This window comes from Rutidosis leptorrhynchoides, chromosome 8, assembly GCF_046630445.1.
Source record: "Rutidosis leptorrhynchoides isolate AG116_Rl617_1_P2 chromosome 8, CSIRO_AGI_Rlap_v1, whole genome shotgun sequence".
Classification (NCBI taxonomy): domain Eukaryota; kingdom Viridiplantae; phylum Streptophyta; class Magnoliopsida; order Asterales; family Asteraceae; genus Rutidosis; species Rutidosis leptorrhynchoides.
Window position 1 is genome coordinate 255,454,114 of NC_092340.1, and position 72,089 is coordinate 255,526,202.

Below are 72,089 nucleotides of genomic sequence, written 5' to 3' on the forward strand. Positions count from 1 at the left end.
TAATCCATTTTGGGAAATCGAGAAAGGCTATATCCGCAATATCGAACCTTTTGAAACCTTGGGGCGTATTGGAACCGCTTCCTATCGTTTAGAACTTCCGACTCAATTAAGTTTCCGTTTACCCTACATTTCGTGTAACAAACTTAGAAACGTGTCCTGCGGAACAGGAACGTGCAATCCTTCTAGATGCACCAACTATTGATGACAAACTCCTCCTCATAGGAAAAACCGGCTGAACTTGTGGATCGTAAAACCAAGCCCTAATACGACGTAACACCCCGACTATCCGGATTCGTGGAATGTCCAAGAAAGTACCTTCAATCATTCGTAGAGTTACTACACTAGGTCTCGAGTAAGAGACATCGACTATTACTTCCAACTAAATTTCGGGACGAAATTTCTTTTGAGGTGTGGATAATGTAACATCCCGCATTTTTCCGTTAAATTATTTTAATGCCCGTCTTTTTCTTTTTAAATAATACCCTTCATATCTAGATTCGTATCCTTTGTTAAGTAACATTTTAAATATTCTCGTTATCGGATTTTTAATATCTCCCGTACTTCCGTGTAATTTAAAATAATTCGTTTGGTCAATTCACGCACCCGCAACCGAACGCGAGGGACTAGTTTCGCCATTGGAGCAAAGATGTGACTAGCTTGACTAGTCAACACCCACCTCCCCATTTTCCTTTTCATTTTCATTTCCATTTTCTTTCTATACTTTCCAACTTTCTCTCAAACACCACTACAAAGAATCATCATCTAAATTCGGATTTGGAAGCTTCAACCAAAACAAAATACATATTTAGAATCCTCTCTTCATCCTCTTCAATTTGATACCAACTTCATCTCATTTGGGTAACTTTCTAAAATCACTAATTTTATGTGTTCTTGAGATTTTTGAGTTATAAAGTTGTTAATTAGTGTCTATGGCTCATTGTGATGTCGTGTATGTAATTTGTATGCTCGATTCGTTGTTTTTGGTGTAACTAGTTCAATATGAAAATTACTTGCTAAATCCTTGATTTTGGATGATCAAATGTTGTTAGATTGTTAAAGTGCATGTTTTAAAAGTGTTACTAGTATCATTAGCTTCGTTTTGATGTATAGGTTGATTAAGGAAACTCCAAGAACATGATTAATGATTTTGTGAACTTGGATTAGGGTTTGATGAGCTTTACATGAACTTTTGATGCGTCAAATGCTATGAGATATTGTTGTTAAGTGTTTTGTTGCAATGTGTGTTTGATTACCTTCGAAACGGCATAACATACATGTAAATTGGTTGCCCGAATCATAAAATGCGTTTTTGGAACTTGAACTTTGATTATGAATGTTTAATTGCGGTTTTTGGTTGTTGTAAGTGGAAGTTTAATTGATGAAATGCGTTTAGATGTTTTCCTTGTCAAAATACCTTTCCGATGGTATAAGATACATGTTTTAAGTGTTTTCGGTGCATGAGATGTGTTAAATTGTATTTTGGTTCGTGACTTGGACCATTTTTCTGCAAACTGCATGTTTCCCAGGTATTGCGCGCCGCGCATATACCCGCGCGCCGCGCAGAATTAGAAATCCCAGATGTTTGCCTTCGTGGTTAAGTTCTGACCAGGATTTACACTTGGGTGTGCGCCGCGCAACCCATAGCGCGCCGCGCATACTGCCCAGCTCATTTTGTCTTTGTTTTTCATGTCACAAAAATGTTTCCCGCTTTACTATAACCCCGTTTACCATGAAACTTGACTATTATGCTCGTATATGACTTCTCATCATGAGAAAATTGTCGGACACCCGACCCGACCCCGTTGACCTTGACTTTGACCAAGTTTGACTTTTAGTCAAACTTAACCAAACAATTATACGATCGTTCTAACATGCTTAATTACTTGTATCGTGCATGAAACTTGACTAATTGATTCACATGCTACATAATCGAGTCGTAACGAGCCATAGGACTAATTGAACATCTTTGACCCTTCGTGACTATCGTTATTGATATAACCTATATGTTTAGGTCAAGACTAGCTTTGTCTTTGCACGCGTGTACTTGTCGAAGTACTTTATTAACTCTTGCACTCAAGGTGAGATCATAGTCCCACTTTTACTCTTTTTGAACTTACTTTTGGGATGAGAAAACATAAACGTTCTTTTAAACTACGTGAACACAAGTACAGGGAAAACAAACATTCTACATACGATTTTGAACACAAATCCTCAATTCGATTATCATTAGTTACATCAGATGGTGTAAGCGAGAACTTATGTTATATGGCCATATGGGTTTGACAAACCCTCACTTCGGACGGTTCGCTACCGTCTACGGGTGAAATATATTTTCGGGAAACAGTGTATGTTCTAACACTATTATTACGGGGTTCAACGGACGGAATGTTAAGCTTTGATAATTGAGTGCTCGTGAATATTAACTTTTAGAATGTGTTACTATTATTTCAACTTTGCAAACCTTGTGGTTCGACTTACTTACTTTTACTCACTTACTTACTTAAACCTATGATTTCACCAACGTTTTCGTTGACAGATTCTCTATGTTTTTCTCAGGTCTTGCACGATATGTGATACATGCTTCCGCTCACTATTTGATACTTGCATTGGATGTCGAGTATACATGCATTACTTGGAGCGTCTTTTGACTTTACTTTAAACCGTGTCGCCTAGATTTCAAATGTACTTATAACCTTGTAACTTAACTTTTGGTTGAACAATTCTTGTAAACTTTGAAAACAATCTTTATTTTGAAATGAGGGCGACATATTTTGGTCAAACATTGTCATAAAGACTTATGACCAGGTAATGGGACCCACGTAGTCGACGCCGTCACTTGACGATTTGTCGGGGTCGCTACACTTTTAAATCAAAGTTTATCATAGGTTTTAATTAACTAACCCAAAACAGCCCACGGTGTTACTACGACGGCGTAAATCCAGTTTTACGGTGTCTTTCGTGTTTCCAGGTTTTAAATCATTAAGTTAGCATATCATATAGATATAGAACATGTGTTTAGTTGATTTTAAAAGTCAAGTTAGAAGGATTAACTTTTGTTTGCGAACAAGTTTAGAATTAACTAAACTATGTTCTAGTGATTACAAGTTTAAACCTTCGAATAAGATAGCTTTATATGTATGAATCGAATGATGTTATGAACATCATTACTACCTTAAGTTCCTTGGATAAACCTACTGGAAAAGAAAAAAATGGATCTAGCTTCAACGGATCCTTGGATGGCTCGAAGTTCTTGAAGCAGAATCATGACACGAAAACAAGTTCAAGTAAGATCATCACTTGAAATAAGATTGTTATAGTTATAGAAATTGAACCAAAGTTTGAATATGATTATTACCTTGTATTAGAATGATAACCTACTATAAGAAACAAAGATTTCTTGAGGTTGGATGATCACCTTACAAGATTGGAAGTGAGCTAGCAAACTTGAAAGTATTCTTGATTTTATGTAACTAGAACTTGTAGAATATCTGAAGAACACTTAGAACTTGAAGATAGAACTTGAGAGAGATCAATTAGATGAAGAAGATTGAAGAATGAAAGTGTTTGTAGGTGTTTTTGGTCGTTGGTGTATGGATTAGATATAAAGGATATGTAATTTTGTTTTCATGTAAATAAGTCATGAATGATTACTCATATTTTTGTAATTTTATGAGATATTTCATGCTAGTTGCTAAATGATGGTTCCCACATGTGTTAGGTGACTCAAATGGGCTGCTAAGAGCTGATCATTGGAGTGTATATACCAATAGTACATACATCTAAAAGCTGTGTATTGTACGAGTACGAATACGGGTGCATACGAGTAGAATTGTTGATGAAACTGAACGAGGATGTAATTGTAAGCATTTTTGTTAAGTAGAAGTATTTTGATAAGTGTATTGAAGTCTTTAAAAAGTTTATAAATACATATTAAAACACTACATGTATATACATTTTAACTGAGTCGTTAAGTCATCGTTAGTCGTTACATGTAAGTGTTGTTTTGAAACCTTTAGGTTAACGATCTTGTTAAATGTTGTTAACCCAATGTTTATAATATCAAATGAGATTTTAAATTATTATATTATCATGATATTATCATGTATGAATATCTCTTAATATGATATATATACATTAAATGTCTTTACAACGATAATCGTTACATATATGTCTCGTTTAAAAATCATTAAGTTAGTAGTCTTGTTTTTATATATGTAGTTCATTGTTAATATACTTAATGATATGTTTACTTATCATAGTATCATGTTAACTATATATATATCCATATATATGTCATCATATAGTTTTTACAAGTTTTAACGTTCGTAAATTACCGGTCAACTTGGGTGGTCAATTGTCTATATGAAACATATTTCAATTAATCAAGTCTTAACAAGTTTGATTGCTTAACATGTTGGAAACATTTAATCATGTAAATATCAATCTCAATTAATATATATAAACATGGAAAAGTTCGGGTCACTACACAGGTCAAGTCGATTCACATCTCACTTATTGAGAATGAGACAGTTTGGCTTTGGCCAATTAAGGTTTCCCTAACAAAACCTTTAGAAACTATCCTTCTTTTGTTTATGGTGTTTAGGAATATAAGATGTATGATATGTATGCATCCTTCATGTGGTTGCATTAGCTAGAGGTGCTTTTTTATTTCATATTTATATTTTAAGGCACAATCTGCACCCTTAAGTGTTCCCTCATATCATTTGATGAAGGAGAACCATTAGAATCAGATTCTGCAAGTGTTAACTTTTGTAAACACTTAGTTTGATCTATAACTTGCTTTGTTTTCAAGTGGTCTTATGGATTTAGTCAACATTATTCTACTATGTACTTTTTGTTATAGAATAGAACTCGTGATTATGACTTATTATTCATGTCATATTTATAGATATATCAAACCCTAATAAACCCAAATTAGTCATAACGGACCCTAAGCCCACAATTAGACTTCGGCCATAACATATCTTCTAACACTCCCCGACAGTCCGAACGGCGAAATCGCGAAAGTTCGGACTGGAAAGAAAACAATAAACATAAAAAGAATAAATAAAAACACAAATTTCTCTCTAATTTGTTGTATCGAATTGATTGATATCGCTGATTGGTTGCGTTGCTTGACTGCGTTTCCTTTTCCCTAACGTTTTTTATACGTAGTGGCTTGCTTGCCTACGGATTGAGCAGGACTTGTTTAAATTGATAAAAAGTTTGTATGAAAGAATATGATCGATTGAAAGATTGATTGTTTATTGATATATTGATCTAAGTTGAATTCATGTTTACAAAGAAATATATAGACAAGTATGCTAACAGCTAATTCCCTAATTGGGTAGGCTCCAATAAACATTTTGGAACCCCCATTACATTTGAGGAAATGTGCAGGTTATATCCGTTAACCTTGGTTGCTAGCTGACCACTTTTGCTTAAATCCTAAAAAGGGAAGTGATGAATAAAGAATCTGATCCCAAATATGTCAAAAACCAAATTTGGTTATTTGACTTTGTCTTGTTGCTGTTTGTATTCTAACACTCCCCCTCAAGTTGAATAGTGGGGTTTCCAATGTTCAACTTTCCAAGAACTTCGCTGAAGAGTCTTCCGTTGACAGATTTGGTGAGGATGTCAGCTAGCTGATCTTCAGATCTGATTGATGGAAGGGAAATGATTTCATCATCTAATTTTTGTCTAATAAAATGTCGATCAACTTCCACATGCTTGGTTCGATCATGTTAAACTGGATTTCTGATATGGCAATGGCTGCTTCGTTATCACATAATATCTGAATGCTATCTTCTGGTGGAAATCCGATCTCTTTTAGTAGTTTTCGGGTCCACAATGCTTCTACAACTCTTTTGGCTATCCCTCTAAATTCTGATTCTGCACTTGATAGAGAAACAACCTTTTGTTTCTTGCTTTTCCATGCAACTAAATTACCTCCGACTATTATAAAGAATCCGGATGTAGATCTTCTATCCCCTTTTTCTCCAGCCCAACCTGCATCTGTATATATTTGAGTTCTTAGATGCCCATTTTTCTTGAAAACAATTCCATGTTTCGCTGTTTTTTTCAAATATTTGATGATTCTCATTACGGCTTCCATATGGTGAACTTGTGGTTGATGCATGAATTGACTCACAACTCCAACTGCATGTGCTATATCAGGTCGAGTATGAGCAAGATAGATGAGTTTTCCCACCATCATTCGGTATTGCCCTTTATCAGCAAGATCAGCTTCATCTTCCATATATAGCTTCTGGTTTGAAATCATCGGAGTATCAGCTGGTTTGCAATCAATCATACCTGTTTCTGCAAGAAAATCAAGAACATACTTCTTTTGACAGATAAATATTCCCTGTTGGGATCGTAACACCTCAATCCCCAAAGAATATTTAAGTATGCCCAAGTCTTTCATTTCAAATTCTTTAAATAAGTTTACTTTTAAGTTAGAAATTTCATGTTTATCATTTCCTGTTATTATCATATCATCAACATAGATGATTAAACATGTAATCAAATTTCCTTTTCGTTTAAAAAAGAGAGTATGATCCGAATTACTTTGTTTGAAATCGTATTTTTTCATATATAAAGTAAATCTCCCAAACCAAGCCCGTGGGGATTGTTTTAACCCATATAAAGCCTTTTTAAGTCAACAAACTTCCCTGTTTTTGAAGTTGTCACTGAATCCTGGTGGTGCTTCCATGTAGACTTCTTCCTTTAATTCGTCATGTAGAAAAGCATTCTTCACATCAAATTGGTGAAGTGGCCAGTCTTCATTTGCAGCGATAGATAAGAGAACTCTAATGGTATCAATTTTTGCAACTGGTGAGAAGGTTTTGGAGTAATCTATCCCATACGTCTGAGTGTATCCTTTTGCAACCAGTCGAGCTTTATATCTTTCAATAGTTCCATCTGGTTTATATTTTATCGTAAATACCCATCGACATCACACTGGTTTTTTTCCTTGAGGCATGAGACATTTTTCCCACGTGTTATTATCATTCAAGGCTTTCATTTTAACTTCAATCGCTTCTTTCCAGTTTTTTTAGTTTAGAGCTTGTTCAACAGAATTTGGAATATTTTCAGAGTAAATTGCGGAATTGAACTGATGAGCTTCTTTTGACAGATTTCCCTGTGCTATATTAGCCATAGGATATCTGGATCTTTGCGCTTCTTTTTCTGGAGAATATCGTTTTGGTGGGACACCTCTATTGGCTCTTTGAGGTAAGACATAGCGTTGGGTGGTTTCATCAGAATTTGTGTCAAGGGTTTGATGTTCATTGTTTGAGGAGGTTTCAGTAGTCTCATGGTTTAGTGGGATAGTTTCCGTGGGTTCATGGTCTTGTGTTGGTTGTGTTGGCTCGGGGTTTAGTGTTGGAGTTTGTATAGGTTCAAGGTTTTGTGTTGGCTCGGGCTCTCGTGTTTGAGGTGGTTCAGGGGTTTGTGTTTGAGGTTCAGGGATTTGAGTTTGAGGTATTTGATGTGGTACCCACGTCATCCAACTAAGAGTGTCATTACTTTCATTCTCCCCCTCACTCGTGAGTTGGGTATTGTTGTAAAAATATTCAGTTTCAACAAAATCACAGTTCATTGTGGTAAAAACATGATGCCTTTTTGGACTATAACAACGATATCCTTTTTGGTTTATCCCATAGCCAACCATGACACATTTTTTCGCACATGGATCAAGTTTGGTGCGCTCATGTTTAGGAATGTGAACAAAGACCGAGCACCCAAATATTCGAGGTTCGATGCTAAATGAAGTCGAAAGGGTATGAAATTTGGAAAGGGTATCTTTAGGGGTGTTTGTGCCCAAAACTTTGGTAGGTAAACGATTGATAAGATAAGTGGCAGAAGCAAGAGCTTCAGGCCAAAAACTCTTCGGAATTCAATTAATAATGCTCTTGTCATTTCTAAAAGTAGTCGATTTTTTCGTTCGGCTACGCCATTTTGCTCGGGGGTATGAGCACATGAGGTTTGATGAATAATCCCATTATTTTCGCAAAAAGATTTCATTGATGAGTTCACAAACTCACCCCCATTATCGGATCTTAACATTTGTATGTTTTTATTAAATTGGGTTTGAACCATTTTATAAAAGTGAGAAAATTTCTCAAAAACTTCTGATTTGTGGGTTAGAAAATAAATCCAAGTCATTCGGGTATGATCGTCAATAAATAAGACAAAATATCGAAAATTCTTTCCCCCAACAACCGATACAGGACCCCACACATCAGAATGGATTAAAGCAAAAGGAATTTCTCTCCTAGTGTTACTCGGTTTAAACGTATTTCGGTGACTTTTAGCCAAAATACATGTTTCAAACTTTAACGTAACATTGGATGGAAAGAGATTTGGAAATAGAGAGTGTAAGTATCCGGCAGATGGGTGACCTAACCTCCTATGCCATAACCAAGCTTCCCTCGTAGGTGTTCCGTGAGCGAGCACCACGGTACCTTGTTGGGTTACGTCGTTCACATAGTACAACCCACCCCGTTCGGTACTACGCCCAATAATCTCCCCAGTTCTAATATCTTGAAGGATACAAAAGGTAGGGTGTAGTGAGACAGAACAATTTAGTTCCTTTGTAACGTGGCTAACGGACAACAACTTATGGGATAGGGTTGGAATATATAAACAATTTGATAAGTTCATAGTCGGAGTAATTTCAATGTTTCCACCCCCTTCTACTTGTACAATGCCTCCGTTAGCCGTTTGAATTTTATTGACCCGAGGTTTTGATTGAGCATAAAAATCAGATTTCTCAAAACTCATGGTGTGGGTAGCACCACAATAAAAAATCCATTCGTTATTCTTAACATCATTTGTAACAATATTGGCTTTTCCGATAAAAGATGAAGTTTTGTTAACCTTTTATTTTCGAAAAATTTAGGCTTTTGGACCTTTTTAGCAAAAAACTTTGTCTTTTGGGCCTGACTATTTACCTTTACTTGTGCTGGCCCAACACTAGAAAATGGGTCTTTTACCAACCCATGCTTACTTGGTGGCCCAATCCCCTCACTATGTTCAAATTGTTCTGGCCCATGTCCATCCCAATTCTTTTTTGCCTGGCCCAACTCGGTTTGATTAAAAAAATCATTCCTGTTCCCCACACTTGTTCTATCCGTATCAGTAGGAGTGCTACGCGTGCTCTGCTTTTTCACTTCCCAACAATTTTTATCCCCAAAAAGTTTATCATCCCCAAATCCCACTTTTTCTTTATCAATTAAAGATATAATTGTGATATTCTCATCAGATTTAGATCGTGAAAAACTTTTGGTGTTATTTTCATCTGTTGTAGACCGAACACAGGATTTCCTTATCCCCTTCTGTGTTCTTGATCGATTGGGGTTATCCCCTTTCAATCTAGTCGATTGAGGCCTGGATAGAGGTATGGATTCTAATTTTTCTTCTTCTATCAGTTCTTGTAAGCCTTTGAACCGATTATCATTAATTAATTCAAAGTGATTAGGGTTTACCCCAGTTACTTTGTTTGATTTGAGAACTTTATTAGGGTTTGAAGATGTAATCTTCACCCATTTGGTCGATTTTTGAGGTAATTTAAAGTTTGAGATACCTCTTGTCAGATTCTGAGATGTTTTGGATAAGCCGTTGCCGGTAACCCCATGGTGGCCGCCGGTGGTCTCCATTGTCATCACAACCCTGCCACGTTTCTCCTTGTTCCACCATTTGGGATAACCAATGAGCTTGAAGCATTGAATCACTGTATGATGTAACATACCACAGTACACGCAGTTTAACGGCTGTGGTGGTTTATGATGGTTAATTTTGATTGTTTCTGTTTCGGCAATGATTAAAGGCTTGCAGAGAACTTCAAGGTAACTCCTTTCATTATGAGCTGAGCTGCGTCTAAGATTGACATGGCAGCTTGGATTAATTCTGGGCTACCGTCAATCTTAGACATGGTAGCTATATTCGTGGTAGATGATTGAGCCATAAAACGATTATCTTGATCGAAAGATCGATACCGTTAGCTCTGATACCATGTTTAAATTGATAAAAAGTTTGTATGAAAGAATATGATCGAATGAAAGATTGATTGTTTGTTGATATATTGATCTAAGTTGAATTCATGTTTACAAAGAAATATATAGACAAGTATGCTAACAGCTAATTTCCTAATTGGGTAGGCTCCAATAAACATTTTGGAACCCCCATTACATTTGAGGAAATGTGCGGGTTATATCCGTTAACCTTGGTTGCTAGCTGACCACTTTTGCTTAAATCCTAAAAAGGGAAGTGATGAATAAAGAATCTGATCCCAAATAAGTCAAATAACCAAATTTGGTTATTTGACTTTGTCTTGTTGCTGTTTGTATTCTAACAGGACTTGGGCTTTGAACTTTTATGGCCAATACAATCTTCTTCAACGCTACAAAACAAGAGACTGTTTTTTTTTTTTTTATTCCTCTTTTTTTGGGAGTTTGGAACCTAGTCAAACTAGGCGGCTCAGCCCCACGCCGATTATTGTTATTAGCTTATAGAAAAATTAACAATATAGGAATAATATAATATAATACTAACAATAAAAACAATATTAAAAAGGGATGAAAGCGCAGCAATTTTGATGTATATGTCATGCTGCATGGCGATGTGGCAGTACACCTTTGAGGAGGTCACAACAAAGACTGTAAGACTTGAATAATACGATTTTGATTTGCTTGTTGATAATGAACTCGTTTGCAATGTTTATGATGTTGCTGCCGTGAAAGGTAGGGTAGATTTAGGGTAGTAAGAGATGGTGATAGAAAAATATGACGGGTGGTCTACAGAGGGTTTCAAACCCTAATAAACCCTAATTTATTATAACGGACTCTAAGCCCACAATCTTGGACCATAACATATCTTCTAACACTTTTCATGTACCAGCAATGATACCAGCAATGATAGGTAAATACAAATAGGTATAATGAAGTTCCAAAAGAGAACTACAAAACAAAAGATTGTCTCCAATTAGTTAAGACACAGCATTCACTTCATTAATTATCTCATTTAATAAACATATACAACATATAAGAAACTTTCAACCATTAATAATATAATAAGAAGTTGCTTGGCACTTTGTATTGTATGAATATAAATTACCAACTAATTTTTAAAAATGTTAACACATGCATGATGGATGAGGGCAGCAAACATGAGTCAATTATTTTTATATTTCTTCAACAAACCCAAACCACTTCAACCAAAGATGTTCTTCACACTGAGATTCTAATTTTTATTCCACATTAATATTGAAAAGTTAAGGATAATAATACACCTTCAAACATATTTATCAATAAAACTTGTACAAAGATAATAATAAATAAGAGCACAAACAGGGGAAGGCCTATTGGTGTGTTTTATATAAAAGAATCTTGACATAATCAACAACTTCTACGTATGCATGCATGGGGATGTCCTTGATTGATCTCCAAATGTATTCATTCTTTAAACAATTCAAACTAATTAAGTCTCCTCAACTAATTAATAATCTTTCTTCAATAAAATAATCTAAACTTTTAGGCTTAAAATTTGCCGGGTCACTAGGGGCACTTGCCACCCCCTATCTAAAGCTAGTTCGTCCCTGGTTACAGTTTTGGAATTCTTAAAATACAATGTAACCTTCGCCTGAAAAAGTTAATATTTTTCTCGATAAATACACGAGTAAAAGATGTTACCTCTAATCAGGCCATCAGGGCCGTCCCGTCAATTCTAATTTTTCATATGGGCCTGTTCAATTAATAAAAAAATAGGTCTTTGTGTATACAAAAGTTTTAAATATATGTAAGAATAAGTTCAGTCATACTAAAAAAATTTTGGTTAAGTACTAGCACAATAGGCCTCATTCGACTATGAGCCCTGTGCGAGCGCACGTGTTGCAAGCCCTCAAATCCGCCCGTGGCTCTAATCATGATAACCCACATGGTGATCGCGTACGCTTTATGCAGTTGATGACTCTAGTCAATTCAAAAGTATTGCGGATCACGCTCGTAACTGTTAATTTATGTATTGTGGGTCCACCATTATAACAAGTTTAGTTGGTGAATTGGAAACAAGGGTTACTGTAACAAACCCGAATCAAACTTAAAATCTGAAATGAAAAATCTAGTCAAGATCATATGTTCTTTGAAGTGTAACAAAACCACATGATTATAGATAGTAAAAGAGTCCCTACATTAGCATGCACCAATGGCTTATCATTAATTTTAATAGAATGTCTAACAAAAGGCAAACCACAAACTCGCTTTTTACTCCTTCACTGCAAAGTAAAAAGAAACAAAAAAAAAAAAAAAAAAAAACTGTTTTTTGCTTCCATCAATTAATCTTATTTTATTGATCCTTTCTATGTATACCTTTTTTTAGTATAGTAAATGTATTATATATGTATGAAGCAGGTGTGTAAATTTTAAGTCAAATAAAGAGTTGATGTTGATAGAGTTTTTATGAGATGATGACTAAAAATATGAACAGTCAACACCTCCCAACAACTTATTATTATAAATCCATCTAAAGGGAATCATGAAAACAGACAAACATAATACATCTTTTCAAATCCCTCTTCTTATTTAAAAAATACGTTTTTTAACAAAAAAGGAACATTTTTTTTGCATTAAAAAGGCTCACATCCTTGCTAAGTTGCTATAAGTCTCTCACTTCATTCTTTAAACAAAATTAGTCTCCAACAAGTGTAAGTAAACATGGAGAATTTAGTCCATTTATTCAAATATGTCCTAATAAGTTTACTATTTGTTTGTTCAAATAACATGCTTCATGTCATGGCACAATGGCCAAAGGGAGGATCAACCAGGTTCTATGACTTTAAGGTCTCACTTTCTTCTCCCTTATTACACACATAAACATTTAAGACATACTATTTTTACTTTTTTTTCTAAGTTTAAGTTAATACTAATGATGAAAATGGTGATATATAGGTCCAAATGCTAAAGGTGAACAAACTTTGTGGCACCACAAATATTGTAACCATCAACCAAATGTATCCTGGACCGGTGGTTTACGCCCAAGAAGATGATCGCGTTATTGTCAAACTTACTAACGAGACGCCCTATAATGCCACAATTCACTGGTATAATTCCGACGTTTTATATTTACTTCAACGCTTTTACTTTAACTGATAATCTAATCCGTATCTTTAATCTCTAATAAAATATATACTAGGCATGGTGTTAGACAGAAACTGTCGTGCTGGTCAGACGGTCCGTCTTACATTACTCAGTGCCCAGTTCAATCCGGACAAACTTTCACTTACGAGTTCACGTTAGTGAAACAAAAAGGAACACTTTTCTGGCATGCTCATTTTTCATGGCTTCGAGCCACCGTTTATGGTGCCCTTATCATCTACCCAAAAAAGGGTGTTCCTTACCCTTTTAAATACCCTTATGAAGAACATACCATTCTCTTAGGTAAGTCAAATTTGATTCATGTGATACATATATAGATTGTAAACAAAAGTGGCGAAATATCCTAATTTTTTTTCTTCTATTTGTGAAGGGGAGTATTGGCAGAGAGATCTTGTACAGCTTGAGAGAAATGTTACCGCTAGTGGTGGTGGTGCTCCGATAGCGGACGCGTACACCATCAACGGTCATCCAGGCCCCAACTACAACTGCTCCGCAAACGGTACTTTTTGATCAATTGGGTAGTGATCCGTACACCACTAAATTTTATCCATAAATCAGATAAACTGTTTTAAAAGGTTGTATAGTATAATATTATAATGTAGGAATAACTTTGATGGTTTACTGATCATCGCCCATTTCAATATGGGTCGTGATATTTACAATATTACTTTTGATACATACACCAAAACTGTGCAACGTTTATTTGAATAATAAGGAATAGTATGTATAATAATGATGGTGTAAATATCACCACACTATTAGCTTAAATCAAATGGGAAGTTGATCTAGTTTATAATATGTTTTTTAATGTTAATATTATTTAATTTAATTCCTTTCTTTTTGCAGATGTGTACAAGATTGATGTTGTACCAGGAAAAACCTACATGTTAAGGCTTATCGGGGCGCTTCTAAACATGGAAAGCTTCTTCTCAATTGCTAACCACAAACTAACGATAGTTGAAGCGGATGGCGCATACACTAAACCATTCACCACTGACCGGGTCATGCTCGGACCTGGTCATACCGTAAACGTATTGGTCACAGCCGATCAAAAGATAGGACGATATTCTATGGCCATGGGCCCCTACATGTCGGCTCAAAACGTTCCATTCCAAAACATAACATCAATTGCTTACTTTCAGTATTTAGGCGCAACACCAAATAGTGAGGCCGTACCAGCTTCTTTACTACCTAGGTTTAACGATAATCTTGCAGTTAAAACCATAATGGACGGGTTAAAAAGTCTTGAAATTGGTAACGTCCCGAAAGAGATAGATACAAATCTCTTCTTTACAATCGGGCTTAATGTCAATAAGTGCACATCGAAAAACCCGAAACAAAACTGTCAAGGTGTTAATGGTGGTGTAATGGCGGCTTCTATGAATAACAATAGTTTCGTTAAACCTAATATTTCGCTCCTACAAGCTTATTATGAGCACATCAATGGTCATTTCACTGAAGATTTTCCCGGGTCACCACTAAAATTTTACGACTTTGTTAATGGTGCGCCAAATACGCCTCCTAATAATACAGGGTCAGTGTACGGAACTAGAACAAAAGTTCTTGAATACGGGAGCCGGATCCAACTCATATTGCAGGACACGGGAACATTGACAACTGAAAACCACCCGATTCATCTTCACGGGTATAGCTTTTATGTGGTTGGGTATGGGAGCGGGAACTACAACCCGCAAACCGCATCTTTTAACTTGGTGGACCCACCTTATATGAACACAATCGGTGTTCCCGTTGGCGGATGGGCTGCAATAAGATTTGTTGCAGATAATCCAGGTACATACACAAACACACTAAGAACTTCAGTAACTTTTATATAATTTAAGGATTTTGCTAACGACAACCATTAAAGCTGTTGTTAACATGCTTTATATTTTGGTACCATCTGATAATCACCAGTTAAAAAGTATTTGATAAATGTTGTATACAATGATTTAATGCATATTAATGACATCCCTTAGCAAAATACATAATTTAAATGTTTATTTTGGAATGTTTTTAGGGGTTTGGTTTATGCATTGTCACTTGGAGATACATTTGACATGGGGATTGGCGGTCACGTTGATAGTGAAGAACGGCCAAGGACCACTAGAGACGCTTCCTCATCCGCCAGCTGATATGCCTCGTTGTTAATTATGTTGTTAAGATTATGATCTTTTCTTAAGTAAAAGATTCTTTCAAACAAGTGTGCATTAAGTGTGATTTCATTTTCTTAGAACGGGTCGGTCTTCTATTGTGTTAAACGACTCATGTTTCATTGAAATAAAATTAAAAGTTCTGATGATATTTCAAATATATTACATCCTTAATTAGTCTGTTATGTGGTCATTCAAAATGGATTAAAGTACTGTAGTTAGTGAAAGCTAGTGTACCTAAACATTATTAAAAGCAACAAGTAACTCAATAATCATAACAGTTGAAAAATAACACTAATCAGGAATTATTTAATTAATGATTTTTATAGTAACGACGGCTTAACTATTTGCGAAAAAGGATCAAAGGGTTGACCTTTACTGATATCCAAGAGATCTCTTCACTTGCAATCTGTCTTGAGAAGGTTTTTGTTCATTATTCTTCAAATTTAAGCACTCAACCTGTGCACAACGTATATCCTACAATTGTATTAGTAACTAAACAACTAATATAAAATTATAAATACAAAACCATGAAAGAACATGGACCTGTTCAGGGTCTAGAACCAACAACCAAAAAGCTTCCACGGGCAAGACTGAAAGGTCCAATGAGCTTGGCACTTGAGTCAATTGGTTCCCAAGTGGGTTCGGTCCAAAGTACAGGCTCAAAAGATTAATCAGAAATAACCACGGGTGGTGGCCTAGTGGTAAAGATTTGGTCTCTATGTGTAAAAATACCCAAAGGTCCCAAGTTCGAATCCTAGGAGCAAAAAATATACCCCTTTGTGGCCACTGAGGTTCACCTGCGATGACTCGGGGCTATCTGCAAAGTGGCTGGTCGCCCAGTGATTGTTTGGCTAGCAAAACGGGTCGCATACGAAGGCTAATCCAAAAAAAAAAAAAGAAAAAAAAGATTATCCAGAAATACAAGTCACATTTAGTGTAACATTCGAAACATGAAAGATTGAAACAAAGAACACATTGGGCAATAAAAGTTTCAAGCTTACATCAATCGATGTGTTTGGTATTGAATATTTCAAATGTTTATCAAGTCTTATAAACGCCAAAACACACTTTTAAGTGTTCAGAAACCTGTATTTTAGCTTATTTCAGGCAAGATTATTCTTTGTTAAGCAGTTTGAAAACCCTTATTTGAAACACCATAAGCACTTATTTGTATACAATCCCAAACACCCAATGATATTGTGATATATATATATATATATATATATATATATATCTATATATATATATATATATATATATATATATATATATATATATATATATATATATATATATATATATATATATATATATTTTTTGTTTGTATAGAAGCAGTTATAAAATTTGGACTACCTGAAGTGAACAAAAAAGTATTAGAACAAAGCTTAAAAAAAAACTGAACTTATTTGGGCTTCAAAAACTATATATATATATATATATATATATATATATATATATATATATATATATATATATATATATATATATATATATATATATATATATATATATATATATATATACACACTATATAGGGGCAGGATCAATGGGGAAGTAACCAATCGGGGGAAGCAAATTTTTTTTTTTTTCGTTTTTTAATTTATTTTTTTTCCGGCATCAAGATCACATGAAAATATGAACATTTAGAAGAGACACTTTGTGATGAATGTTATTATTTAGGCGGGAAAACGATCGACAAAAATAACATTCAAGATAATATTGTTCGTGAAGAATATGAACGTTTTTTTCCCCATGTTTTGTGAAGTAAAATTTAGCCCGATTTAGAGTTTAGGGTTTAGGGTTTAGGGTTTAGGGTTTAGGGTTTGGTGTTTTGGGTTTATTCCATAAACTCAAAATACCAAACCCTAAACCAATAAACCCAAAACACCAAACCCTAAACCCTAAACCCTAAACTCTAAACCGTTCGTGTTAAAAACTCAATTTAAATCCTAAATCTAAACCCTAAATCTAAACCCTAAACCCTAAATTTCTAAACCCTAATATCTAAACCCTATAAACCCTAATATCTAAACCCTAATATCGAAACCCCAATAGCTAAAACCTCAAAATACGCTCGAAAAACACGATAATTGTCATATATTACTTCTTCGGGCGTTTTCCCGCCAAAATAAAAACATTTATCACAAAGTGTCTCTACTAAATGTTCATATTTTCATCTCATCTATAATGTTCGTGAACAAAGTTTTTTAAAAAAACGAAATTTTTTTTTTTTGCTTCCCCCCGCTTCCCCCTGAATGGTTACTTCCCTCTTGATCCTACCACTATATATATATATATATATATATATATATATATATATATATATATATATATATATATATATATATATATATATATATATATATATATATATATATATATATATATATAGTAGAGTGATCAAATGAGAACCATTTTTAGAATGAGAACTCTGAGAACTAGGTATTCGAGCAAAAAAAATTACGCGACCGAACAAAAAATTGCCATAGTCTAGCAATTTTAATTTTTTGTCTTTTAGATGCATTGTTTGCTTGGTTCTACATTTTATGTAGAACATGATGTAGAACATGCTGTTCTACACTTGTTCTACATCAAATTTCATCAAATTAAGTTAGGGTTTAGATTTAGGGTTTAAATTTAGGGTTTTAGGGTTTAGATTTTAGGGTTTAGATTTAGGGTTTAGAATGAGTTTTTTACACGAACGGTTTAGAGTTTAGGGTTTAGGGGCTAGGGTTGAGGGTTTACGGAGTAAACCCGAAAACCCTAAACCCTAAACTCTAAATCGGGCTAAATAAAAAAAAAGTTGATTTAAAAAAAAAAAAAAAACATGTGAAATTCGAACAAAAAGGTGAAATTCGAAACAAAAAATGTATGATTCGAACAAAAATGCTTCAATTGGAACTAATTTTCGTTCTACAATTTTGTAGAACCGAACAAAATAATTGTAGAACCGAACAAAAACGGGAAATTAGAACAAATTTTGTGAAATTCGAACAATTTTAGATTCTACATTTTTGTAGAACATGGAGGAATTCGAACAAAAATTAGGAAATTAGAACAAAAATATGTAGAACATGATATGTAGAACAGAAATGTAGAACAAAAATTGATTTTGTGCTTTTGATTTTTTGTTCGACTTCATTCAAAATTGTTCGGCCGCGTCACTTTTTTGCTCGAATTTGAGTTCTCAGGTTCTCACAGTAGAATAGTTCTCTGTGGATCTCTCCCATATATATATATATATATATATATATATATATATATATATATATATATATATATATATATATATATATATATATATATATATATATATATATATATATATATATATATATATATATATATATATATATATATATATATATATATATATATATATATATATATATATATATATATATATATATATATATATATATATATATATATATATATATATATATATATATATATATATATATATATATATTTCAGCAAGTGGCCAATGATTTAGATCATCAACCTGAAGTTAAAATCCTTATCCATAATCAATCAAGATTCAATTTTTATATAATATTGTTAAAGATCATAGTCTGTATTAATTTGAATTTTATTTGTTGCATCTTAAAATCCCCTGACACAATCAAAATTATATAAATTCATAGAAATATGTGTTTAAAATCAACAAACACCATAGCTTTAAGTTTGAAATAAACACCTGAAAACAACCGTCAGATTAGCATTAGCAGGCATGACATTTTTTTTTTTTTTTTTGTCGACTGTAATTATAGAACCCTAAATTTTAGAGCATGTAATAAGTAAAGAAATTAAATATAAAAAGTATGTATGTATAAATACGTACGAGCTGATTCCATGGCGCTGTTAGGGTGTCCATTTCCTGATTACCGTTTTCTCGGAGGTAGCTGAATTGAGTTTAAAGGGGACTAAACTAACCGTTGCGATCATCTCCCGTTTCGATTATGCCGATGCAGCGATAATAACCCCGCCCCCATCACTGCCCGGGAGGAAACCTTGAAACCGATCCAAAGACACGGTCAAGTAAAACCCCCTCCCCTTTACCCCCAAACGATATGGGAAAGGTGTCATGAGTGGATACTTCATGGCAGAGATGAAATTGTGTTTTTAATATGTTGCCAACGGAGGTCGAACTCCTGACCTTCCCTAAAGGAGGCAGGTCACCAACCGCTAGACCACATCACAACTTCAATTGAGTTTAAATGTTATGGGTAAGTTGTGTCATTGTTACATAGTACAAGGAGTTATCTTAAACTTCTTAATAAGGACTAGGATTGTAAATGAGTCGAGCTACTCGAGCTCGTGTAACATCCCGCGTTTTTTTTTTCCGTTAAATTTATTTTTAACACCGTCTTTTTCTTTTAAATAATACCTTTCGTTATTTAAATTCGTAGTTTCCGTTGACTAACGTTCATAATAATTCCTTCATTTAATTATAACATCTCTCGTTAACTTGCGTTTTAAAAATATTCGATCGGTTAAATCCCGCACCCGCTTTGAAACTCGAGGGACCGGAGTTGCCAAATGGGCAAACTAGTTGACTAGGTCAACTAGTCAACCCATTTCATCCATTCCATCATCTCCCTCATCCCTTTTCTCTCCATCTCAAGAACACACACACAAACCCATTCCATTCATTCATCATCTAAATTCAATCTTGGAAGCTCACAACAAATCCGATTACATATTTGGAATCCTCTCTTCATCCTCTACAATTTGATACCAACTTCATCTCGTTTGGGTAACATTTCTAAAACTCTAGATTTCTCTAAATTCGTGTTTTTGATTTGAAATGGTGTTAGTTAGTGTCTATGGCTCGAGTCTAACATGAATATATGTTTGGTTTGCTCGATTTGTTGTTTTTGGAGTAACTAGCATGAACTTGAAATGGGTGTGCTTAATCCTTGATTTTGGATGAGTTAATGTTGTTAGATTGTTAAAGTGCATGTTTTAATTGTGTTACTAGTATCACTAGCTTCGTTTTGATGCGTAGGTTGATTAAGAAAACTTCAAAAACATGAATATTGATTTTGTGATGTTTGACTAGGGTTTGATAGTTCTTGACATGAACTTTTGATGCTTGAATGCCATGGAATGTTAATTGTTAGTGATTAGTTGTAATGTATGCTTAATTACCTTCGAAACGGCATATCGTATGTGTAAATTGGATTCCCGAAACTTAAAATGCAATTGATGAACTTGAAACTTTGAAAATGGACTTTTAAACGATCACTTGACGAGAAATCGGTTATGGAAAATGTTGTTTTTATTTGATGAAACATGTTTAGTTGTGTTCCTTGTCAAAAGAGCTTTCCAACGGTATAAGATACGCTTCCTAATTGTTTACGGTTTGAGTTTTGCGTTTGTTTGAAATTTTACCAAGCCTTGAACAAGTGAAACAGGCCAGGGACCAGGCCACGGCCATTGTCGCGCCGCGGAGCAATTTGTCGCGCCGTGGCCCAAAGGGTGATTTTAGAACATGTTTTTCAAGCTTTCTGACCTTCAACATAGGCATTTGTCGCACCGCGGAGCAATTTGTCGCGCCGTGACAATTGCCTGTTTCATCCGAACTTCAGCAAACTTGTTTTGGCCATAACTTTTTGACCGTAACTCCGTTTTCGATGAATCAAATATCGTTGGAAACGTAATAAGATTTCCTTTCTAATGGTAAGGTTTTGAAATGTCAACTCAAACTTTATTACAATCGTTCTAACATGCTTTTATACTTGATTCTTGCATGAAACTTGACAACGTGATTCACATGCTATACTATTCGAGTCGTAACGAGCCATAGGACTAATTGAACACATTTCACCCGACCTTGTGTCGTAACCGGTTAATTGATATAACTTACTTGTTTAGGTCAAGGCTAAGCAACTTTCATGCACACGTTTACTTGTTGAAGTACTTTTATACTCGTGCACTCGAGGTGAGATCATAGTCCCACTTTTTCAATCACTTTTATTCTTTACATCGTGGGCTGAGAAACACATACATTTCATACTTATTTGCTTATCATGCTTTTACATTGTGAACAAATACGAATACAAAGATGCATACGAGTTTGAACAAAAGTCCTCAATCCAATTATCATTAGTTCCACTTGCAGGGTGTAAGTGTAAGCGTGTAATTATGTTGTGTGGCCATACGGGTTTAACAAACCCTCATTCAGACGGTTCGCTACCGTTAGTGAATGAAATATAATTTCAACAATGTATAGTGTAAGTTCTAACACTAAATTCAAAATTCAGAGGGAAGATTCGGTTAAGCCTTGATAATTGGGTGCTCGTGATACAAATACTATTTTGGAATGTGAATGATTCTGGTTGAGCAATTCTTAAAGAACCTTGTGGTTCAATACAATTTACTTACTAAACCTATGATTTCACCAACGTTTTCGTTGACAGATTTTTCTATGTTTTTCTCAGGTCTTGCACGATATGTGATACATGCTTCCGCTCATTATTTTGATACTTGCATTGGATGTCGAGTATACATGCTTTTCATGGAGCGTCTTTTGACTTTACTTTAAACCATGTCGCCTAGATTTCAATCGTACTTATAACGTTGTAACTTAACTTTTGGTTGAACAATTCTTGTAAACTTTGAAACAATCTCTATTTTGAAATGAAGGCGACATATTTTGGTCAAACATTATCTTAAAGACTTATAATCAGGTAATGGGACCCACGTAGCCGACGCCGTCACTTGACGATTTGTCGGGGTCGCTACAGGTGGTATCAGAGCTGGTTTAACCTTAGCCGTAAAGGTAGTCACGCGCGCCGGCTGTCAGGCCGGGCACTCATACGGACTATGCTTTTTGGCGGGTTAATCGTAGAGGGGGTTCTCACAGTGTTACCTGTGACGAAGCATTGGCTCTTACCCCTTGCGATCCCTTGGAATTTGAGGGTTGGCAGTTTGGCAGAAATGCGGGCCGTAAAATCAGTGTCTGAGGTACACTCAGTGGTCACCAAGCGGTTAGCTGGAAAGGCACTGGGTGGGTTTCTACCCCATCTGTCGCTACAGGTGGTATCAGAGCCTTGGTTGTAGGGATTTAGAGTTCATTTGTGTCCACCCCGAGTCATAGGGTACATAGGTGAATCTAGACTACAACCGGCATATAGACAGAAGTAGGAATTACTTGACTATTTGTGCATTTATACTCGAACTCTTCTATCATATCTAACTCGTATTCGATCTTGATCTTACGTTGATAAATTTTGTTGACGCGCCACCTTGACTTTATGAAGTAATGTTAAATGCACATGAGAATCAGGGTAATATAATTTCCGGGATTATATTACGGTGATTCATATGGACATTCCGACATTATGACATAAAGAATTTAAGGCGAGTCAAGGAAAATTTTCTCTACATCATCATTCCATATCATGATTAGTATTATTGAGAATACTAATCAACGATATTCTTGTGTCTTGAAGGAACAATGCCTCCCCGTCGCGGGCCACGTAATGAAACTTCCGAACAAGTTTTTCAACGCATGATAGCCGCCGCCATAGGTGCGGCTATGGCTAGTATCTCCTCCGACATCAATAACAACCACAACCACAATAACCATGGAGCCGGTAATTCAAACGAGGGTTGCTCCTACAAAACTTTCATGGGGTGCAAACCTCACACCTTCGATGGGATCGGAGGACCGGTTGTGCTCACCCGATGGTTTGAGCAAACAGAAGCCGTTTTTAGCATAAGCGGTTGTCGGGACCAAGACAAAGTCAAATATTCCACCCACACTTTTGCCGGTATCGCCCTCACATGGTGGAATACGTATGTGCTGTCGGTGGGTATCAATGAAGCCCACACACTCTCATGGGCCGACTTAAAGAAAAAGATGATCACCGAATACTTCCCGCGCGAAGAGACCCGTAAGCTCGAACACGAACTAAGAACTTTAAAAGCGGTCGGGAATGACCTTAAGGCCTATAATCAACGATTCTCCGAACTTGCTTTGATGTGCCCAAATCTTGTGAACCCCGAATCTTTAAGGGTTGAACTTTACATGGATGGTCTCCCCAAGAGCATCAAACAAGGAGTAATGTCATCCAAACCCGCTAACCACCAAGAGGCTTTGAATATGGCCCGCCAATTGATTGAAACAGTGGACGAGATTGAAGTGCCGGCACGTAAAGCCGAGGATAAGTCGGGTGACAACAAAAGAAAATGGGAAGCCCCCCAATCAAGCAATTACAACAACCCCGCCAAGCAGCCCTTCATCCCCAACGGCAAGAAAGGTTATACCGGACACCTACCGTATTGTAACGAGTGCTACAAACATCATTTAGGTGAATGTGGCAAACCATTTTGCTTGAAGTGTCAAAGAAGTGGCCATGTAGCCCACGATTGTAGGAATACCGCTCCCGTCGCCCAAAAGGAGCACAATGCACCCAAGACGGGTGTTTGTTTTGAATGTGGCCAACCGGGTCATTTTAGGAGTGCGTGCCCAAACAAGAAAATCAACCCCAACGCACGCCGTTGAACTTACAACATCGACACCTAGGATGCCCGAGACGATGAGGGACTAGTCACGGGTACGTTTCTTCACAACAAACCGTATATTTCATACTTATTCGATTCGGTTACCGCTAGACGTATTACAACCGAGGCTTTGACTTGTACTCTTTACATTCCACCTTTTTCCCCTAGATACTACTTAGACGATTTAAGTGACCGACGGAAAAATGTTGTGTGCCTATAAATTTTATTAGAGGAAATACGTTAAGACTTTTGACTTGACACCTATAGAACTAGGGAGCTCGGAACCTATTCGTAAAAAAAAAAAAAAAAAAAAAAAAAAAATGTGTTTCCCCATCATCTTGTATAGATTATTGTGAACTGAGTAATTTTCGGTTGGAAACCGATACCCTCTCCCTCGCATCCATGACCTCATGATTATTTGCACGAATCCCGTATGTTCCAAATCGACCTCCGTTCCGGTTATCATCAATTGGGGGTTAAGTGAGACGATGTCTCCTAAGCCACTTTCCGAACTCGCAACGTTAGTTGTAAAACTCTCTTAGTACCGTTTGATTTATTTAGGGCTCGCCCGTATCCATAAACCTCTTGAACCGCGTATGCAAATTCATATAGACTAATCTGTTATTGTATTTATAGATGACATCTTAACTTATTTAAGTACAGAAGGAAAACGAACAACATCACCATCTTACGCTCGAACTTTTGAGAAAAGAGCAACTTTATACCAAATTCTCCGAGTGAGAATTTCTGTTGAACGAAGTCCAATTTTCTAGACCATGATGTTAATGGTCAAGGCATTACAATTAATCTCGAAATCAAGCCACATGTAATCAGGAAACTCTCCCAACTCAGACTTGTATTCGTAAAATCTTAGATCTCGCCTGTTATCACCGAAGATTCATTTCTGACTTTTCTCGTGTTACCCGACTTTTACACTCGTTAACTCACTAAGGGAAAACTTTAAACCTCTCCGTGTTCGAACATTGAGCGTGATTCTTCACACCAACATTTCTAGTTAAAATCGTATAGCAACAGATGGAACTCAAACATGGAAATATTTCTACATGAACGCCGAAAGGCATACTCTCTCGACTCAAAATTTACGTAACTAAAATTCGTTATTTTGCACGAAGAATTCGAATACTAAACTGTAGATCCGATCAACTTTCTCGTCATCACGTACCACACACATACCTCTGTTATTTCACCGTTACTGTCTGATATTACTGGAATTTAAGATAACACACAATCCAACGATACTTCACTCTTCTTTGACTTAACGTCCTTGTGTTTCTGATAATCGGCCAACTATTATTCAACCCCGAACTATACAACTACGTGTACTATCTTGTTTCTCTTCCAGACTTCAATTTTCGACAACTAGAGGCGCGTTATGGCAACCTCGAGATGTAAGCTCATCCTATTCTCAGTCCTCATTTCACTCCTATCTTTATCGCTCGCATTTCTGTTTAAGGAAACTCCTTGTGACATTTCTCCATGGATAGAGAAATTCCTCATATTATATTAGTATTCGCCACGAGGGTGAATAGTCCTAACGAACATTTTTCGAACCCTAACTGGCTTGTTCAAACATATCTTAGGAGATTCTATTCCAACACGGTGTATCTTTGTCAATTATTCTGTATCGAAATACTCGTTTCACTTCTAGTTTTACAAGAAACCTTGGGAACCCGCTTAGACATGAGTACCGCGTACCACCCACAAACTGACGAACCGAGCAAACGAACGATTTACGTCTTGGAAAGACATCTCACAAACTCGTATTGTCACCTTTAGTAGATCACTCTTACAACAGTAGTTACCACTCGTGTGTTCACGCGCACTTTTCGAAACCTTATATGACCGCTAATGTCATACCCCTGTTCATCTAACCAAAGCATCAACCACCGAAATCTGAACTCCATCAAGAAACAACAATTGAGATCGTTCAAGTCCGAGAAGGGCTCGAGACAACCCATTGTCGCCAGAAGAGTTATACCAAACTTAGAGGAGAACCTCACAAATCCCAGTGTGTAACCGCGTAATATTGAGAACCCGCACCTTGGAAGGGTGTAATCCGTTTCGGGAATCAGGGAAAGTTAAACCCGCGACATGTTAACCCTTTTGAAACCTTGGGGCGTATTGGAACCGTTCCCTACCGTTTAGAACTTCCGACTCAATTAAGTTTCCGTTTACCCTACATTTCGTGTAACAAACTTAGAAACGTGTCCTGCGGGACAGGAACGTGCAATCCTGCTGGATACATCAACTATCGATGACAAACTTCTCTTCATAGGAAAACCAGTTGAAACCGGGGATCGTAAAAACCGAACCTTAATGCAACGTAAAATCCTGACTATCCAAATTCATGAGAACCCTCAAGAACGTACTTTCACTTATTCATAGCATTGACAACGTAAAGTCTCGAGTAAGAGATATCGACTACTACTTCCAACTAAATTTCGGGACGAAATTTCTTTTGAGTTGTGGATAATGTAACATCCCGCGTTTTTTTTTTCCGTTAAATTTATTTTTAACACCGTCTTTTTCTTTTAAATAATACCTTTCGTTATTTAAATTCGTAGTTTCCGTTGACTAACGTTCATAATAATTCCGTCATTTAATTATAACATCTCTCGTTAACTTGCGTTTTAAAAATATTCGATCGGTTAAATCCCGCACCCGCTTTGAAACTCGAGGGACCGGAGTTGCCAAATGGGCAAACTAGTTGACTAGGTCAACTAGTCAACCCATTTCATCCATTCCATCATCTCCCTCATCCCTTTTCTCTCCATCTCAAGAACACACACACAAACCCATTCCATTCATTCATCATCTAAATTCAATCTTGGAAGCTCACAACAAATCCGATTACATATTTGGAATCCTCTCTTCATCCTCTACAATTTGATACCAACTTCATCTCGTTTGGGTAACATTTCTAAAACTCTAGATTTCTCTAAATTCGTGTTTTTGATTTGAAATGGTGTTAGTTAGTGTCTATGGCTCGAGTCTAACATGAATATATGTTTGGTTTGCTCGATTTGTTGTTTTTGGAGTAACTAGCATGAACTTGAAATGGGTGTGCTTAATCCTTGATTTTGGATGAGTTAATGTTGTTAGATTGTTAAAGTGCATGTTTTAATTGTGTTACTAGTATCACTAGCTTCGTTTTGATGCGTAGGTTGATTAAGAAAACTTCAAAAACATGAATATTGATTTTGTGATGTTTGACTAGGGTTTGATAGTTCTTGACATGAACTTTTGATGCTTGAATGCCATGGAATGTTAATTGTTAGTGATTAGTTGTAATGTATGCTTAATTACCTTCGAAACGGCATATCGTATGTGTAAATTGGATTCCCGAAACTTAAAATGCAATTGATGAACTTGAAACTTTGAAAATGGACTTTTAAACGATCACTTGACGAGAAATCGGTTATGGAAAATGTTGTTTTTATTTGATGAAACATGTTTAGTTGTGTTCCTTGTCAAAAGAGCTTTCCAACGGTATAAGATACGCTTCCTAATTGTTTACGGTTTGAGTTTTGCGTTTGTTTGAAATTTTACCAAGCCTTGAACAAGTGAAACAGGCCAGGGACCAGGCCACGGCCATTGTCGCGCCGCGGAGCAATTTGTCGCGCCGTGGCCCAAAGGGTGATTTTAGAACATGTTTTTCAAGCTTTCTAACCTTCAACATAGGCATTTGTCGCGCCGCGGAGCAATTTGTCGCGCCGTGACAATTGCCTGTTTCATCCGAACTTCAGCAAACTTGTTTTGGCCATAACTTTTTGACCGTAACTCCGTTTTCGATGAATCAAATATCGTTGGAAACGTAATAAGATTTCCTTTCTAATGGTAAGGTTTTGAAATGTCAACTCAAACTTTATTACAATCGTTCTAACATGCTTTTATACTTGATTCTTGCATGAAACTTGACAACGTGATTCACATGCTATACTATTCGAGTCGTAACGAGCCATAGGACTAATTGAACACATTTCACCCGACCTTGTGTCGTAACCGGTTAATTGATATAACTTACTTGTTTAGGTCAAGGCTAAGCAACTTTCATGCACACGTTTACTTGTTGAAGTACTTTTATACTCGTGCACTCGAGGTGAGATCATAGTCCCACTTTTTCAATCACTTTTATTCTTTACATCGTGGGCTGAGAAACACATACATTTCATACTTATTTACTTATCATGCTTTTACATTGTGAACAAATACGAATACAAAGATGCATACGAGTTTGAACAAAAGTCCTCAATCCAATTATCATTAGTTCCACTTGCAGGGTGTAAGTGTAAGCGTGTAATTATGTTGTGTGGCCATACGGGTTTAACAAACCCTCATTCAGACGGTTCGCTACCGTTAGTGAATGAAATATAATTTCAACAATGTATAGTGTAAGTTCTAACACTAAATTCAAAATTCAGAGGGAAGATTCGGTTAAGCCTTGATAATTGGGTGCTCGTGATACAAATACTATTTTGGAATGTGAATGATTCTGGTTGAGCAATTCTTAAAGAACCTTGTGGTTCAATACAATTTACTTACTAAACCTATGATTTCACCAACGTTTTCGTTGACAGATTTTTCTATGTTTTTCTCAGGTCTTGCACGATATGTGATACATGCTTCCGCTCATTATTTTGATACTTGCATTGGATGTCGAGTATACATGCTTTTCATGGAGCGTCTTTTGACTTTACTTTAAACCGTGTCGCCTAGATTTCAATCGTACTTATAACGTTGTAACTTAACTTTTGGTTGAACAATTCTTGTAAACTTTGAAACAATCTCTATTTTGAAATGAAGGCGACATATTTTGGTCAAACATTATCTTAAAGACTTATAATCAGGTAATGGGACCCACGTAGCCGACGCCGTCACTTGACGATTTGTCGGGGTCGCTACAGCTCGGCTCATTAAAAACTCGAGTCGAGCCTAAACGAGCTCGAGCCGAGCTCGAGCTTGAGCTTGAACTTATTCTGAAGCTCTTTTAATAACGAGTCCGAGCTCGAGCTTTATGTCTCGAACCCGAACAAACTCGCGAGCCTAAATGAGCTTTTCATTTATATAGACTAAAATATTATTATTTGTAATAGTATACTCCATATAAAAGTATATAATCTTTTGTTTTTTTTTTTTTTTTTTTTTTTTTTTTTTTTTTTGTTTTGTTAAAAACAAAAAACTTATATAGAACATTGGACTTTCACAAAGCGTGAAAGACCTTTCGAAACAAGATACATCAATCGGCTTGGACTAACGCCTCACCCAAAGAAAGCTAACCGAGCTAGACACTGAAAACAAACAAACCTAGGCTATCTCGGGGCAAGCCATAACCAACCGAACCTAACATCGAAATCAAACATAAACACTAAAAAGAATCAAACCAACGAACATAAAAGATCCAAACTAAGCAAGCACACTAAACCATAAAAACCAACCCACAAAATAACTTGATTATGAAACCTTCTTGACACGAGACTCCGGTTTACCAAACGTACTCTCAACTTGACTATAGGTAGTCGCCTTGTCAGGTCTTGTAGCATCAACCCTCGATCCTTTAAAGTCTGTATGTATCCCCTGATTTAATCCATGTCGTGAGTACCAATGGAAGAAGCACTCACGACTGCTGCATCACCTACACTATTACACCAAGAAACGAAGACAACCGCATCATGCCCGTCTTGATGAAGAGAAGATCCCCGTCAACGATTTTCTTCTTCTTTCGAAAATTATTTTTAGTTGCCCCGATACATTCGAAAGACACCTTATGTTCGCGTGAGAATTTCCACGCACGCTATTAAACACTTTTTTTTCACATTTCTTGCCATAACAAGGGCACGCCAAAACGCCATCTTCCAAAGTCATACCAACACGAACCAAATCGTTAACCTCGTTTACAACATCGGTTACTACTTCAGGCACAACATCGGATGTAGGTGACTCAATAACCTCCAAAATAGTTGACATCTTCGACGCACACACATCACCACTTACCAACTTCTGTTTCCCCACATCCTTAGCAATTCTCGATTGTACCTCGTTAACATGATTAGAGTAGAAAACCGCCGCAGCTGCACGATCCACACTCGTAGCATCTAAATCGCAAACCATGTTCCCGACGTCGTTGGTCACTGCGCAATCACCCATAACAAACTGATTAACAGTGGACACAAAATCCGAAGGAAAAGACTGCTCAAGCATGGACTACAACGATCTCCAATTTCATTTCCCCAAATTTGTGTTTTAACATGGAGCACATCATCAAGCTCAACCTCAAATAATTCGTGAATGTGTTTAACGCAATGAGACTCGATAAACACAAAAAAACTCCCTACATTGCCCAGCACAGCAGACTGTTCAGCCACATGAATGACGGACCCGAGATGATCAGCAACTTTTTTAATATTTTCAAGCGAAGCAAATTTAACCAGAATGCCCCTTAACTTGATCCAAGCGAAACGAGAATACTTGGTTGCTCTAGAATCAAACGACTCGATAACATTGAAACCAAAGTCCGCTGGAACAGATTCAATAGCTTTGGTAAACGAAAATTCATCAACACAATTGAAAACGCAACCAAACGTTCCCACTCGTCTAACATGAGAAACCACGATTTTTTAGTCCTTCAACAACCTCAACAGCTTGTCATCTTTAAAAGGGAAACAATCGACCACAAACACACTTAACCGGAAACTTTCAACCATCGATGAATCAGGGAGCAAAACAATACGCGATATATGTTTGGAACCAGGAGAAGGACGACCGAAATTCATAGAAGATACCCCACGTCTTGCAGGACAACCGACGAAAATTGGGAACCCAAACCTGTCCGAACCATTCAGAGTAGCAACAGCCATCGTTGCTGCAGTAGAGGACACGAAAGTGATGAAGGCATATTTTCTAAAAGGCCACGATTTGACACTAATAATCAGACCCACTTCTTCGAAAACACTTCGTAAAGAACACTCGTTACAGCCCACTGTTAATCTACCAACGAAAATAACGTTTCCACGGTCAATCGGAGGTGCCGGTAAAACCTCCGGCAAGCTGCTGTTGCCGGAACCAGACCCACCATTCTGAGGAGAGGAAGGTGTAACAGGTGTTGGAAGCGGTGGTGAATGGGATGAAAAGGTTGGAGGTGGAGGTGGAGGTGACGGTGGCAGGGATGACTTAGGTGGTGGTGGTGGCAGAATAGGTGGAGGAAATGGTGGTTGGTTGGCAGGGTTGAGAGGCGGGAAGTCACCTTGGTTTTGAAATTTAAAATTTTGGGGAAAAGTTGACTGCATCTTGGGAGCATTTTTTTTCTTCAAAAGTTCATATAAAAGTATATAATAATTATTACTATATAAATAATAGTTAAAGTATAATATTAAATATTAAATATGATTATAAGTGGGTAAAATTTACATAAACAAAAAATATTAAATAGATTAAATTAAATAGTATAAAAAAGAAAAATTTATGTAATTTACGAGTCGAGTAGGAGCTTATAAAATATCATACGATCTGAGCTCGAGCTTAAGATATTAGACTCGAATCGAGCCGAACTCGAGCCCGAGGTCTATGAAATTTAAATGAGCCGAGCTCGAGCCTAGTCGATTCAGCTCGACTCATTTACAGCCTAGCACTAATGATGTTCATGGTTCAGTTTTCAATTACTTTATATTCAATTCATTTGCTTGATTTTAAAAGTTTAGAAGTAAAAATTAAAAATCAAAACTTAACCAAAAACTAAATCTAATTTGGTTTGGTTTTAAACTTAAAAAATCATAATTTAACAAAAATAATCTTAACATATTGATTTTTAAATTGTCTTTCAGATTTTTAAGTCAGCTTAATATTTATAACTTATAATAGTGATATTATTAATTGAATTCAATTTTCGGTTAAACCAAATTCAAAAAAGTAAAAGCGAAACTTGAATTCATATTTTGATAACATAGTAGAACCGATCCGAAAACTGATTTCAATTCATATTTGTTTTTTTATCGATTTCAAAACCCTTATTAAGGACCAATATGGCCCGGGCATACAAAATTATTTATCGATGGATCAAGTATATTAATTTATTTTCGAGTAAAATAGTTAAATATTTATACTTATTTATTTTTTTACTTTTGTATATTTATATCATATAAGTTATTCGATTTTATTTTTGATAAAATAGTTAAATGTTGATACTTATTTATTATTTTTGATGTCACACACATATTTAATTGGGTTAAAAAGAGCCCGAAAGTCGTATAGGTAACCTCGAGTCCAAGAAAATTGTTTAGTTTCTATAAATCTTTAATAGCAAACTTAGCATTGAGACAGGAAATGAACATGTGAATAGTACTCGAATAATTTGTTGTGAGAATTATGTCATTGACATACACAAAAGATACAATATCCAAGAAGGTTGTTTAAATATGAAGATGGGGATAAGCTTGGCTATAAACGAAACCACGGCGCACTAGAAAATTACTTCGGCATTGAACCAAGCCCTAGGTGCTTGCTTGAGCCCGTATAAAGTGTGGTTGAGCTTGCAAACATACATGGGAAAACGTAACTCACTAAATCTCGAAGGTTGCTCCATAAAAACAGTCTCATTAAGGTGACCATTGAGGGATGCGTTCTTCACATCTAATTGATGAGGCAGCCATTTATGAAGAGTAGCCAATATGAGGAAAATACAACAATGAATAATAAAACCACCAGACAAAAGCTAACTAAATAATATCAACTAGGAATATCAGTAAATCGTTTAGAAACAAGGTGGGCTTTGAGTCAATCTACATATCCATCAGAAGGGTATTTTGTACGGAATATCCATTTAAAATCCACAACATTAGAATGTGAAGGTTGGGAACAAGAAGCCATCTTTGTTTTTGCGATAAAGGTGTCATTTTGTTGGTCCCTTGATTAAGAACAAGAGTATTGTAGGGGGGGGTGAATACAATTTCTTTATATTAACTAACCAATTAAACACAGTTTAGTATTCAAGCATGTAGTTTAAATAGAGTCAAAGGTAATTTTTCAACTGTTATTCTTTATTGATTAAATCACAAAGAATTACAACTATCCTTGGTGGAATGATAGTTGGTTGATACAGATTTACCTAAGTATAGCTATGAGGATAAACTTAAAGCTATTACACGTTTTGGACTCTAAATAACAAAACCCACACCACTAGTTGTTACAATAGTGGATACAACAATTTATAGTAGTCCTATTAACCGTGTAATGGTTCTATTATTCACTGGTACATAGGATGTCTGTACTTGTGGGAACAACTGCATCAGAGAGCATGCTCTCCTCTTTCCTCTTTGGTAGCTATTTGCAGGAACACCCCAATTTGGTTTGGCACCACTATTCATTTAAACAGATAGAATGTTGTGTTCCATAGGCATTGACAAAGTATAGCACATGGCTGAACATGCGTTAAACTTCTGCATTCCCACGTGGTCTTGTAAGGTCACTTGTCAGCCGCCGATGCATGTCCTTTCCTGTTCAACTTTGTATTTGACTTCTGTTGAATAGTACAATTGATGTAGACCACTCAGAAAATCACCATGCTTGTAATGGATCATGGCTGTCTTGTGTTATATGCTGCTTACCAGGTTTACTAGTTCTTCTTTTGCTGAGTCACTTGATATTCTTGAATTGCTGGGTACTCATCCTGTGCTGATTCAAAGAATACACTCTACCTTGTGTTGGTAGACTAGGCAGCATACTGAACACTTGACACAACAATATTTGCTGTCTTTACATAAACAAACTTGTGTTGGCTGCACATAACATTTTAGTGCAAATAAATTACAGTTTTGTCATAATTAAATCCTTAATTATTTTAGGGACTCAACAATCTCCCCCTATTTGATGATGACAAAACTTATGACATTTAGAGAAAACACTAAAGCCAGCACTGAGGAACCTAATGAAAGATAGACAGTAAATTTGTCCCTTTTAAGTTTGTTTTTGGTATCTTTTGTTGAGTTATCTATATCTTATAACTTGATATGATTTTGAAGATAAACTCATTTCATTACAACAGAGTATATACAGTAATTACAAAACATCATAATGAAAAATGAAGTAACAAAAGATACAATTTGAGCACTAGAAGGCTATATGTCTCTATCTTTATCCTTTTATAGTTCATCACCAGATAGCTCTTCTTCTTTCACTTTCCAGGTAGCCCAGGCTTCAGGAAACAAGTAAGGCAGTTCAGCAGGGTCATAAACTGGAACATGAGGAGGTAGAATGATGGGATCTCTTCTGTGTGGGCCTTTACTAGTAGATTTCTTTCTTTTAGGCTTTTGAGAAAGTACTTCTTCTACATTTACTACTGGTGCATTCCCAAATTTTGTTGCTTTGTTGAAGAGCTCTTGGGAGTTCAGGCTTCAATGTATCTTTAATACCACTTTTAGCCTTACCAATGAAGTATTCCAACATATCCATCCATTCACCGAATCCGAAGATTCTCAATTCGGTGTAGTTTATCCTCTCTTGAATGTTATCTTCCCTGCTGATACTGAAAGCTCTTTTTGTGCCTCTGTGTACTTTGATGATCTTGCTGGGATTTGATCTCCTGGTCAGTACATCACCATACTTGCTCCTATAATAGTGATCAGATAGCTCTATTGTTCGTTCAGTTTCTATAGGAGCAGTAGCAGGTGCTTTCTCAGCAGCTTCCAGTTCATCAAGAGCTTTATCTTGTTCCTTAACAATAGCTTTGGCTAGCTTGAGGGACTCAGCCGCTTGCTTTCTATCAGCAACCAACTTAGCTTCTTCCTCCTGAAGCCTTAGCCTCTCAGCAAATTCGGCATCAGCATCCTCCCTTGTTTTCCTTTCAACTTCTAGACTCAAAAGATAGTCATCCACAGTAATGTTTAGGGATTTTGCTGTTTCAATCATTTTCCTGCCCTCAACAGTTCTAAGAGCATCGCGATATTGCCTTAGATCCATACCCAGTTGCTGAGCCTCATGAAATCGAGCTTTCTCTTTATAAGTATGTAGCCTTTGACCACTGTTATTTAGATACACGCCAATTTCAATGCCATAAGTTAAGGCAGTGATGTAGAATGGCTGATCAAGAGGATGATGCAGCAATTTAACTTGGCGTATCCTTTCAGAAATATCTGCTTATCTTTGCTCAAGTAATTCAGGTACAGTGATCTCCAGCCTGTAAGCCTCTCTTTCATCTGGATTCATCCTTCTTAGATCTGGCTCACCTTGGGCAACTGAGTCATCTTCCCAAGTTGTGTGTTTATCATGATGTTTTGGGGAAGATGGAGGATACATGATTGATTCTGCTATGCCAGAAGAACTTACCGAGAACTGATTAATACGTTCATCCCATGTTCTGTCAAAATAAGCAAGTGTCCGGGGAGAGATAGGCGATTGAACAAATAGATGATCTCCTCTGCCCCAGACTGTAAAATCAGCAGGATCAACAGTATCAGTATCTTGTTTAACACCCAGCTCAGCCCTCTTGGCTGGGTCTTCAACACTTGTTTCACCGAGCAGCACACTACTGGCTGGGTCTTCTATCACAGCACTCATTGCTGTGTCTTCAGTACCAGCTGACTGATTAGTATCAGCTGGCACAACTGCCACAGTATCTTCATCAGTTGCCACAAATAGGGTCCTTTCCTTAGGGGCTGGTTATCCCTAGGAGCAGATTTCACCCTTTGTTTGTCGATTGGCATGGGTTCAGATGATGGTTCTTGTGTTGATACTGGTTCTCGTGGAGGCAGATAGGGAACAATTGCTAAGTGCTCCCCCTGAGTATCATCATCATCAAGGTTTATAATTTTTACTGGCTATTATTGTGTAGCTGACTGAGCAGAAGATGCTGGTCGATAGAAATGGCTGGTTTCTAACATTGCATATAGCCATTTCATGAATACTTCAGCTCTCACTCCTCCTGACTCAGTAAAAGCTAAGTAATCTCTCATCTGTTCAGGTGTCATCTTCTTAATTCTGTCTGCTCGCTCAGCATACAACTTTGCTTTCTTTCTATCATATTTGATCATGAACTTAGCATTTCTTTTCAAAGCAGCCCTTTTGTGTTCTTCAATGCTGAGTAGTTCATCATGAATTTCACGCTTTTCAGGATCGAGGGATCGTACATGCTCAGTTTTATGTTGTTTCAGAGCAGCATACGCCTCAAATTTAGCGTTGAAAGCAGCATCTAGTTCCTGCTGTCTCTTCTGATGCCTCTCCAGTTTTCTTTTCATTTTACGTTTAATGGTTTGAGAGACAGCAAAAGATTCAACAACAGCCAATTCAGAAATATCACTGGGCTTACTGCCAGAACCAATATCATCCACAGATGTGGCATACACAATGGGTTAAGATTCACCAGCTGCCTGGACACCTACTTCAGTATGAGCGTTGCTGGGCTTAGTTCCAGAACCTTGACCAGTACCATCACCATCCCACCTTTGCTGTTTTGGATCCTTTTCATGCTCGTGCTCCCCCTCAGATTGTTTTCTCTTTTTAGATTGCTTTTTAGACTTATTCTTCCCCTTTTTGTCATCAGCAGGGGCAGAAGCAGGAGCTGGGGAGACTTGTGCATCAAGGTCACTATCAGACTCATAAACAGAATAAGCAAATATGTTCCAGTCAGCATCAGCAGGAGATAGATGGGCACCAGGATCTACGCCATATTGTCTGAGGTAAAGGTTTGAAGATCGAACTTCATTCCTAGCAACACACATGGCCATTTGTTGGACATCAGCCCTAACATCAGCTTGAAGAGCAGCCATTCGTTGCATTACCTCCACCATTTGTACATAAGCTGAGGCAGGAATCATAGTAGCCATTTGCTATTCCTGCGAATCCAATCTCTCTTCCAATACCCTATTTTATTCATTAAGGAAAAGGATTGTGCTATTAGTAGCATCAAAATCAGCTTGAAGACGGGCAATATGATCAATATACTCATTGTGAGAGATGATTCGCCTTTTGAGATTCTCCTCCTCTTCATGTTGTTTGACAATGGCTTCCACCGCAAGATCTGCAAAAGCACATACTTATCTGAGCTAGGCTTCAATAGATGAAGTTGAAACCTCCCCAGCTCTGCGTATGACTTTAGTCATTCTATTAACAAGAGTAGTGCGGATGGTGCATTGTAGATCTGGTGTGATCCTGGATACTGTTCGATAGATAGCCAGGGTAGAGATGGCAGCCACCTCATTAGCATCAAAACTGCTGGTTGAGGGGCGATCACTAGCAGTGACAATCGGACTACCTCCGTGGGGTGGTGGAGGTGGAAGGTCAGAATCTGACTCATCACCATGATCACCATCATTTTTACCTTTACCCGAAGGTTTAGAACCACTGGTATCCTTGTCAGCATCATTATCAGCATCATCAGTTAGATCCACTGGTTTATCTTTGGAGCCACTCACATTATCAGTCACATTATCATGAATGACTGGCTCGCCCTTACCAGCACCTTTATCAGCATCACCATCAGATGAAGAAGATGATGAGGAAGAAGCTGAAGAATCAGAAGGTACTGGCGAATCAGGGACATTCTTCATCACACACTTACCAGTAGTAGGATCGATGATGAACTTGAGAGGCCTCCAAGTACTAGGCCATGGAGAAGCAGCTGGAGCCATACCAAAGTAATGGTAGAATGGCTGCTCATTAACTTGTTGTAACATGGCCAACTTCTCATATACTTCTTCTCTTGCTGGTCGATCAAGCTGAGATAGTAGTTCAATCAGCTCTTCTCTAGGTAATTTGCTGGCTAACACTAAGGCAGTTTGAGGATTAATAGTCAACTGATCCACCAGCAAGGCAACTCTGGGAGTGATAGATGCTCCCCTATAGATGAAGTTAGGTACAACTTCATCAGGATCTGGTACCTAGCACACATATGGTTTCTTCTCAGCAGAAGCAGTAGCCTGAGAAGAATATGTAGTGGCAGTAGCAGAGGTACCAGCATCCAAAATGGGTTTCGTAGAACCAGTAGCAGCAGCGGATGACTGCTCAGAAGATGGAATAACAGTAGCAGAAGCTGCAGTATCCATCTGTGGCTCTTTTGGAACATAGCCAACATCAGGAAGAAATGAAGGCCAGGAAGAATCATCATCATCGTCATGTGAGCCACACTGCCAGTAACCACTTCAGTAGTAGTAGCAGTTGGAGGAGTAACAGTGATAGTGGCAGCAGCATCAACATCAAGAACCTCCTTAACAATATTATCAATGACCTTTTCGAGTACAGGAGGAGGTTCCATTATCATCTCCTTAACCACTTCAGAATCAGTGGTTGAAGTAGCAATACTAGAGACAGTAGGAGGAGTAGCAGAAATATTAGCAGTAGCTAGCTCCTCATTATCAGTAAGAGTAGTGGAACCAGCAGCCACATTGTCTCCAGTAGAGCCAGCAGCAGTAGAGACAACAGTACGAGTATCAGTACCACCAGTAGACAAATCAGTAGCACCAACACCAGTAGCAGAAACGAAGAGCTCATCAGTAGAAACAATTACATCCTTTTCTTGCTCTCCCTCTGCCTGTTCATCTACCCAGCTAAGAACTGAAACAAAAGAACATTTTATGTTAACAACTGTAGAACCAAATAAATTTGACTCAATAATTGCATCTGTTGTTGGTCTCTGGGGGCAGACTAGTGATTTAGTCAGCCCTTCAATTGAGACATAGTTAGGTGTCTGTAAGTACAGCTGTGACTCTGCTGACTCATTGGCAACACATGTTGACCCAGATAGTGTAAGAGTTCTGGCTGGTAATGATGTAGGAGTGAGACTCTTAACATGATCCAAGTAACATTTAGGCTGTGCAGTGGCCGGAGCTAATTCAATACGATGAGGAACGAGCTCAAGACTGCTTTGGGGTTCATTTATGTTCTATGCTGGGTGTACTGTCAGCAGAGGATATTGCATGATGTTTAATTTAGAGAAATGTGAAAGTGCCTGGTTAGAAGAGTATGGGCTGCTACTCTTCTTTACACTAGTTTTAAAACCAGTCAGCTTGGGAGCCAAGGTTATTGATGTGTGCAGAGGTGTATACGAAATAGTTATATTTTTACTACGAAATACTATTAAATACGATACAATTTTACACAAGTTATTTATTTATTTATAGAGTGGATATACCTAAACCTTTCTACAACACTTATAGGCAGTGTACCTAATCGTACAGTAGTATAGTTTTTAGTAAGTCCGGTTCGTCCACAGGGAACTAACCAAGTTTAACGCTATATTTTTAAAACTATATTTGTAAATATATATATATATATATATATATATATATATATATATATATATATATAAGTAGAATTATTATTATTATAAAAGGGGGTTTTTACCGTTTAATGACCGGTTTGTCAATTTTAAAACTTTAGTCGCAGGTAAAACCTAATGTAAAATAAAAATAACTTAATTTAAAGCGTAAAGTAAATAACGATAAATAAAAGTGCGATAATTTAAAGTGCGATAAATAAAATGACGGTAAATAAAATTGCGATAATTAAAAAGTACGATAATTAAAAGTGCGATAAATTAAATGACAGTAAATAAAAGTGCGATGAGATATGAAATAAAGGAATTATGCTTATTTAAACTTCCGTAATCATGTTGTTTGGCGTGTTGATTTTAATTTATTACCATGGGTTAATTATCCTTTGTCCTGGATTATTCGATATGTCCATACGGTTTTGTCCATAATAGTCCATCATTCATAAATATAAAGTGCGAAAGTCTTCGTCAAATTATCCTTATACCCGAAGTCAAATATTCCAACTAATTGGGGATTCGAATTGTAACAAGGTCTTAATACTTTGTTTAATGAATACACCAGGTTATCGACTGCATGTAATCCAAGGTTTTACTACTTTGTTAACAATTACACCAATTACCCTTATATGTAATTCACCCCTGTTTCAACGAGTCTATTGATTATTAATCCATTCCCGTGTCCGGTCAAATGAATAATTATTGGTATTTATAGATATCCCGCCCACCGTACCCAGTCAAGCGTATGTGGTTATATATAAATACGTCAGATTATAAATCTATATATTAAATTAACGAGATATCGTTTAGTTAATATAAAGCCCATTAATAGCCCATAGTCTAATTTCCACAAGTGTCGTTCTTTTATCCAAACCCCAATTATGGTCCAAAGCCCAATTACCCCGTCTTTAATATTTAGCCCAACATCACGATTATTTCGGCTTAAATAAGCATAATAATAACTTAGCTACGAGACATTAATTTAAAAAGGTTGAACATAATTTACAATGATTAATAATAGCGTAGCGTTACACGGACAGAATTTTGACTTACACACTTACAACATTCGCTAACATACCCTTATTATTATTAATCTTAAATTAAAATTAAAATTATAAATTATATATATATATATATATATATATATATATATATATATATATATATATATATATATATATATATATATATATATCGTGAGAGAGAGAGAGAGATTGAATTAGGTGTGATAAAATTCAGCCATAAATTGTGCTATTTAAAGAATGTGGCCTGCTACAGTGATCCATGCGATCGCATGGATCTTGTGCCTTCTGGCCATGCGATCGCATGGCACCTTTTTACAGCTCAGGATCTTTTATTTTTTTATTTGCTGACGGTTTTATTATATAATATAATATATATATAATTTTAAGAATTAATTATATATTATATTATATTCATGTGCATAGTTGACTTGTAATTTTTAGTCTGTTGCGTCGCGCGTTGAGAGTTGACTCTGGTCCCGGTTCCGGATTTTCGAACGTCCTTTCGTACTATTTAATATCTTGTACTTTGCGTTTCGCGGCTCGTACTCTTGTAATTTTTAGACGTTTCTCATCAATAATTTGAACCACTTTGATTGTACTTTATACTTTTTAGCTTTTTGGTCGTTTGCGTCTTCAATTCGTCGAATCTGTCTTTTGTCTTCACCTTTTATTATTTAAATGAATATCACTTGTAAATAGAATAATTGCAACTAAAAGCTTGTCTTTCTTGAAGGATAATGCTATGAAATATATGTTTGTTTTTAGGATTATCAAATATTCCCACACTCGAGCGTTGCTTGTCCTCAAGCAATATAGAACTTGAAATAAAAATACTAGAATCACTTTTTTATTCTTCACACTTTGTACATCAGTGATTTTAATACGGCGGTATGAACAATGATAGTAACGTTGTGGTTTACAGTCCCACATGACTATGAAAATTTAGATCCTTTAGAAAATTGGATCTTTATGAAAACATTTGACCTTTTGAAAATTCAATCTAGCTTTTACCCTAGATAAGTTTTCCAGAATAACCCTTCACCGGTGTTTGCGAAATTGTTTTTGTGGGTTTTGTGGGTTTCAGATTTGAAAATTTTAGCTCAAAAATTTGCGGTTTTGTGTCACCCACTTGCTATCCTTGTATTAGGAAAGCAACATGTCCAGTATATTTGCTCCGTATATTACCTTTTGGTAAACTACCGTCCGGTTGTAAAGGAAATCGTTGAACAAGCAACTGTTGAGGCAATGTCCCGTGACATGCTTTTGATTATGGTCTACAACGTGTCGGATGCAATTACTATCCTTTGTAGGAGCAATAGTAAAGATCACCCTATAGTTTTTCGGTCTGGCACAAGGTCCTGTCTTCGACCATGCTATGCAACCACCGTTCTTACGGTTGACACCCGATTTGGTTCAGGTGACCTAATGAATTCCAGGTGAATTCCTAGGATTTTACGTTCAATGGTAATGAACGCATTAAAAATGGGTTTTCAGAAAACAAATCGGTTTGTAATTTGATTAAAATATTTTCTCGTTCAAGCTCGAGTTTAGATATCATCGAATTCCATAAGTTTGTAATTCTCAATCTTTAAGGTCAATCTCAAGGATTGAGTAATATCAGGCTTAAAAACTGATTTTTGATCTTTAAGGAGATTATCTTTTCTGGAGATCTGATTCATTAGTCTTATAAGCTAATTTGCATGGTGCCCCCCCCCATTGTACGAGACAGATCCTCTCATGGTTAGGATAAGTCTGACCACTTGGTGACCCTGTTTGATGCTGAGGTCCATGGATTTCCAACTGATTTTCGAGAAAACTTTTCAAGGTTTTTCGTAGACTCTACAACTGGTCTGGACGACAACTTCCTGACCTAAATCAAGAAGCGCGTTTCTTTTTTGGAAGACTTTACTTCCTTTTAATGATGGAATTGATTCATCGTGTAGATCCATCTTTCTTTCAAATATATTACAGTAAATCGGGTAAAACTGATTAGTTTAGTCCAAAGCAAAAGTATCTTCAATTATTTGTACAAAAATATGTGATATATGTTCAAAATAACTTGGTAAATTTTTCCCACACTTGGCTTTTATTTTCCTTTCTTTGCCTTTTTATTTTCCTCTATTCCATTTTAAATGAATTCTAACATTTTAGGTTGTTTCTCAATTTATGTCCTTTCCGAGGTAACAATAATTTTGGTGTTAACACCTAGTTTTATCGTTCATAAATATGTATAAACACGATTTTGAGTTCATTTAATTGAAAATTTTTAAATTTTTTACTAGAATTGGGTAGTCAGTATATAAGACTAAGGCTGTTCTTTATTATCAGAGAGCACTAGATTCTAATACAACTACTGCGTTACTAGTATTTTTAATGGTAACCAAGTATTTAAATTTAAAATTTTAAAAATTCGAAAGAATTTCACCCCTTCCACACTTAAGATCTTGCAATGCCCTCATTTGCAAGAAATCAGTACAATTTAAATTATTGAGGGTGATTAGCATAGAAAAATGATTAAATTTTACCAAAGTTTCCAAACATATTGGCGTTTGTTAGTTGAATGATAAATGGTGCACATCATTTGTTCATTCCGTCTTGTTGTTACATCACATTTGTTTTTCGTTTTTCGTCAAAATTAGTAGCTTTTGCTGAACTTAATGCCAGTCTTTGAAAGTTCGCTGTTTTACCCTGTTGTGTACATTTGACAATATACATACATACAAATAATAACATGCATGGTAATTTGAAATATTAGTACAACATAAAAAAAAAAATTAAAACTTACATTAAAGTATCACAATATTATATGTTTTAAACATAAGTAAATAAAAATAATAAAAGATAAAAATCACCAACGGGAACTGTATCAATCTAGATAGGGGTTCCAGTTCATGTCATCGGTCGGGTACCACGGTTGGTTATATGTGTACTGATAGGCCTGGTTAGGGTCGTAGAGAGTAAATGGTGGTCGCATATCGGGCTGGTGTGGAGGATAGTAAGCAGGTCGGGTTGGTACGTAGTTATTTGGTACCTGAGGTGATAGCTGGCTCATGATCTGATGCTGATGATAATGCCATCTATCATGCTGTCATTGCCTGGAATGCTCGTACACATTCTCGGCGTACCACTGCTCGAACTGACTATGTCTAGCCTCGTTTGTCATTTCTACCTCATCTATACGCTGGTAAACGTCAGTAATAGCCTCCCTAATGACATCCCTAATGTCATCCGGTTCCTCCATTTCCTTATCTAAACCTCTCTCTACCTGTGGATGACGGTCCTCATATGGTACTGCCTGATTGCGTCTGCTCTTTAATACCTCTGCACCCTGATAGACTCGCAATCCTAAAGTCTCAACTTGTTCCCTACACACCATCAGTGGACCTCCTTGATCCCTATCTACACCCAAATACTCTCCAATGAGAGTAACAAAAATACCTCCTCCTATTATTCCCCCATCCTGTATTCCTGCCACCATTTTGGACAGATAAAAACCAAAACAGTGGGGGATATTAACAACGCTTCTAGTGTTTCGAATACACTTAAGGTAAAATAAATCATGTAAGGTCATATTCTCCTTGTTGTTACCTCTTTGTGTAATCAAATTAGCTAAAAATCTATGTATAACACGAAGCTCTGCTTTGTTAATATCTAAATAGGAGTGTCTTCCTCCCAGCGTAAAAACATTATAATTTGACATACGCCTCCAGACGGCGTCAGCGTCAAAATTCCTATCTACCCTTTCACCATGATAAATCAAATTTGTACAATCAGGTAGAAGTAATTCACCAGGAGTGTAAATCTGTAAAGCCCTGGCTATGTCCATCATGGACATTCTATACATCCTACGGCCAAGTAAAAATGTAAGAAAATTCCTATCGTCTAACCTAATTACATCCGTATCAAGTGATATAGTACTCATAAGCTCAACACAGCACTCTTTATATACAGGCCTACGAATGGTGAATAAACATTTCCATTCGGGAAAAGAAGAGTTCCCATACCTTTGGATCAGATGCTGCCTAACTGAGTTAGCTAGTTGGACCCTTTCCAAAGGCTCCCAATCGATTACCTTCTGTACTTCTACATTTTTCGTTACCAGTTTAAATTTGTTACTTTGGTACGTCGGGTAATCTCTCTAACTTCGATCAAATCTCAAATTGAGATGCAACTGTTCTTCATGAATCGTTGGGTGTTCTATTATTGGATGAATCAGAAATTGTACGTAGGCATTAACATATTCTTGTTGCGGATCATAGTATGGTACGTGTTGATCAGGTTGTTGTTGTTGTTCCTGTTCAGGTTATGGTTCATATTGCATTTCTGGTTCAGGTTCGTTTTCAGGTTGTCTGGATGATGATCCACCGACAGATTCGGTATATTTCTGCAAAACACATTAAAAACAAAATTTATGCATCCAAATATGCATTAGTGTTAGCAAAATAACAACTTGAAACAATTACAATAACATGTTTAATCCATATTAAACTTATACTCATTTTCATATTTTTATCAATTCTACACTTTTTCAAATAAGCATATATGAAAATGTTTACAAAGTTCATAAGCATTCTACTCAAATAACATGTCAAAAAAATCATTACTAGCAATTAAACAAGTTTCAAATGACATTTACATCAATTTAATCAAGTTCATGAATTTTAGACCCAAAAAGTCCACTTTAATTCTCAAAAATTATGTTTAGGATCAATGTTTGGATCATTTAGCTACCTAAACATGTTACACTACTTAATTTAGCAATAATTCATGAAAAAAAAATCGGCCATAACCTGTTTATATCAAAAAGCCCCAAATTGCTCAAGAACACAAACCCTAGATTTCTAAAATTTTTGAAGTTTTTGGCTTCAAATAATGTTAAATAGCATCAATCTAGGTTATACATGCATAATATACTAACAATTTAACTCTAATTACACTAGAAATTAAAAAAATTAAATTAGTCAAAATTTAGCTCAAGAACACTAAAACTGAAAATTTAAAGAGTTTAGGGATGAAATCTTTACCTTCTTGCCTTCCCATATGAAGAAAGACATGATTATAGCGAGAAATTTGGTTGATTTTGGCTAAAAATGGCGAATTTAGGGGTGTTTGTGGAAGAGTTTCGTGTATGTGTGTGTATTTTGTGAAGAGCAGAGAGCTCGCTGAGCTTTATGTTCCTGACCAGTTATTTGGCTTCATGCGATTGCATGAGTTGACAGTTCAAACCCCATGCGATCGCATGGGAATCAGGGTTTTTTTTTTTTTTTTTTTTTTTAATAAAAACCTTATACTTTTAAATCAAATAATTAATTAAAAATTAAAATTTTGTTTCTTTTCAGGATGAGGGCGTTTCGGATCGTTGTCCTAGTCCGTCTCTCGACAAAATTTTAAAATTTGTCACTTTTTAAGCGTTGTTTTAAAAGCAAAGATTTTTGGGTTTTTTTAAATATTTTTGGCATACTTTAATTCAATAAGATTAAAAATAATGATAATAAAATTTCTCGTCCCGCCCTTGGGTAAAGCAATTTCGGTTCAACGACCTAATCTTCAACTCACGACAAATTTTAGAAATCATATTTTTAACTCAATGAAATAAAGTAAATTTTTGTTTTTAAATTCACACCAAACTTAAATTTAAAATGCATAAAATTAAAAATTCATATAAATATCATTAATATTTTTATACATTAATTTTACAAACTTATATTAAAAATATTAATTTTTTTAAAATACTTAAAAACTTAAATATATTGATTTTAAAAATTTACATTAATAATTTAATATTTATATATTAATTTTAAAAAGATGGTAAAAATTAAATTTTTTTTTTTGTCTTTTATCCCACTTTAATCAATCAAATATTATCAAAAATATACGCCCCTCTTTTGGGTAAAGTAATTTCGGTTCCATAACCTAGTTTTACTCCTGACGAATTTTTGAAATATTTTGGGTTGATTGATTATAGATATTTATACCTTAAGAATAAACGGTAAATTTCGCAGTGATGTAATAAATTTTTGTATGATATCAATAATTTCAGTTTCGCATACCTAATTTTATTGAATATCAATTTAATACTTTATAGCGAACGATTCAGCATTTATTATCAAAAGGTTAAAAGCAATAAATAAAAACAAAAATAAAAACTGTACATACTTACCTGTGAGAAAGAATTCTAAGAGACCTGCTTTAGCTGACTCATAGGAGAGTCATGTGATTTGGTTTTCCATAGCTACATAAGTGTAACCTCGATTCTTCAATAACTTTTCTTCTAAACATATGAATGGTCCTTCTCTGCATAGAGTAACAAATTCGGTATTTGAATATGTTTGATTGTTCGAATATTTACCTTCGTGTGACCATTTTTCGCATTTATGACATCTTTCAAGGTGTCGTGCTCTTCTTTTTGTTGCGGATTTTGATTTTTCTTTACCAAAATGTATCTTATGATGATCTTTCCTGAGTTCTTTCCTTACTTCGTCCATTTTTCCTCTTACGAATGATACCAGTTCACTCGGAAAGATGTTATTATTACGTTTAGTAATCATAGCGTGTAATAGTAGACCATGGTTCAGATCAAAGGAATTCTTCATCTCGTAAAACCTAAAAAAAAATAAAAATTCAGAATGGAGGGAGAAGACTAGTTCTTTAGGGTCTGCTAGGGAAAGACCATTCAGATTCCATTCTCGAGAATTACACGAAAACAGAAAATCTAACTCTCACAGAAATACTTATTACCCTTAAAAAGACTTGATTCTCCCCATACTTAGTTAGCTGTGGTGTTGAAATTGTGATTAACTTCATTGTCAACTTCCATTGGACCATGTATGTAATGTTTAACTCTGTGACCATTAACTTTAAATTCAATCCCATTTGAATTTATCAACTCTATTGTTCCATATAGGAAAACTCTTTTGACTATGAATGGTCCAGACCATCTTGATTTCAATTTTTCAGGAAATAGCTTGAATCGTGAATTGAAAAGAAGAACTCTGTCTCCTTCCTTAAATTCTTTTGAACTTCTGATTCTTTTATCATGCCATTTCTTCGTTCTTTCTTTATAGATTAACGAATTTTCATATGCTTCATGTCTTAATTCTTCTAATTCGTTTAGTTGACTTAATCGTAAACGTCCGGCTTCATGCAAATCAAGATTACATGTCTTCAAAGCCCAAAATGCTTTGTGCTCAATTTCTACTGGAAGATGACATGCTTTTTCGTAAACGAGTCTAAAAGGTGTGGTTCCAATTGGAGTTTTGTAGGCTGTTCTAAAAGCCCAGAGTGCATCCTCCAATTTCATGGACCATTCCTTCGAATTTGATCCTACGGTTTTCTCTAGAATACATTTTAAAGCTCGGTTGGTATTTTCAACTTGTCCACTTGTTTGTGGATGATAAGCGGTTGAGATTTTATGAGTTACTCCATATCTTTTGAGAACTTTCTCAAGTTGATTATTACAGAAATGAGTACCCCGATCACTTATTAAAGCTTTCCGTGTTCCAAACCTTGCAAAAAGACGTTTTAAGAAGTTGACTACAACTCGTGCATCGTTAGTTGGGAGAGCTTGTGCTTTCGCCCATTTAGATACATAATCAATGGCAATGAGAATGTAGAGATTATTATGAGATTTTGGAAATGGACCCATAAAGTCAATACCCCAAACGTTAAATACTTCACATACTTGAATGATATTTTGTGGCATTTTATCACGTTGACTTATTTTTCTGGCCCTTTGACAAGCATCACAGGATTTGCAAAGAAGGTGTGCGTCTTTGAAAATTGTAGGCCAATAGAATCCAGTGTCGTAGACTTTTCTTGCTGTGAGTTGAGGCCCATAATGCCCTCCTGTTGGTCCTGTGTGACAATGGTTTAAGATTTGACTGACTTCATCCCCGAATATGCATCGGCGTATTATTCCATCGGGACAACTTTTAAATAAATGTGGATCTTCCCAGAAATAGTGTTTTATATCACTAAAGAATTTCTTTCGTTTTTGGTACGACAACCCCTTTTCAAGGAATCCACATACTAAGTAGTTTGCATAGTTTGCAAACCATGGAATTTCATTATAATCTATCTTCAATAGATATTCATCAGGAAAGTTATCTTGTATGGCCGATTCATTTAGAACTTCTAATTCAGGATTTTTAAGACGAGAAAGATGATCAGCTGCGAGATTTTCTGCTCCCTTTTTATCTCGGATTTAAATATCGAACTCTTGTAAGAGTGAGATCCAACGGATTAATCGTGGTTTGGCATCTTGTTTCGAAAATAGGTATCTAAGAGCAGAATGATCGGTATAGACCAACGTTTTAGCTAGAACGAGATATGAACGAAATTTGTCAAAAGCAAAGACAATAGCAAGGAGTTCTTTTTCAGTAGTTGTGTAATTCGTTTGTGCTCCTTGTAACATCTTACTAGCATAATAAACAGGTTTAAATTGTTTTTCAATCCTTTGTCCTAAAACGGCTCACATTGCAAAATCACTTGCATCGCACATGAGTTCAAACGGTAGATTCCAATTTGGAGTTATCATGATTGGCACATTAGTGAGTTTTTCTTTAAGAATATTAAAAGATTTGATGCATTCATCTGAAAAGATGAATGGAGCATCCTTTTCTAGGAGTTTATTCATAGGAGTGGCAATTTTAGAAAAATCTTTTATGAAATGTCGGTAAAAACCGGCATGCCCTAGAAAACTCCTAACTTCTCTAACATTGGTGGGATATGGAAGTTTAGCAATTACATCTACTTTAGCTCTATCCACTTCTATTCCTTCCTTTGGAATTTTATGACCAAGAACGATGCCTTCTTTAACCATGAAATGGCATTTCTGTCAATTAAGAACTAGATTTGATTGTTCGCATCTAATAAGCATTCGTTCAAGATTAACTAGACATGATTCAAATGTATCACCGAAGACTGAAAAGTCATCCATGAAAACTTCCATGCATTCTTCTATCATGTCATGAAAAATCACCATCATGCACCTTTGAAAGGTTGCAGGAGCGTTGCAAAGTCCAAATGGCATGCATTTGTAAGCAAAAGTACCATAAGGGCACGTGAACGTTGTTTTCTCTTGGTCCTCGAGTGCGATTGGAATTTGAAAATATCCGAAAAAACCATCAAGAAAACAATAGTAACTATTTCCGGCTAACCTTTCCAATATTTGATCAATGAAAGGTAAGGGAAAGTGATCTTTTCTGGTGGCGTCATTTAATTTTCTATAATCAATACAAACACGCCATCCTGTTACAGTCCTAGTAGGAATAAGCTCATTTTTTTCATTTGTGATGACAGTCATGCCACCGTTCTTAGGTACGCATTGAACTGGGCTTACCCATGGTGAAATGTCCCGTTCATATTGATTATAAACGTTCCATATTAATTGATTTCGTCGTGAGGTTTTGACCTCTATATGAGACTTTTTCAAAGACTGCATTCATTTTTAAAACAACCATAACCTTTATTTTATCGATAAAGGTTTAAAAAGCATTACGTAGATTATCAAGTAATGATAATCTAAAATATACCGTTTACACACGACCATTACATAATGGTTTACAATAAGAATATATTACATCAAAAATAAGTTTCTTGAATACAGTTTTAACATAATATCATACAAGCATGGACTCCAAATCTTGTCCTTATTTTAGTATGCAACAACGGAAGCTCTTAATAATCAGCTGAGAATAAACATGCTTAAAACGTCAACAAAAATGTTGGTGAGTTCTAGGTTTAACCTATATATTATCAAATCATAATAATTGACCACAAGATTTCATATTTCAATATACATCCCATACATAGAGATAAAAATCATTCATATGGTGAAGTATTGCGGAGACAGGATTTGAACCCGTGACCTCAAGGTTATGAGCAACACCTGGTAACCGACATTAACAAGATGCATATAAGAATATCCCCTATCATTTCGGGAAATCCTTCGAACATGATAAAAATGAATTCGAAGTACTAAAGCATCCGGTACTTTGGATGGGGTTCGTTAGGCCCAATAGATCTATCTTTAGGATTCGCGTCAATTAGTAAATCGGTTTACTAATTCTTAGGTTACCAAGCAAAAAGGGGCATATTCGGCTTCGATCATTCACCCATATAATGTAGTTTCAATTACTTATGTCTATTTCGTAAAACATTTATAAAAAATTGCGCATGTATTCTCAGCCCAAAAATATAAAGGGTAAAAAGGCAAATGAAACTCACTTTCACAGATTTTTACTTCGTCGGGAAGTAAGACTTGGCCACTGGTCGATTCACGAATCTATAACAAATATGTACATATATATCAAAGTATGTTCAAAATATATTTACAACATTTTTAATACGTTTTACTGTTTTAAATTTATTAAGTCAGCTGTCCTCGTTAGTAACCTACAACTAGTTGTCCACAGTTAGATGTACAGAAATAAATCGATATATATTATCTTGAATCAATCCACGACCCAGTGTATACACGTCTCAGGCTAGATCACAACTCAAAGTATATATATTTTTGGAATCAACCTCAACCCTGTATAGCTAACTCCAACATTACTTCATATAGAGTGTCTATGGTTGTTCCAAATAATATATATACATGGGTCGATATGATATGTCAAAACATTTGCATACGTGTCTATGGTATCCCAATATTACATAATATATTAGAATACATGTATAATACAATATAAGTTAGCTAAGATATGATTTGCATAGAATTGTTACAATATTTCCCGTAGCTACAACAATAAAAAAATATCCAATCTTGTTTTTCCCATAACTTCTTCGTTTTAAATCCGATTTGAGTGAATCAAATTGCTATGGTTTCATATTGAACTCTATTTTATGAATATAAACATATAAAGTATAGATTTATAGTCGGAAATATAAGTTACAAGTCATTTTTGTAAAGGTAGTCATTTCAGTCGAAAGAACGACGTCTAGATGACCATTTTGGAAAACATATTTCCACTTTGAGTTTAACCATGATTTTTGGATATAGTTTCATGTTCATAAGAAAAATCATTTTCCCAGAAAAAAAACTTTTAAATCAAAATTTATCATAGTTTTTAATTAACTAACCCAAAACAGCCCGCGGTGTTACTACAACGGCGTATATCCGATTTTACGGTGTTTTTTGTGTTTTCCAGTTTTAAATCATTAAGTTAGCATATCAAATAGATATAGAACATGTGTTTAGTTGATTTTAAAAGTCAAGTTAGAAGGATTAACTTTTATTTGCGAACAAGTTTAGAATTAACTATACTATGTTCTAGTGATTACATGTTCAAATCTTCGAATAAGATAGTTTTATATGTATGAATCGAATGATGTTATGAACATCATTACTACCTCAAGTTTAGTAGGTAAACCTACTAGAAGTGACAAGAAATGATCTAGCTTCAAAGGATCTTGGATGGCTTGAAAGTTCTTGAAGTAGAATCATGACACGAAAATAAGTTCAAGTAAGATTATCACTCGAATTAAGATAGTTATAGTTATAGGAATTGAATCAAAGTTTGTATATGAGTATTACCTTGATTTAGAATGATATATTACTATAAACAACAAGGATTTCTTGAGGTTGGATGTTTACTTTACAAGATTGGAAGTGAGCTAGTAAACTTGGAAGTATTCTTGATTTTATGAAACTAGAACTTGTAGAATTTATGAAGAACACTTAGAACTTGAAGATGGAACTTGAGAGAGATCAATTAGATGAAGAAAATTGAAGAATAAAAGTGTTTGTAGGTGTTTTTGGTCGTTGGTATATGGATTAGATATAAAGGATATGTAATTTTGTTTTCATGTAAATAAGTCATGAATGATTACTAATATTTTTGTAATTTTATGAGATATTTCATGCTAGTTGCTAAATGATGGTTCTCACATGTGTTAGGTGACTCACATGGGCTGCTAAAAGCTGATCATTGGAGTGTATATACCAATAGTACATACATCTAAAAGCTGTGTATTGTACGAGTACGAATACGGGTGCATACGAGTAGAATTGTTGATGAAACCGAACGAGGATGTAATTGTAAGCATTTTTGTTAAGTAGAAGTATTTTGATAAGTGTCTTGAAGTCTTTCAAAAGTTTATGAATATATATTAAAACACTACATGTATATACATTTTAACTGAGTCGTTAAGTCATCGTTAGTCATTACATGTAAATGTTGATTTGAAACCTTTAAGTTAACGATCTTGTTAAATGTTGTTAACCCAATGTTCATTATATCTAATGAGATGTTAAATTATTATATTATCATAATATTATGATATATTAATATATCTTAATATGATATATATACATTTAAATGTCGTTACAACGATAATCGTTACATATGTATCTCGTTTCGAAATCCTTAAGTTAGTACTCTTGTTTTTACATATGTAGTTCATTGTTAATATACATAATGACATGTTTACTTATCATTTATCATGATTAAACATAGTGTAACAATATCTTAATATGATTCATATGTATTTAGTAAGACGTTGTTATAACGATAATCGTTATATATATCGTTTCGAGTTTCTTAATTCAATAAACACAATTTTATGTATATAAATCATTGTTAAAATACCTAATGAGATACTTACTTATCATAATATCATGTTAACTATATATATAATCATATATATGTTATCATATAGTTTTTACAAGTATTAACGTTCGTGAATCACCGGTCAACTTGGGTGGTCAATTGTCTATATGAAACTTATTTCAATTAATCAAGTCTTAACAAGTTTGATTGCTTAACATGTTGGAAACACTTAATCATGTAAATATCAATTTCATTCAATATATATAAACATGGAAAAGTTCAGGTCACTACAGTACCTACCCGTTAAATAAATTTCATCCTGAAATTTTAAGCAGTTGGAGGTGTTAACGTATCTTCTGGAAATAAGTGCGGGTATTTCTTCTTCATCTGATCTTCTCGTTCCCAGGTGAACTCGGGTCCTTTATGAGCATTCCATCGAACCTTAATAATTGGTATCTTGTTTTGTTTAAGTCTTTTAACCTCACGATCCATTATTTCGACGGGTTCTTCGATGAATTGAAGTTTTTCGTTGATTTGGATTTCGTCTAATGGAATAGTGAGATCTTCTTTAGCAAAACTTTTCTTCAAATTCGAGACATGGAAAGTGTTATGTACAGCCACGAGTTGTTGAGGTAACTCAAGTCGGTAAGCTACTGGTCCGACACGATCAATAATCTTGAATGGTCCAATATACCTTGGATTTAATTTCCCTCATTTACCAAATCGAACAACGCCTTTCCAAGGTGCAACCTTAAGCATGACCATCTCTCCAATTTCAAATTCTATATCTTTTCTTTTAATGTCGGCGTAGCTCTTTTGTTTTCAACCGTTGTTGAATTTGGATGATCTTCTCGGTAGTTTCTTGTATTATATTAGGGCCCATAATCTGTCTATCCCCCACTTCACTCCAATAAATTGGAGACCTGCACTCTCTACCATAAAGTGCTTCAAACGGCGCCATCTCAATGCTTGAATGGTAGCTGTTGTTGTAGGAAAATTCTGCTAATGGTAGATGTCGATCCCAACTGTTTCCGAAATCAATAACACATGCTCGTAGCATGTCTTCAAGCGTTTGTATCGTCCTTTCACTCTGCCCATCAGTTTGTGGATGATAGGCAGTACTCATGTCTAGACGAGTTCCTAATGCTTGCTGTAATGTCTGCCAGAATCTTGAAATAAATCTGCCATCCCTATAAGAGATAATAGAGATTGGTATTCCATGTCTGGAGACGACTTCCTTCAAATACAGTCATGCTAACTTCTCCATCTTGTCATCTTCTCTTATTGGCAGGAAGTGTGCTGATTAGGTGAGATGATGAACTATTACCCAAATAGTATCAAAACCACTTGCAGTCCTTGGCAATTTAGTGATGAAATCCATGGTAATGTTTTCCCATTTCCATTCTGGGATTTTGGGTTGTTGAAGTAGACCTGATGGTTTCTGATGCTCCACTTTGACCTTAGAACACGTCAAACATTCCCATACGTATTTATCAACATCGGCTTTCATACCTGGCCACCAAAAATATTTCTTGAGATCCTTGTACATCTTCCCCGTTCCAGGATGTATTGAGTATCTGGTTTTATGAGCTTCTCTAAGTACCATTTCTCTCATATCTCCAAATTTTGGTACCCAAATTCTTTCAGCCCTATACCGGGTTCCGTCTTCCCGAATATTAAGATGCTTCTTCGATCCTTTGGATATTTCATCCTTTAAATTTCCCTCTTTTAAAACTCCTTGTTGCGCCTCATTTATTTGAGTAGTAAGGTTAGTGTGAATCATTATATTCATAGATTTTACACGAATGGGTTCTCTGTCCTTTCTGCTCAAGGTGTCGGCTACCACATTTGACTTCCCTGGGTGGTAACGAATCTCAAAGTCATAATCATTCAACAATTCAATCCACCTGCGCTGCCTCATATTCAGTTGTTTCTGATTAAATATGTGTTGAAGACTTTTGTGGTCGGTATATATAATACTTTTGACCCCATATAAGTAGTGCCTCCAAGTCTTTAATGTAAAAACAACCGCGCCTAATTCCAAATCATGCGTCGTATAATTTTGCTCGTGAATCTTCAATTGTCTACACGCATAAGCAATTACCTTCGTTCGTTGCATTAATACACAACCGAGACCTTGCTTTGAGGCGCCACAATATATCACAAAATCATCATTCCCTTCAGGTAATGACAATATAGGTACCGTAGTTAACTTTTTCTTCAATAATTGAAACGCTTTCTCTTGTTCATCCTTCCATTCAAATTTCTTCCATTTATGCGTTAATGCAGTCAAGGGTTTTGCTATTCTGGAAAAGTCTTGGATGAAGCTTCTGTAGTAACTAGCTAGTCCTAAAAACTAGCGTATGTGTTTCGGAGTTTTCGGGGTTTCCCATTTTTCAACGGTTTCAATCTTTGCTGGATCCACCTGAATACCTTCTTTGTTCACTATATGACCAAGGAATTGAACTTTTTCTAACCAAAATGCACACTTTGAAAACTTAGCGTACAATTTTTCTTTCCTTAACAACTCTAGCACTTTTCTCAAATGTTCTTCGTCCTCTTGGTCATTCTTTGAGTAAATAAGTATGTCATCGATGAAAACAATGACAAACTTGTCAAGGTATGGTCCACACACTCGGTTCATGAGGTCCATGAACACAGCTGGTGTGTTAGTCAACCCAAATGGCATAACCATAAACTCGTAATGACCGTAAAACGTCCTAAAAGCAGTCTTCAGAATATCATCCTCCTTCACCCGCATTTGATGATATCCCGTATGTAGATCGATCTTCGAATAAACAGACGAGCCTTGTAGTTGATCAAATAAGTCGTCGATTCTCGGTAGTGGGTAGCGGTTCTTGATGGTAAGTTTGTTCAACTCTCAGTAGTCGATACACAACCTAAATGTACCATCTTTCTTCTTGACAAACAAAACAGGAGCTCCCTATGGTGATGTGCTTGGTCGAATGAAACCACGCTCTAAAAGTTCTTGTAACTGACTTTGTAATTCTTTCATTTCGTTGGGTGCGAGTCTGTATGGAGCACGAGCTATTGGTGCAGCTCCTGGTACAAGGTCTATTTGAAATTCAACGGATCGATGTGGGGTAATCCCGATAATTCTTTCAGAAATACATCGGGAAATTCTTTTGCGACGGGAACATCACTGATGTTCTTTTCTTCAGGTTTAACTTCCTTGATGTGTGCTAGAATGATGTAACAACCTTTTCTTATTAGTTTTTGCGCCTTCAAACTACTAATAAGATTTAATTTCGCGTTGTTCTTTTCTCCGTACACCATTAAAGGTTTTCCTTTTTTCACGCATAATGCAAATCGCATTTTTGTACAAACGACCTCTACTCTCACCTTTTTCAACCAGTCCATGCCAATTATTACATCAAAACTCCCTAACTCGACTGGTATTAAATCAATTTTAAACGTTTCATCCCCCAGTTTAATTTCTCTCTCCCGACATATATTATCTGCTGAAATTAGTTTACCGTTTGCTAATTCGAGTAAAAATTTACTATCCAAAGGCGTCAATAGACAACTTAATTTAACACAAAATTCTCTACTCATATAGCTTCTATCCGTACCCGAATCAAATAAAACATAAGCAGATTTATCGTCAATAAGAAACGTACCTGTAACAAGCTCCGGGTCTTCCTGTGCTTCTGCCGCATTAATATTGAAAACTCTTCCACGGCCCTGCCCATTAGTATTCCCCTGATTCGGGCAATTTCTAATAATGTGGCCCAGTTTTCCACATTTATAATAAACAACGTTGGTATTACTTGCTCCGACGCTATTCGTTTCGGCATTACTTGTTCCGACATTATTTGTTCCTTTAGTTCTGTTAAACTTTGGTTCGTAGACCTCACACTTTGTCGCTCTATGACCATTTCTTTTACACCTGTTGCAAAATGTCGTGCAAAACCCCTGATGATTTTCTTCACACCTATGACATGGCTGTTTTTGGTTTTTGTTGTCGTTGTTTTTATTGAGGTTGTTGTTAGGATTGTTATTATTGTTGAAATGGTGGTTGTAGTTGTTGTTGTTGTTGGGATGTTTGTTGTAGTTATTGTTAGGATTGCGGTTATTATTGCGATTGTTGTTGCGGTTGTTGGGATAGTTGTTGCGATTGTGGTTGTAATTGTTGTTGTTGTTGTACTGGTGACTCTTGTCACCGTTTTCCTCCCACTTCCTCTTGATTTGTTTCGTGTTGGCTTCTTCAGCCGCCTGCTCTTTAATTCTTCCCTCAATCTGATTTATGAGTTTATGAGCCATTCGACTTGCCTTCTGTATAGAAGCAGGCTCGTGTGAACTCACATATTCTTGAATCCTTACTGGTAACCCTTTTACAAACGCGTTGATCTTCTCTTCTTCATCTTCGAATGCTCCCGGACACAATAGGCACAATTCTGTGAATCGTCGTTCATATGTGGTAACGTCGAACCCTTGTGTTCGTAACTCTCTAAGTTCTACCTTGAGTTTATTGACTTCGTTTCTAGGACGGTACTGCTCGTTCATCAATTGCTTGAATGCCGACCACGGTAGTGCATAAGCAGCATTTTGTCCTACCTGTTCAAGATAGGTGTTCCACTACATTAACGCAGTACCTGTGAAGGTATGCGTAGCGTACTTAACTTTGTCCTCTTCAGTACACTTACTTATGGCAAACTCCGATTCGACTTTCTCGGTCCACCGTTTCAATCCAATTGGTCCTTCGGTTCCATCAAATTCCAAAGGTTTGCAGGCAGTGAATTCTTTGTAGGAGCATCCTTCACGATTTCTTGCGCCGTTAGCTGCATTGCTAGATTTAGAGTTATTGTTGGTATGTAGCGCAGCCTGTACTGCGGTTATGTTTGCAGCAAGAAAGGTACGAAATTCCTCTTCGCTCATATTCATGGTGTGTCGAGTAGTCGGTGCCATTTCCTTCAAAATAGCCAACTGAATCGAGTTAATCATACAAAATATTAAGAGTAGTCAATAGTATTTCGTAGCATAATATGAACTCATTTATAAAAGCTTTTTCTTCATATTAGCGTTTTATAAGTTTAAATTCGGGTACTACCTACCCGTTAAGTTCATACTTAGTAGCTAATATACAATTCAACTACTACAATTCCATATGAAAAACTGATTATAATAATATATCATATACAAATATTCTTCAAACTTACAACTTTGCTATATTACATATAACATGAAATATAGTACACTATCATACAGGACAGTTTTGAAGATAAATCTAGTTAATACGCAAGTTTTTCAGCAAAGGAAATAAAGACACGTAATTCATAAGTCCAGAAACAAGTCATGCATTCTGGTTTTACTAAGATGACTTCCCATCTTTGGTCTTGTGGAAAATAACCGTTATGACCATTGGCTAGGCAGCATGTTGTAATGTCGTCAAAAGGACGAAGGTTTCGTAATGTCCAACAGCCCCGTAATAATCTAAAAACCTTGTTTCTCACCCCAACTACTGAATCCGTCACTTGTGGGAAGGTTTTATTTAAAAGTTGCAATCCAATGTTCTTTTTCTCACTTTGGTAAGAAGCGAACATCACTAACCCGTAAGCATAACATGCTTCTTTATGTTGCATGTTAGAAGCTCTTTCTAATTCACGAAATCCTATGTTGGGATATGTTGAGTCAAAATAGAGCATAAATTTTCATTTGGATTCCCCGCATTTAACGCTTTAAAGAAAATACGGCGTAACTTACGGTCTCCCCAATGTGATATACCCCACCTATCAAAGGAAAGCCTTTTATAAACTAAGGTATTTCTGGAAAGTCTTTCAAATGTTTGACAAGTTAATTTCGCCATAACTAAATGTGCTGATGAATTCTGACCGACTCTAGACAAGATTTCCTCAATCATATCCTCTGGTAGGTCTTCTAAAATATTCAGTTGTCTACCCTTAACGTCCATTTTGTTTTTATACTGTAAAATAGACAATGATTAGATTCGTAAAAGATAATTAACAAACAATACAAGCAATTTTTACATAGAATATAAAAGTACAAGCACACTACAATACATATAATACACAACATGATTACAACCCTCTAATCTGAATCACTGGTTTCTTCTTCTTCGGACTTGGTTCGTTTTCCTAATTTTCTAGGAATATATGGTGTTCCTCTAATACGAGCCATCGTTTTTCATAATGGTTTAGAAAAACCTGGTGGTTTAGAGGTTCCCGGGTCATTGTTACATTTTAGGAAATACGGATGTTGTCGATACATATAAAGTTCATCGGGGTTGGAATCAGGTTTCTCTATTTTTATACCTTTTCCTTTATTATTTTCTTTCGCTTTATTAAATTGGGTCGAGGTAATTTCTATAACATCATCGAAATCCTCATCGGGATCCGATTCATCGAAAAATTGGTAATCTTCCCAATATTTTGCTTCCTCGGCGGAAACACCATTGACCATTATTAACTTTGGTCCGTTGGCTGAGGATTTTCTTTTATTTAATCAATTTACTATAGGTATCAATATTTCTTCCTTTGGAACCTCTTCTTCTTCCGGTTCCTCCTCTTCTGGTTCCTCTTCTTCCGGTTCCTCCTCTTCCGGTTCTTCTTCGGGAATTTGTGAATCTTCCCAAAATATATTCGACTCTTCATTATTATTAGGTGAATCGATGGGATTTGTACTAGTGGTAGACATCTATCACATAATATCAAACACATTAAGAGGTTAATATATCAGATAATATTTATATGTTAATAATATATAGTTTCCAACAAAAGTGTTAAGCAATCGTTTTTAAAGAAAACACGGTCGAAGTCCAGACTCACTAATGTATCCTAACAAACTCAATAAGAAACACTAATGCAAATTTCTGGTTCTCTAAGACCAACGCTCGGATACCAACTGAAATGCCTCGTTCATATTGATTATAAACGTTCCATATTAATTGATTTCGTCGCGAGGTTTTGACCTCTATATGAGACGTTTTTCAAAGAATGCATTCATTTTTAAAACAACCATAACCTTTATTTTATCGATAAAGGTTTAAAAAGCATTACGTAGATTATCAAGTAATGATAATCTAAAATATACCGTTTACACACGACCATTACATAATGGTTTACAATAAGAATATATTACATCAAAAATAAGTTTCTTGAATGCAGTTTTAACATAATATCATACAAGCATGGACTCCAAATCTTGTCCTTATTTTAGTATGCAACAGCGGAAGCTCTTAATAATCACCTGAGAATAAACATGCTTAAAACGTCAACAAAAATGTTGGTGAGTTATAGGTTTAACCTATATATTATCAAATCATAATAATAGACCACAAGATTTCATATTTCAATATACATCCCATACATAGAGATAAAAATCATTCATATGGTGAACACCTGGTAACCGACATTGATAAGATGTATATAAGAATATCCCCTATCATTCCGGGAAATCCTTCGGACATGATAAAAATGAATTCGAAGTACTAAAGCATCCGGTACTTTGGATGGGGTTCGTTAGGCCCAATAGATCTATCTTTAGGATTAGCATCAATTAGTAGATCGAGTTACTAATTCTTAGGGTACCAAGCAAAAAGGGGCATATTTGGCTTCGATCATTCACCCATATAATGTAGTTTCAATTACTTGTGTCTATTTCATAAAATATTTATAAAAAATTGTGCATGTATTCTCAGCCCAAAAATATAAAGGGTAAAAAGGCAAATGAAACTCACTTTCACAGATTTTTACTTCGTCAGGAAGTAAGACTTGGCCACTGGTCGATTCACGAACCTATAACAAATATGTACATATATATCAAAGTATGTTCAAAATATATTTACAAAATTTTTAATACGTTTTACTGTTTTAAATTTATTTAGTCAGCTGTCCTCGTTAGTAACCTACAACTAGTTGTCCACAGTTAGATGTACAGAAGTAAATCATTATATATTATCTTGAATCAATCCACGACCCAGTGTATACATGTCTCAGGCTAGATCACAACTCAAAGTATATATATTTTTGGAATCAACCTCAACCCTGTATAGCTAACTCCAACATTACTGCATATAGAGTGTCTATGGTTGTTCCAAATAATATATATACATGGGTCGATATGATATGTCAAAACATTTGCATACGTGTCTATGGTATCCCAAGATTACATAATATATTAGAATACATGTATAATACAATATAAGTTAGCTAGGATATGATTTGTATAGAATTGTTACAATATTTCCCGTAGCTACAACAATAAAAAAATATCCAATCTTGTTTTACCCATAACTTCTTCGTTTTAAATCCGATTTGAGTGAATCAAATTGCTATGGTTTCATATTGAACTCTATTTTATGAATATAAACATAAAAAGTATAGGTTTATAGTCAGAAATATAAGTTACAAGTCATTTTTGTAAAGGTAGTCATTTCAGTCGAAAGAACGACGTCTAGATGACCATTTTGAAAAACATACTTCCACTTTGAATTTAACCATGATTTTTGGATATAATTTCATGTTCATAAGAAAAATCATTTTCCCAGAAGAACAACTTTTAAATAAAAATTTATCATAGTTTTTAATTAACTAACTCAAAACAGCCCGCGGTGTTACTACAACGGCGTATATCCGGTTTTACGGTGTTTTTCGTGTTTTCCGGTTTTAAATCATTAAGTTAGCATATCATATAGATATAGAACATGTGTTTAGTTAATTTTAAAAGTCAAGTTAGAAGGATGAACTTTTATTTGCGAACAAGTTTAGAATTAACTAAACTATGTTCTAGTGATTACATGTTCAAATCTTCGAATAAGATAGTTTTATATGTATGAATCGAATGATGTTATGAACATCATTACTACCTCAAGTTTAGTAGGTAAACCTACTGGAAGTGATAAGAAATTATCTAGCTTCAAAGGATCTTGGATGGCTTGAAAGTTCTTGAAGTAGAATCATGACACGAAAACAAGTTCAAGTAAGATTATCACTCGAATTAAGATAGTTATAGTTATAGGAATTGAATCAAAGTTTGTATATGAGTATTACCTTGATTTAGAATGATATATTACTGTAAACAATAAGGATTTCTTGAGGTTGGATGTTCACTTTACAAGATTGGAAGTGAGCTAGTAAACTTGGAAGTATTCTTGATTTTATGAAACTAGAACTTGTAGAATTTTTGAAGAACACTTAGAACTTGAAGATGGAACTTGAGAGAGATCAATTAGATGAAGAAAATTAAAGAATGAAAGTGTTTGTAGATGTTTTTGGTCGTTGGTATATGGATTAGATATAAAGGATATGTAATTTTGTTTTCATATAAATAAGTCATGAATGATTACTAATATTTTTGTAATTTTATGAGATATTTCATGCTAGTTGCCAAATTATGGTTCCCACATGTGTTAGGTGACTCAAATGGGCTGCTAAAAGCTGATCATTGAAGTGTATATACCAATAGTATATACATCTAAAAGCTGTGTATTGTACGAGTACGAATACGGGTGTATACGAGTAGAATTGTTGATGAAACCGAACGAGGATGTAATTGTAAGCATTTTTGTTAAGTAGAAGTATTTTGATAAGTGTCTTGAAGTCTTTCAAAAGTGTATGAATACATATTAAAACACTACATGTATATACATTTTAACTGAGTCGTTAAGTCATCGTTAGTCGTTACATGTAAATGTTGATTTGAAACCTTTAAGTTAACGATCTTGTTAAATGTTGTTAACCCAATGTTTATTATATCTAATGAGATGTTAAATTATTATATTATAATAATATTATGATATATTAATATATCTTAATATGATATATATACATTTAAATGTCGTTACAACGATAATCGTTACATATATGTCTCGTTTCGAAATACTTAAGTTAGTAGTCTTGTTTTTACATATGTAGTTCATTGTTAATATACATAATGACATGTTTACTTATCATTTATCATGATTAAACATAGTGTAACAATATCTTAATATGATTCATATGTATTTAGTAAGACATTGTTATAACGATAATCGTTATATATATCGTTTCGAGTTTCTTAATTCAATAAACACAATTTTATGTATATAACTCATTGTTAAAATACCTAATGAGATACTTACTTATCATAATATCATGTTAACTATATATATAATCATATATATGTCATCATATAGTTTTTACAAGTTTTAACGTTCGTGAATCACCGGTCAACTTGGGTGGTCAATTGTCTATATGAAACCTATTTCAATTAATCAAGTCTTAACAAGTTTGATTGCTTAACATGTTGGAAACACTTAATCATGTAAATATCAATTTCATTTAATATATATAAACATGGAAAAGTTCGGGTCACTACACATGGACTATCAGAGATTGGATAAATTAAACCTGCATCTAGCAGTTTAATAATTTTTTTCTTAACAACATCTTGCATATTAGGATTTAGTCTTCTTTGGCGTTGCACATACGTTTTATGACCTTCTTCCATAAGGATTTTATGTGTGCAATATGAAGGACTTATGCCTTTAATGTCATGAATCTTTCATGCAATAGCTGGTTTATGAGCTTTTAGCACAGAAATGAGTTGAGATTTTTTATTTAGTAAGAGAAGATGATATTATTACAGGTAATTCAGATTCACCATGTAAATAAGCGTATTCTAAATGGTTTAGAAGTGGCTTTAATTCCAATGTCGGTGGTTCTTATATTGATGATTTATATCGATATCTGTCTTCCTCTTTTAGCATTTGAGTTTCTTCTGTTGTTGGTTCATATCCATTAGCCATAAGTGCGGCTAACATTTCAGCTTCATCAATTGTTTCAGTTCCTTCTCCTAAAGAACATTCTCCTGTTCCTTGTAATTCTGGAAATTCTTCTAACAATTCTCCATGTAAATCTATAGTTTGAATATAATAACATGTATCATCTGCAGATTGCGGTTGTTGCATGGCTCTATCAACAGAAAAGGTAACACTCTCGTCCTCTATACTTAAGGTCAGTTTCTTACCGAACACGTCTATTATTGCTTTAGCCGTGTTTAAGAATGGTGTTCCTAATATGAGAGGAACTCGAGAATCTTCTTCCATGTCCAGAATAACAAAATCTACTGGAAATACTAAAGTACCAACTTTAACTAGCATGTTCTCCATTATCCCTCTAGGATATTTTACTGATCGATCTGCTAGTTATACGCTTATTCATGTTAGTTTTAATTCTCCAAGGTCTAGTTTAGCGTATAGTGAATACGGCATTAAATTTATACTAGTACCTAAGTCTGCCAATGCTTCTATTGAACTAAAACTACCCAGAAAACATGGAATTGTGAAACTTCCTGGATCAGAGAGTTTTTTTGGTATCTTATTCAACAGTACTACAGAACAATTAGCATTCATAGTAACAGCCGATAGTTCTTCCATTTTCTTTCTATTTGTGATTAGATCTTTCAAGAATTTGGCATATCTTGGCATTCCTGATATCACATCAATGAAAGGAAGATTTACATTTATTTGTTTAAACATATCCAACAATTTGGATTGCTCGGCTTCAAGTCTTTCTTTTCTCATTTTACTCGGGTAAGGAAGTGTTGGTTGATATGGTTTAACATAAGGTTTAGCCTTAACTGTGTTATCTTCATTAACCTTTTCTGTGAGGACCCGTCCTTATCCACCTGGACGAAGTCATCAACATTTGGTCCCATTGCGATGATCGACTCCAAGTAATGTCCTTAAAATGAGCAAATGCACAGCGGAAGACTTAATTCGTACCTGAGAATAAACATGCTTAAAGTGTCAACCAAAAGGTTGGTGAGTTCATAGGTTTATCATAACAATCATATCAATATCTTAATAGACCACAAGATTTCATATTTATAAACATAATACACTCGCAAGTGTATGTAAAGCATTCTAAGTGGTTGAGCACTTGGTAACCATACTTAACTATTAATCAACGTCGCATATTATCTTTATTATGAAATCTTACTACACTGTACCAAGTGTAGCCTACAAAATGAAGTACTGTGCAACCGTTGAATACTGGTCGTCCAGTCCGGTTGGGGTTGTCAGGCCCGATATATCTATCAACAGGATTCGCGTTTACAATACCCATGTAAATAGTAGTTACCAAGCTACAGGGAAGTATGCCAGTGGTACAACTCAATGTAGAACGTAATTTTAAGTACTTGTGTCTATTTCGTAAATATTTATAAAAGCAGCGCATGTATTCTCAGCCCAAAAATATATATTGCAAAAGCAATTAAAAAGGGAGCAAATGAAACTCACCATACTGTATTTTGTAGTAAAAATACATATGACGTCATTTAACAAGTATAGGTTTGGCCTCAGATTCACGAACCTATATCATGTATATATATTTATTAACACATATAATTATAATCGCACAAATTTATATATATCTCATTATTAATTGTTATTTAATTTATATATATTAATAACTTAATTAAATATTTATTTTATATATTTTAATTGAATAGTTAATATTTATTACAAAAATATTGTTATAGTTATGTGTTATGTTGTAAATATATTTTTATATAGAAAATCTTTATTTAATATATTAATAATAATAATAATAATATTGTTAATAATAATAATAGTAATAATAATGTTAATAGATATAATGATAATAAAATATATACAATATGTTACTAATAATAATACTAATAATAATAATAGTAATAATAACAAATAATACCTTAGAAGCATTAAAAATAAATAAACTGCCCGGGACGAGACTCGAACCCGCAACCTCTAGTTCACCCATAACCTCCCCTAACCATTCTACTATTTATGTTTACTTGTTTTATTTTCTAATGAATATACCGATAACTCGTACTCCTGTTTCTTTCTTTCTTCTTTCTTTTAATCAAACCAATCGGACAGATACATATACTTAAGATTTTTGTTAACGAGTTTAGGTATCAAAATAGGAACAGATTCGATCATCATAAATCTTTGTCATCATCACCTCGTCATCCTAATCTAATTATCTAACTGTCATCGTTACATACAACAAATATGAGTGTTTTCGGCCTCTAAGCATAATCACGAGCCCAACTAGGACCTGATGCACAAGCTCATTAATCAATTCTTAGTTTAAGGCCCGGTTGGATTTGAAGCCCACCTAGCAAGTTAGTTGGCTTGTTGACCCAACTTCATTTCAGTCCAATAGCATGACCAAGAACATAACACAACCCAACTGCATGTTATATGGGGCTCAAGGGTCACGGCCCAACAAGACTAAATTAGTAAGCCTGTTTCATCGATCAGAATTTTATAAGAATAGGAAGTAATAATTTAGTAATATAAAAAGGATCTCCTATGTGCTGTACAGCTCACCATTCTTCATCCAACATTATCATTACCCTTTTCACGTTTCATAATCATCCTCAATGTGACTGTAACAGAAACGTAGCAGTAGCAGTAAACTGAAGTGGAGTTGTGCTTGGGTTTCGATTAATAACAGGAAGGTAAGAGAAAATGAATAAATGAATATAGGTTGTGTTGGTGGTTCACGACAGAGAGAGGGAATTAAGTAGCGAGCAGTAGCAGGCTTAATAGGTGGGTGTGTGGTGGTGTTGTGGTGGAGATGGGTGGTTATAGTAGTTGTTTCATGGTGATGTTTTAAATGGGTTTCGATGGTTGTGACCTTCGAATATAGAAACAGAAAACAGTATAGAAGAAAAAAAATGATAACCTCACAAGTGGGTTTCGTGGGTTTAATTAAGTAGCAAAACAGAAAAAAAAAATGGACATGATGTTTTGGTGATGGTGTGGTTCGATGGTGATGAAAGGTGGTTACGAGTGGCCAAACTTAGTGATGGTTGTTTTGTGTATCCCCTTTCTCAATATCTCGATAAGCATATATATAACTTGTTATATTTTAATTATAATATTAATAATAATTAATAATAATAATAAAATATTAAATTGAATCATTTAAGAAGTCAGAAAGCAAATAGTAATCGAAATAGTAATATCACGTTTTCTTGTGTTTATAATATACTCCGTAAATATATAATGTAATTAGAAAACATAAGACAAAATTAAACAATATATAATGTAATCATTTTATCAATCAGGAGCAATCAGGCACAGTAATCTCAAATGATTAATCAATTTGGCACAGTGGATTTTAAAATATCTACCGACAGTTTTTAATGGAGAGAGTATTGTGTCCATTGCTAAACAGTTGTCGTATAAAAGTGTTCCTAAAAATCCCAAACTTTTAGATTAAATATAATTAATTATTTCACTCATTAACTGTTTGAAACCTGATCAAAAAGGTTCTATAATTATTTATTTTATGTTCCAATTTTTATGTACGGAGTACTAAAACTCAACTTTTCAAACTAAAATATTTTTAATAAATCTAAACTTTACATAACCTAATTATGGACCAATAATTAATTCCCCCTTTTCATAAGAGTCTTAGCTTGCTTAATATCATTCATAAAAATTTACCTTTCATTCGAGCTCGATCCCAACTAAAATTAACAATTTTTAAAATTGATCAAATAGATTCTAAATATATTTTTAATAAAGCTAAAATTGGTACAACCCATTTTCGTATCATCGTTTATTCTAAAATCACGTAAGTTCCTTTTTAAGTCATTTACTATCAATCGAATAATAATTGAGCATTACCGTTGTTTACTAAATAACTCCGAAATCACTAAATATATATTCTATACACTTTATTTATAATATTTATTATATATTATTATTATTTAATATAATGGATTCTAACAATTTACTATACACAATATTTCATATTATTATATACAAATATATATATATATATATATATATATATATATATATATATATATATATATTTATATATATATATATATATATATATGTATATATGCATTTTTGTTTATAAGTAATTGTATCGTGAGTCGTTGGAAACATTCGAAGGTCAAATGAACATAGAGATTAGTTCGAAATTTTTGAGATCCAACCTAACAGACTTCTCTTATCGTGTCAAGAATATTAATTCGTATCAAGAGTTTAGTTTAAAATTAGTCGAAATTTTCCGGGTCGTGACAGTACCCACCCGTTAAAGAAATTTCGTCCCGAAATTTGATCGAGGTCGTCATGGCTAACAATAAGAATATTTTCATAACGAATAAGAGTTGACAAAATAGGGTTTTATCAACCTTGAGTAATACTGATAAAATAATTGAGTTACTCGAAGCGTATGAGTGAAGCTATCACAAAAGAGTGAAATGAAGTATATAGAGGTTCGTTTTAACTTTTGACGTAGTCACTGTTGAATTCTGGAATTCAAGGGATTTAAGGAAATCTTCTAATCAGAAAGAAAATGTAATAGCACGATTTATTAGAAATTTGTTGGAATTACGGAAGAACATGAATACCAAAGAAAATATTTTCTTGATATGTTTAGAGCTTAAGTAGAATGAAAGAGTCGTGTAACATGACACATGATGAGGGTAAGGTCTGCGAATCATCATCACGTTACATTAGAAATTTAGCATGACTTACTATAATATAACCACGTTGGCCTGACGTCATTACATTATACTAACTCATGCTTCAATTCCCAACACTTCTCTAGGAAATCATTCATAATTTAACTTGAATTTTAAAGAATATAGAAACTAAAAAAGTTTCTTTTAGGATGTAGCACAGATAGCACGAAGAGATAGATAATTTTGGACAAAAGTATTTATGAATGTATCTTCAGAAATATCGGAGATATTTATGACGATATTTTGGAATTTCTAAGATCGAAGGTTGATGAAGAAAAGATTTTCCGCAAGATTTTAACATGACTTTGGAGCATGATATTCTCTAAAGATTTCATCGGATTTGGAATTACCTGAATTCTTTGAATATAGGGTTTAGTCCTTGCATTTATCCTTGGTCTTCTTCATGGTGTGCTCAATCCGATTTTCAGTACCAAATTTTCTATCGAGCGTTCCTAACACTTCCTTCTTTATCATCAACTTTTGGCCATTAAGACCATCTACAACATGCTGCTTCGTCAGCATTTTCAAAGTTAACGGATCTGGGTCATCGGTTATCAAACCGAGGTAGTTTCAGGAAAATTGTGTTTTAAAAGGTTCCCCAGTAACAATAAAAGAGCACACATATATATCAAAGTTATAATATGGTTGTTTCGAACGAAAAGTCGAAGTTGACTTGTTGGAGTTGTGACAAAATTGGCTACTTTGGAAATGGATTGCAAAGTGATTTTCGGTAGTAACATCGCCAAAGGAGCTAGCGCAGATACGTGTTAAACCTTTACTCAGGTTCCAAGAGTTTTTCAGGTGCATAACTATATGCATAAATCTTTTCTTCCGTAGATGAAGTGTGATTGGTTCATCTTCTCGATTGAGGTGTTTTCAAGAATCATGAAAGATTTGAACATGGATTGGAATCGTCAAGATTCAAATGAGGTTTAAGATGAAATCAAGTGGCAAACTTGAAGAGTTGTTTAGTTTCATATGTTATAGTCAATATTTTAATTCATTTTAATTGTCCAATGTTAGCAGTCCAACAGTCCAATAGTCCAGTCCAATAATTCATATATAATTTTAATATATAATATTCGAATTAATTAATACGTATCGTGACCCGTGTACAGGTCTCAGTATTGATCACAACTCAAACTTTATATATATTTTGGAATCAACCTCAACCCTGTATAGCTAACTCCGTCATTTACATATAGAGTGCCTTTGATTGTTCCGAGATATATATATAGATGGGTCGATATGATATGTCGAAACCTTGTATACGTGTCCCGTTTTAAAGTGCATAAAAGTAAATAACAGAAATTAAATGACGATAAATAAAATTGCGAGAATGTAAATTGCGAGAATTTAAATTGCGATAATTAAATTGCGGTAAATAAAATATAACCAGTTAGCTAGTAACAGTTAGCTAGGAACAGTTAGCGTGGATTCTTAACAAAATTCTTTATAATTAATTTGTTTGTTTCTAACAAATTATATTTTGTCCAATGTTTTCTTCATTATGCCACTTGTTGGATTCTGATAGGTCAAAATCTAAATATGAAATTGAATTTGAATGGAAATAGTTATTCTTTGGTGAACGGATACGTATATGTATGGATTTGAGCAGTATTTGTTAATGATCGCTGAATCAGAACTGAAGAGTGTACCGTGTAACTCATTAATGTGAATTCTAAATATTCCTCGGGTATTACCTACCCGTTAAAATATTTTCATCATTAACAGATGGTACAAAAGAATTTTTAATTACAATCTTTATGAAAATATACCTACATATATATTTTCTTCAGATGTAATCATGGATTTAATGGGTCAATAAGGTATTAAACTCATTTGATTTACCGTTAGAACTAGAATACATAATCTCTAAAACATTAAAGATTACATAATTGACGTGTTGGATGAAGATAAATGAGGTAGAACGATACGTAGAACGAAGAAAATCGATGTTGAACGATATGTAGAACGAAGATCATACTCGAAATACAAGTAGTGATATTGAGGCATGTGATGTTGAGGCTTGTGTTATTGGTAGTAATAGTGCCAATGCTGGTGGTACTATTGATGTCGGTGATACTGCTGGTGCTTGTAAGCTTTGCACCATATTCTCCAAAGCCACTACTCGAACGCGAGGTTCGTTGACTTCTTCTATTACTCCGGGATGATTGGCGGTCGGAACGAGCGGTTGAATAAGGTTTAGAATTTTAGATAGAAGATAATCGTGACGAACTACTCTTGAGATGAGGCTAAAAATGGTGTTTCGGATAGGTTCATCGGTAAGTGCTTCAGGTTCTTCGCCGAGAGTGCAGGTTGGTGGGTGGAAAATATCGCCTTCTTCTTGTTTCCATTGGTTAAGTCGACTACGAACCCATCAGATGAATTGGGGATGGCTGATTGATTGATTCATTCTGGTGATGCTGCTTTTGGAGCTGAAGTGGGACTCCATATCGGAATTCGAGGGACTTGATCTAATGGTGAGTTCCATTGCGTACGATTGAATAAGGGATTTTTTCTATATGAAATGATTTTCGGATATCGGATGATATTCTAATTATATAGTATACCTATACATAGTACAGAAGATCCCGTAGATTACGGAGGGAATTAAGAAAACGTGTCAGATAAAGTCTACAGTAACAGATACGCTAAGATATGAATTTATCTATACACTATCTATCAAATAAGTGCAGGAAGTCGTGTCTAGTCTTAGGAATAATAAGCAGGTAATTTTACACTAAGTATGATAAACAATACGTATAATATGCAGCTAAGGTCGAAGTCCAGACTCGCTAATGCATCCTAACAACTATCAGTTAGACACACTAATGCAAGACCTGATTCGCTAGGACCAACGCTCTGATACCACCTGTGACAATAGTGGGGATGCATCCCACTCAGTGCCTTCCCAGCTAACCGCCTGGTGACGACTGAGCGTACCTCAGACACTGATTTTACGGCCCGCCTCTCGGCAACGTACAGCCAACCCTAACAGGGACCGCGAGGAGTAAGAGCCAATGCTTCGTCACAGGTAACACTGTGAGAACCCCCTCTACGATTAACTTGCTAATAAACGGCATTAAACCAGCTCTGATACCACCTGTGAGGACCCGTCCTTATCCACCTGGACGAAGTCATCAACATTTGGTCCCATTGCGATGATCGACTCTAAGTAATGTCCTTAAAATGAGCAAATGCACAGCGGAAGACTTAATTCGTACCTGAGAATAAACATGCTTAAAGTGTTAACCAAAAGGTTGGTGAGTTCATAGGTTTATCATAACAATCATATCAATATCTTAATAGACCACAAGATTTCATATTTATAAACATAATACACTCGCAAGTGTATGTAAAGTATTCTAAGTGGTTGAGCACTTGGTAACCATACTTAACTATTAATCAACATCGCATATTCCCTTTATTATGAAATCTCACTACACTGTACCAAGTGTAGCCTACAAAAGAAGTACTGTGCAACCGTTGAATACTGGTCATCCAGTCCGGTTGGGGTTGTCAGGCCCGATAGATCTATCAACAGGATTCGCGTTTACAATACCCATGTAAATAGTAGTTACCAAGCTACAGGGAAGTATGCCAGTGGTACAACTCAACGTAGAACGTAATTTTAAGTACTTGTGTCTATTTCGTAAATATTTATAAAAGCAGCGCATGTATTCTCAGCCCAAAAATATATATTGCAAAAGCAATTAAAAAGGGAGCAAATGAAACTCACCATACTGTATTTTGTAGTAAAAATACATATGACGTCATTTAACAAGTATAGGTTTGGCCTCAGATTCACGAACCTATATCATGTATATATATTTATTAACACATATAATTATAATCGCACAAATTTATATATATCTCATTATTAATTGTTATTTAATTTATATATATTAATAACTTAATTA

At 35.2% G+C, this 72,089-nt stretch overlaps 1 protein-coding gene across 1 annotated transcript; it reads left to right on the plus strand.

The window, feature by feature from the left end:
* The first annotated feature begins 12,779 nt into the window (after window positions 1-12,779).
* LOC139864908 (laccase-6-like) lies at window positions 12,780-15,302 on the plus strand. Its single transcript, XM_071853474.1, has 6 exons — window positions 12,780-12,839; window positions 12,948-13,099; window positions 13,192-13,436; window positions 13,525-13,653; window positions 14,001-14,945; window positions 15,172-15,302. Exons 1-6 carry the CDS (start codon window positions 12,780-12,782, stop codon window positions 15,300-15,302), a joined length of 1,662 nt encoding a protein of 553 aa, XP_071709575.1.
* Window positions 15,303-72,089: the final 56,787 nt, after the last annotated feature.

Coding starts and splice junctions, on each gene's coding strand:
- LOC139864908 (XM_071853474.1), top strand. CDS start 12,780: ATGCTTCATGTCATGGCACAATGGCCAAAGGGAGGATCAACCAGGTTC. Junction 12,840..12,947: donor CCAGGTTCTATGACTTTAAG/GTCTCACTTTCT, acceptor GGTGATATATAG/GTCCAAATGCTAAAGGTGAA. Junction 13,654..14,000: donor CTACAACTGCTCCGCAAACG/GTACTTTTTGAT, acceptor TTCTTTTTGCAG/ATGTGTACAAGATTGATGTT.